We start from the raw sequence: 65008 nt of genomic DNA, 5'->3' as shown, positions 1-65008 counted from the left end.
GTCTCACTGAAGTTATTTCAGCCAAAGGGGGTAACACTAGATATTAGGGGGTAGGGTGTCCTAACTTTTTCCTCAGTTAGAATATGCATTTATGTTGATGTCTTTTGTTTAATGTTGTTTGCCTGCAATTAGATCACTTTTCCAGAGGTAAATAAAAACAAGATTAGACATCGATATGAGATCATTTCTTAATGAATAACAGAATATTTAACGGGGTGTCCTAATTTGTTTCCTTCCAATCACAATGGCAGAATTTTAACAAGCTGTTTTTTCTTTCTAAATGAGGTGCTTTTCACATTTAATGGGATTGTTCACCCTGTTAAACTGCTTTGTCAGAAATAGCAACGTTATGGAATCACTGCCCAAGAGCCAGAGAGACTTCAAGTCAAAGGGTCAATAGGGTCATTTATTTATATTTATTAACCTGGCAAGCACACTGAACTCCCATCACATTTGCATTGTGATGACTTGGGCTTATGGAAATGTATAGCTAATGAGATGTATGGGGATGGTTAGGTGGTGAGATGTAGACAGCCTGTTTTTGTGAGTATTTTGACCTGGACACCACAGTAAAAACCTCCACAGCATGATGGGATATTGCACTACCACACATCATATCTAAGATTTGCACCTTCTACAGCACAGTGCATCCATCACTCTGCTGGATGTTGCATTTTTTTGGTCCACAGGGAAGGGAGCCCCCTGCTGTCAGACCAAAGTCTTTTCCAGCATGACACCAGATTCTACTAATCAAGTTCTGGATTGAAGACCATAATTAGTTAATTAGTTGAATCAGATGTACTGGGATAAAAATAAAAAAAGCCTGCATCCTCACCAGCCCTTTTCAGGGGGAAGAGTTTAGCGTTAACTCGCTAATAAAATATTAATTCAAATCCATCCATTTTCTCCTTGGTAATTAGCTGAACAATTAGTACTACTGATTGGCCAGACTGTCTTCAAACCTGAGTACCAGGTAAACGGTAAATGGTAAATAGACTGCATTTATATAGACTGCACTTTAAACAGACACTCACACACCGACAGCGACTGCCATGCAAGGTACCAGCAGGAGTTAGTGAATCAGGAGCCATTCAGGGTTAGGTATCTTGCTCAGGGACACTTCAACACACACAGGGCAACAGCCAGACAAGCCCAGGTAAAAGAAGGGTGGAAAACCAGTTGTCAGAAACAGAACAGAAGTTGTTGATAACTGAAATACAGTTTAATATAGTGTTTTGTTCTCAAACAGTTTTCATTTCCAGCTTAAGGAAGAGATACTGCAGTGACTGGACCTCTGAAGAAAAATGAAACTTTTTGCGTTTGGAGTCACAGATTGAAGGAGATGGTTGACAACCAAGTAAGTAGGTGCCATTTGTCTTTGGTACAAGTATAAGCGCAATAGGGGGAGAATGGAAGGAGAAAGTGGAGTACATTATGAAATATGGGGATGGATTCTGCTGTTCTGACAGTAGCAGACAGGTCATTCCACCACTGAGGAACCAGAAGAAAGAACAGGTGTGAACGTGCAGCCGGAACACCTGGTGCTCATAATGACCACAAGGCGAACAGAGCTGGCAGAACGGAGGTGTAAGGAGCAATTTGAGTCTGGATGTAAAGTGGGACAGTCTCCTTAGCAGCCAGGAATGCCAACACTAGCGCCTTGAAGTGGATACATGCAGCAATAGGCATCCAGTGGAGTGCGATGAAAAGTTGGGTGACAACCTGCCAACCTGGGCTGACTGGTGGTCAGGCGGACTGCAGCATTCTGGACCAGCTGGAGGGGCTTGATGGCACAAGCTGGGAGACCGGCCAGGAGGGAGATGCAGTAATCCAAGCGAGAGATGAGGAGCTGGGTGGCTTTCTCCGTCAGGATATGGCGAATATTGTGTGTGTTCTGGAGGAAGGATCTGCACGTTCTGGCTGTGGAGGAGACGTGTGCCGCAAGGCTCAGATTGTCATCAAGGGCCACCACAAAATTCTTGGCTGTGTGGGAGGAGTATATACAAAGGGTTGGGTGTCAAGTAGTGGATGTGCAGAGGAAATGGACGAAATTGGATAACAACAGCTCCAGTGACAGTGTGGAGAGAGAGAGAGTGGAGTGGAGGAATAGTATTTGACATGATTTGGAATCCATGTCAAATCATTAAAGATTGGGGAACTAAAGGTGTAATTTCTTGAGAGAAGGTTGAAACCTCAAAGACTGAAAGATACGAGAGAGGGGTTCAGCACAGACTAAGACTGCAACATAGTAGAATAAATCACATAATTTGATAAGGAAACATCCAGCAGGATGATGTGATTATGGTCAGGAAATTGACACAGTAGAATGTGTGTTAATAGGGTGTGGGCAATACGAGAGGGACAGATAAAGATTGAGATAAATATGGACTATTTGAGAGAAAATGGGTTACAGGAAAAAAGTCTAAAGAGCTTGCTGAAAAGGAAATCAACTAAATGTTTTAATGTTTAAATGTTTTTACTATCTTTTTTAAGAGAGTCTGACCTGTTCAGAGGAATTTTGTTCCTCTCAGTCTCTGTCCCACACTCCAGCAAAGCATGTAGCAGCAATAAAAAACAAAAACAAAAACTATATCCTCCTTCCTCCAGTGCCAGCTCATCTCCTGTCCCGAAGTATGGGGGGAGGAGACAAGTGGATTATACACTTAAGTATTGTGACACACCCCACTTGTTCACCCTTTAGAAAAATGTTTTGTGACTTATTCTCCATTTGAGCATATTAGTCCATCTGATTGTATGTTTAACACCCAATTAGGCAACAGCTTACTTCTGGCTGTTTAAATAAAATAAAATAAAATAAAATAATAATGAATTTAAAAAGAATAAAATACAAAAAGGATCTTTTTAACTCATTTAGTGATATTTCAGCAATGTTCTTGGTGAAATGGTTTAATATAATATAATATTGAAGATGTAATATATTTCATTCAAAGTTTTGACTGAGGGTTTTTTTCTGAGAAAATATTGACGTCCATTTCAGTGTACATGAGGCCTGAATGTATGTTACTGGACATAATTATCTAGTATTGATAAAAACACTTACTAAAATGTGTCTTGTGCAGAATATACAGCAGGTGAAATCTTTGATCTTACAGATAGTGGGAATATCTCAGATCCTGATATTGCTATGTTGAGTCCTTAGGGCTACTTCAAGTAGTACATTCCCCACAAGATGTTCGAACAAATGACCACCAGGACGAACATAATCAGTGCAGTCGTAAGTATTTGGACAGTGGTTCATTTTCTGTTCTTTTGGCTCTGTGCTCCAGCATATTGGATTCAAAACCAAAATGGAGGTGGGTCATTGATCTTCAAAAGATCAATGACCCACCATTGCTGCCAAACATCGACATGCGTGGCAGCAAAAAGGAGATACAAAGATCAGCACCTCATACCTACTGTCAAATATGGAGGTGGGTCATTGATGTTTATTGGATAATGCTAGCTAGCGCAAGGGGATTTGATAGCTTTTTGACACATGGTGACCCCAAGATGCAACCAATCTGCAATTCTTAAACGGATCCTTAGGTTCTTTATGGCCTCCCTCACCATCTTCCTCACCACTTGTCTCGTCTTCCTGGCAAGTTTGCAACCATTCCATGTTTTAAAATGTTCCCCTATTGCCCTTACAGTGCTAAGTGGTATGTTTAACCGTGGCCAATTTGGCAGTTCTTTGGATTTTGCATGCTTGTTACCTCAGTTTTATACTGCTGATGTAGACACAATAAAATTCCTTTTGGGCGAGATGTACTAAATTTGTTAAAATTGCATTGCCAATTTAACTTTAAAATAAAATGTATTTCCAATCATTGTTAGGGTTGCCAATAATTGCGACACCTATGGGTTTCAGAAACAAATGTGATTGCTTAATAAAAAAAACATTGAAACATGAGAAATGTATTGACATAAATATATAGTGTATGACAGCCTATTAAGGGTGTCAATAATTCTGGAGCCCACTATCGGTAATTTAACACCGTTAACAAACGTTGCCAGTACCCCATCTTCGTCAGTGATGTTTCCATGACTTTTTCAAAGTGAATGTATGGCCCATTTACGGATGCTTTGCCGCCATCTACTGAACTTAAGCATAAATATCAGTTGTTGAATAATTTAGGGTAGTCATGTGGTTGTCATGGCCGCCACATGAATAAAACTATCCGGTTTTATACATTCCAAAAATTTATTTTTAGTTATGATGATCTATGCTTCTTATACGGTTGCAGCAACCTAGAATTCAGGTAGCTAACTCTAGCTAGCAGCCTCTCGGACAAGCTTGTTTGACTCTTGTTTTGTTGCGAAAACTTAACGTTACGCTTGCGTCACATCAGTACTTCCTGTGTAATGTGTAATACCATCCCCGGAAACATATCTATCCATTATTCAAACGTGTAATTGCAACATTGCAGGTTTATGATTAGTACGTTGTTTATGTATTTAAATTGGTATTACCGAAAACACCACCTATAAATGAATCTTGCAGATTTCCTCTTCCTTTTTTGCTATTAAATAAACGACCCTGCGTGAGGATTGAGATAGGAACACTTTCCAGGGGACTCGTGGCGTTGCACATTCCACTTCCGATTCATCTACGTAAAAGACGGTCCTAGCGGAGCTGCTCCGCGGATCAATTTTTTGAGTTTGTTTGGCGCGATCCGATTGAAATCGGAGCCATCAGAACTGCAATCATGGTAAGACTTTATGATTTAAATTGTTTTGTACTATATTCACTTAATCCACCATGCATTTCTTAAATGAAGGACGCCTTTAAAGTTACGATTGAAATGTATTCGCCGAGTAGGCCCTTGTTCAGCCCGCCTGATTTCATTCAGTGGGGTTGACTGGTTAATGCCGTAGTCTCTGACCTAAATCTATTGCTACATTATATGAATGCCTTGGTCATTGTATTTATATTTCGTGAAAGTTGGCTGGCTCCGATTTCTTAATTCTTAAAGTTAGGCTAATTACCTTTCGTTTGTGAATAGTATGAATGGTGTGGTTTGTGAATGCTAGGCTAGTCGACCATTACTACACATTCGGCAAAATTGTAAGATTATGCACGGCTTTATTCTGATGTGGTTACTCTCTGGATTATGCTTATCCACTGCCTTGTATGTAGTGTAGCAACATTCCGCCATGCTTCTCAGGAAGATCCTTACCCAACCCCTCACACAATGAATGGGAACGGTTTGCGTTGAGTTTCTGCATTAATCATGTGACTATCAACGATGTCCTTTGGGAGGTGCTCATACAGGCGGACGTTACAAAAGTGTGTTCCAGTATCTTTTGCTGCAGACTAATAAAAGGTTTAGGCAAGGAACTCAGTCCCAATTTCGCTAGCAAAAGGACTTTACTGGGCTACTCCTGTTGCTGATTAAACCGATCTGGAAAAGTGGTCATAATGCCTTCAAACCATGTCCGCATTGTTTGCCGTCCGTGTCCGCGTTGTCTGTATTGTTCTGGTGGTACATCTGGATTTGCACACTCTTTGAAAAGTTGGTTCTAATTGAAGCAATCCGCATGCCAATTGATGAAGTTCAATTCAACTTAAAGAAAGCAAGCACTTGCCTGCATACTTGCAGGCACCTGAGACCGATGTTCTGTTTAGTTTAAGATGTGTTCTCACCGACCCTCTTCCTCCCTTGCAGACGGTGGGTAAGAGCAGTAAGATGCTGCAGCACATCGACTACAGGATGCGCTGTATCCTGCAGGATGGCCGCATCTTCATCGGGACGTTCAAAGCCTTCGACAAGCACATGAACCTCATTCTGTGCGACTGCGACGAATTCAGAAAGATCAAGTAAGACGCAGGATTCAAAATGAATGAAATTGCTATTCTGCAGTTTAAAGCTTGTCCAGTAACCTGCGTTTGCAGTATATTGGTCATATTTCAACAGTTTGTTCTGTGTACCACAACATTGATTTGGCCCACCTTGTCCTTTGGTCACTAAATGAAAGTTTCAGTAATTTCTTTGTGTGAAATACAAATGTTCATATGGCGGTGTTCTGGGTAAACATGGCTGTGTGTTACTTGCTTTACTCTTCAAGGCCCAAGAACTCCAAACAGCCGGAGCGCGAGGAGAAGAGGGTGCTGGGGCTGGTGCTTCTCAGGGGGGAGAACCTGGTTTCCATGACCGTGGAGGGTCCCCCGCCTAAAGACGTGAGTTTGCCCAGTTCTGCCTGCGCCTCGCTCGCTGTATTGTCCAATTGTGCCAGATGTTATGAGACTTTACAATGTACTATAAAATCTACTGGGTTAAAAACAACAAAAGGCGACCAAGCATTTCTGATTAGAGCCCCTAGACTTTGGAATGCCCTACCTGGGGAGATATACAAATCAAGTTTTAAAATTCAAGTTTAAAACCCGCTCCATGCAATGAAGGATAAATGACCTAATGCATTGAAAATGGTTCAGAAGGTAATGCAGCAGTAAAGATTGTCTGAGTGCCACTGAAGTGGATGCATTTGTATGGCATCCGTAGTGAAAAGGCATAATGGTCATAATGAACAGTACCAGTTGTGACTGAGCCTAAATCATTTGTGGGGGAATGCCTGCTTTTTCACTGAGCTCATGAGACGGCAGTGTTGGTTCTGTAGCCATGATGAACTCCAATTCAATCTTAGCCCTGGTGCTGAAACTTTTGGAGCAGGATTACTCTGAGCTCTGAACCACAAGCCGAACAGGAGCTGGCGATGGGATTCCCTCGGGCCGGTTAGCCAAGGGGGGTGCTTTGAGGGGCAGTTTGTTGGGTGTTGAGTGGTTTCTGGTGTGCCTTTCGCGTGCATGATGGGTCCTCCTCTCTAAAATCGAATGGATTAAAAACAAAAGACCGGCCGTTTGCGATTAGACTTTGGAATGCCCTACCTCAGGGGATCAGGTTCATGGTCCCTTTTTTGATAAGTGCTATACAAATCAATTTGTCGAATTGGAGCAAGTTAAAACCCACTCTATCATTCATTGTATTATCTAATGCAGTGAAAATGGTTCGGCAGGAAACGCAGCAGTAAAGATTGTCTCCGATCAGTGCCACACTGAGGTGACATTTGTATGGCATCCACAGTGAAGCCATAAGGGTCATAATGAACTGTACCTGTTCTGACTGTTGGGCCTAAATATGACTTTGTCCCTCTTCCAGACTGGCATCGCCCGTGTGCCCCTGGCTGGAGTGGCAGGAGGCCCAGGCGTTGGCCGGGCTGCTGGCAGGGGGGTCCCTGCCGGTGCCCCGATGCCCCAGGCCCCCGCCGGCCTGGCCGGGCCTGTGCGAGGAGTGGGAGGACCGTCCCAGCAGGTATGTGGTTTGTAATCTAGTCTAGTCTAATCTAGTCTTCCAGGGTTTACTTTGATTATCCAGCTAATTCGGAAATCCTGCCTTGTGGAACAGGCCCCTCATGTCCTTCAGAAAGTGCAGACCGTTTTAAAATGCCGCAGGAGGAGCATACTTTAAGATGTTAAAATATTAAAAGGACAAAGTGGAAACCCTTGGAGGTGCATTTTCATTAGTCCCAACTGGGTATCGAGCCAGTTGCCTTTTAACCTGATTGAATTTGTTTGGCGACTAGAATGCTAATGTTATGGAGATTAGTTCAGATTTAATAAGAGGTGATGGTTTGTCTGAAGTCATACACGTTTGAATCAAACTTTGCACAGGCTCTCAGGACAAACGGTGGGCTCATTCAATCACTTATTTTTCCTCCTTTCCTTGCTCCTTGAATGAATTTTAGGTCTTCCATCTTTAAGGACGTTCCAACCCCTTAAATGTTTTTTCTAGGAGCTAGAAGTGGGATTTCCTAACTTTTAATCTTTGCTTTTGGGCAATAAATTGTGCAATGGATGGGCGATGGGTTTTATTTTTATTTTATATTTCTCAAAGCTTGAATTATAAATGATTGACCTGTAAATCCTCTCCCCATCTGCCATGTAACTGACTTTGCTTCGAACTGAAGGGGCAAGGACATTCCATTTGCCTAATTTGCGGTTTTCTCTTTCCCCGTCTTTCTTGGGGCTCTCCTGATGGGTGTAGGTCAGAGCAGAAAAGGGAGACATAAGCGATTGTGATGAGCCCTGCGTTTCTCCTGTGTAATCTCGTGGTGCTAACGTGTCTGTCCGTCACCAGGTCATGACCCCTCAGGGAAGGGGGACGGTAGCGGCCGCAGCGGCCGGAGCCAGCATCGCCGGAGCGCCCACGCAGTACCCCCCAGGCAGAGGGGGACCCCCGCCTCCCATGGGTCGAGGAGCACCACCTCCAGGTACGTTCGCTTTTCGCTCGTCTGCTCTGCTCAAATGGGGGGGGGGGGGGGGGGACAGCAGTGTTGGTTCTGTAGCCATGATGAACTCCAATTAAATCTTAGCCCTGGTGCTGAAACTTTTGGAGCAGGATTACTCTGAGCTCTGAACCGCATGTCGAATGGGAGTGGGCGATGGGGTTCCCTTGGCCCGATTTGAAGCCAAGGGGGAGTGCTTTGTGGGGCAGTCTTCGTTTTGTGTTGAGTGGTTTTTCATGTGTCTTTCGTAGGTATGATGGGCCCTCCTCCAGGCATGCGCCCTCCCATGGGGCCCCCTATGGGGATGCCTCCTGGCCGCGGGGCCCCCATGGGCATGCCGCCCCCAGGGATGAGGCCCCCGCCCCCCGGAATGAGAGGTAAGCATGTCTGAGAATAACGTGTAAACCTTGAAACTATTCAGCTTCTGGGGTGGGCTAGGACCCTGTAATCGTTGATTAGATGGTAGATTTAAAGTTAGAAGCGTGTTCTATTAAATCTACTTTCTAAGGTACTGAAGTGTGCTGGTGCAACAAAGGTTGTTGGCATGGTTGTGCCTTCATCTTGATGGAAATTCTTAGATTTCCTTCAAATGAATGAAGGGTTGGTAAATTAAGGCTTTGGTCATGACTTCAGTTGAGCTTTGTTTTAGCATTGATCTTGGGACGGTTTCATTTGTAATGCACTACATTTTGAGTACTCCTATCCAGAGTAACTTAAACCCACTTTCATCCATTATCCATCCTGTATGTTTACTAAAGCTGTTCAGCTGAAGTACCTGTAGTGCCATCTGGGATTTAATCCTAAATTGAAAGCCCCCGTTCCCTAAGTGTTACACTGCCACCATTGGTGGCTCTATCAAATGGTTGAGTAGATGTGGTGGTAGAAATGGGTGTATAGTCAGGGATTTGCTGCTCTTAACGTTTATTTTTCCTCCTGTTCAGGCCCCCCTCCCCCAGGAATGCGTCCGCCCAGACCCTAGGCCTTCCCTCTGGATTGAAGCGTGATGTTATCAACATTCTGCCCTTCAGGGTGGAATTCTCAGTTCAAGTTGTATAGACTTAATTTTGTATGTTTTTGTTTCCTTTTTTAAATAAATGATTTGTCTCTGACAGTTTATTTTAAAATGACTCCTTTCCTTTTACTGCTGTTTTTCAGACAATGTCAGAATAGGGTAGAAATGTGATCAGTGACTTTGAGCGTGGAATGATTGTTGGTGACAGTAACGCAAATAACCACGCAGTGGTTTACGGTTTACCAACAGTGGTATACGGAAGAGCATCTCTGAACACACAACGCATCAAACCTTTAAGTGGCTAGGCTATGGCAGCAGAAGCAGCTTTAAACTTTAGTGCTCACTGGGTATAATGTTTTCCCCAGAGGGGGAATCAAACCAAAAAATATAAAGTTGAATCAATCAGATGATCGAAGCGATCTAAACAATGAACATGTAGCTCCTACACTTACCATTATGTTTGGCCAGGCCTTGTAATTACTGCGAGTTGTGCTGGCATTGGCATAGCAGGCGAAAGATATTACCACAAATATTTAATGGAAGTAATACTTCCATTACCATGTTCAAAGTGCCAACATTATCTGTGGTGGGCTGTATTTATCTGGTGCTGCCAGGTGAATAGCCTTGATGTAAACTAGAACAAACCTTTCATAAATGGACTGATTAGTTTATACTTAGTGTGCAATAATTAACTTTACCACCGACTTCATTTTTGCAAGGATACTGAAAAGAATCGATAACGCCCATTTATTTAGCAGACCAGAGGCAAACAAATGTACTTTGACTCAACAGTATATGAGCAACAGACAGAATGAATAAAGTACGCCTATATTATAGAGAATGTTACAGAATACATTTCTGGGTTCATTCAGGTGCAACCTGAGAACAGTATAGCATATTCAGAAATTAAAGTAAATTGAATTCATGATTCTTAGAAGCAGAGAACATCAACCTGTGTTTATTGAGACCCAGCAAATACTATGGGCACAGGTTGGCATGTTCTCATATTTGTGTGTTCTTTTATGTTGTGTCAGTGTTACTTGCCATTTTGGTGACATTGTTACATTACATGACATTACTGGCATTTGGCAGACGCTCTTTTCCAGAGTGATGTACAGTTGATTAGATTAAGCAGGAGACAGTCCTCCCCTGGAGCAATGCAGGGTTAAGGGCCTTGTTCAAGGGCCCAACGGCTGTGCTACAGGCCGCCCATACATTAATGTGTACAGTAAATCCTCAAATTGTGTCCGGGATTCTATTTGAAACCGGGCCTCGGATAACAGCCGGGGGCGTGGCCGATTCGGACAAATAAAGGCCGGCCCCCAAACCACCTTGTGGTTCAGTCCATGAGCACTTGAAGACATTGTTTCGATTTAACTCAATGAAATAAAAGAGAAAAGGGTCTCCAACACGTTGCTCTCAAGCTACCAGTCGCTTGCCACCCCCTTCTAAGTAGCTTGCCAAAGGCTGAAGCACAATTGTTGCCGCGAGGCATTCCAGCCTACGAATTTAATAAAAAGTAAATAAGGCAAAATTAAAAATTAACTCAATTTAGACTACTTGGCTACGCAGTAAGGTTTCCATGTATTTACAGCACAGCGCACGTTCAATGAATGAATGAAAGCGGCTGCCTTGGCTCGCAATAAACAGACGGGTGGAAATCCTCTTTCGACTACATAAAACTTAACAGTGAACCATGAAATACCCCCCAGATTTCAGTGCCCATCAGTCCCAACATTTAGCAATAGAATCAAACAGTCCAAAAGTAAATTAAATCCCAAACCAAAGCGAAACTCTTTTGATAGCCTACCGGTATACTGCTCCAAACGAAACGCATGTCTCGCAATAAAACGCACTTTAGGAAAAAAAGATCCTTAACTTGCTGTTATCTACGCTAATTTGTTACTGTTCATGAAGGCGTGTCTGGGAAATTGTTATTTTATGGATTCTGGACTTGCATGTGATTTATTGTGTTTGAGAATATTTGCAATAAACTAAGTCTGTTAAGACTGACACTATGACTTACCAAACGGTGTTTCCTGATTAGCCTACACTAATTGATTTCTGAACGGTTACAGGAAGTGTTGAACAGTGTTGGCCCACTTTATGTGTAGCCTTTTACTTTATTTCTAAGAATTAAAGTCTACACCAGAAGCCTAATAAGAAATAAAGGCCTGCCTCGAATACAAGCCTGTCCCAAATAAAGGCCTGTGCTTTGTGCAGCCTAAGTAAATAAAAGACCCCGGTCACAATTTGAGGATTTACGGTACATGAATTGCATTTGGCAGACGCTCATATCCAGAGCAACGAACAACATAATGCACACCCATAACCAGGAATTGTGATTACAGTACTTCTCTTTCTTAACTATAAGCTTGTGATATTAACGTGTTGCAATGCTCTAAATACGAAACGCTACAGAAGAAACGTCTGAATTGTAACCATAGACTGTAGAAAAATAGTAAAATTGCAACTCGGAGTCGGAACTTAAGAGCTCAAACTCGTGCGCCAGTCGGGGAACAAAAATGTAGCTTACTTCCTGTGAATCCCAAACACGTGTGCAGCGCTGCAGTCTGTAGCTGTAGGCTGTGTGTACGAAGCTGGTGGTTTAGCTATTGCTAGCTACTGTAACAATAATTTAATATAGTTCTATAAGATATCATTCTTGCATTATGGATTAAAAGTAGCAGTAGGGAAGTACATTTTCCTATACACGTATAATATCTCTCAAGCTATAACTACATATAAACATTAATTTGCGGACTAGTTAGCTAACTTTATTAGCTAATTATTTAGCCAGCCTATTTTATTCAGAAAAAGGCTGTGATTTTGTCACCGCCACAATGTTCGCTGATTTGGATTTAATCGGAACAATCCAAGACGACGACGATGTGCCTGAGGAGCCTGATTCAGAGTCTGAAGACGACGGCGTAAGTCAATGGCAAGCCAGAAGAAAATCGCTAGTGCTCAGCACACGATTGTCTCCAGCAAGTTGGCAACTGTGACAGATTTGACGAATGAAAGCTTTGCCAGAGTTGATCATTTACCGTGTTAACTGATGACAAAAGTTGCGGTTGACGGATAGAACTGCTAGTTATTAGCAAGGTTAGGTAAAATGTAGCATTTACCATGAACTTACCGTAGCTAACGTGCTGCGTTTTATATTGGAGCGTATCATTAACACAATACAGCTATTCACCATTGTGGGGCTGGCTCTATGTAGAATTTGTAGCTAATATAACGAGAGCGTTCCACAGTCCTCTGAAAACACAAGACAGGCAACAACGTTACCCACATCATGTACAAGTGCCCCATTTGCACATGTAAGCATTTAATGAAAGGTACTTGCCTGTCAGTGTGTCAAAAGTCAATACAATACTGTATTTCCTTGGCAGCTACCTAGTCCATAGAGAGCACACGATGTTTTGGGACTGGAACCTTATATCAATATTGGAGGCCTGTTACGTCCGTTCTGTATGCAGTAGTTCAGTAAGACTTGGCCTGTAGTTTTGGTCCTCTTGACGACTATCTGTTGTGTTGGATGTCATTGATTGATTTTGGTATAAGACAAATGGATGAATCTCCTACCTGTGCTTTCTGACCTTGGTGTACAGGATAAGCCCATTGTTCTCGGACGGAAGGGCAAGGCCAAGCACGGAGGCAGTGCGGACTTCAATGTGGACTTCAGCTTCGGGGAGCGGGATGGGCTGTACAGCGAGGACTGGGCCATGGCTGACGTGATGGCGCAGCTGAAGAAGAGGGTGAGTGTCCCATAGGCTCCGTGGAGGTGTTCAGATGAGCCAATAGCAGCCCTGTTCTTCACGTTCCACGTGTCACCATGAACGTCGAATGTACTTTGATGTTATATACACTTTATTTTACGCAGAATTTGCATATTGAAAATGTATATTTAAAATTTTCACGTGGTGAAAAATTATTTCCTCGATATATACATGTTATCTGTTATCAGGATGATGTAACACTGAAAGAAACACATTAATCACTGGATGTTGTGTACTTGGAACCAGTGGTGGTGACCTGACCTTTCCCTTTTTCCTGTTTTCCAGAAAGCCCCCACCACGCTGGACGAGAAGATTGAGAAAGTCAGAAAGAAGCGCAAGACAGAGGTGAGGTCACATGACCCCGTAGGTCACTTTGTGGAATTCTAAAAAAAGATGAATTTTTCATGCATGTTTTCAAATGGCCCAGCTTGTTCTTGTGCGTTGAATGATATTTTGGAAGCAGAAGCTCCTGTGGACCTGTCTGCTTTACAATGGGCATTGGTCTGTTTGTGGTTTAAAGCAAGAAAATGAATCCAGAACTGATTTATATTGATGTTATGTTTCCAGACCTTGTACATATGAACAATTACACATCATAGGTATCGAACATATCCACAGAATTACCAACATAAATGTTTATCTTTCCTTCTCGGCTGATTAGCGGTACGAGCTCTTCACTCCCAAGGTTAAGGACCCCAGAGGCACGGTTTAGATCAAGCTGCCTAGACAACGGGTTGCTACCGCACTGCCTGTTCCTGCATGCTCAATGTTAACCAAGCTTCTTACAGACTGAAATTTGAAGCTAGGGCTCTGTCCGACTATACTATGAAACAGAAGAGATTCAGTTACGCTGCTGTAAGTTTCTGGCCTTTATTTATGGATGAGGAGTTGCAACAGATGGAGGGTGAGAATTGATTGATCTTGTGTGTACGTCGTATCATGGAAGTTAGTGCTGGTCAAACTATGCTCTCCTCAAACATATAAAATGTGATTCAGAGAACATACAAGCTGTGGTGGCATATAGGTACTGTACAAGCTGCTAGTTGTGGCTAGTTGTGAGGAATCTCTAAGTAACTACGTTACAGGCCAATTATGAACGCATTACCTATTCTGGCCGTCAGTGATTGAAACAACCTGATGTGGGTTCACAACATGTACAGGAGAAAGCGCAGAAAGCCGGAAATATGCCGGAAAACTCACAAACCGACACTAAGGAAGAAGAGAAATGTGACGGTGAAGATGATGAGGAAGAGGAAGAGGAAGAGGAGGAAGCAGATGAAGAGGCAGGAGACAGCAGTGAAAATGTCAGCGAGGCAGCAGAAGGGGACAGCGAGGAAGAGGAGGATGAATTCTCCGCGGCTGACGAAGAGGTTCTCACCAAAGCAGGTAGGCTGAGGCACGGAACAGCAAAATTGCTGCACACATTTTACATTTCGTGCCGTTTTCTTGATGGTTATTAGCAGTTTTAACGTTCAGGATTTATTTGTTGCTCCTGTCCAAAGTGACTTACACGGCCTATATCCTTTTACACTCAGGTTAAGTACCATGTTCAAGGTGCAATGGCAGTGACCCACATGAAAATTAGTTGGTTGCGAGCCCATTTCCCTACACCATCATGTCCTAATGCTCTACGGATAAGCATGACGATCCATCCTAGCTTGCAGGCGGACACCTGAGGGAGGTGATAGGTTTTCGCTGGCCTAGATTTCACCTCCTCGTGTGACTCTTTCCACAGACACAGTTAGAGAGAAGGACCGGCGGAAAAAGAAGAATGCTGGAAATGAGGTGAGTCAGGAGCAGAACCTGTTACCTCTGTATATTACGTTACGTTATAGGCATTGGGCAGACACTCTTATCCAGAGTGACGTACAACAAAGTGCCAGTCCATAGCCTGGGACAAGTGCGCTGAAGGACCCGAGAGGGAAGTATAATTACCTGTGGCATGAAGTGCATATAAAACATAAAGCCTCTATAATATTTAGCGAATGTGTCCTTTCATAGTCAGTTGTCGAAAGATATGTTACAAATCGTAAGATTAAAGAGATGGATTAATAATTTTAGCAAACCATTATATTTTGGAGTGACTGCATGCAAGAAATGACTACAAACTGAAGAAGGCGGGTGTGAAATGCATGTGTGTGATTTTTAATTTGCTGGGTTCTGATCCGCAGCCTCCAGAAGCCTTTTATGAAGACGCCTCCAACTACGACGAAAGCCTGATGTTTCAGGACATGAACCTGTCCCGACCCCTGCTGAAGGTGAGCCCCTGGGGTGTCCTCTGTGACGGTTATGGCCGTGCCAAAGCCTTTATAAGCATTTATACTCTAGCATTGCCTGCGGTAGGTGGCACGGGTGGTGCAGTGGGTAGCACTGCCGCCTCACAGCAAGGAGGTCCTGGGTTTGAATCCCGGTTGGCTCTCTGTGTGGAGTGTTCTCCCCGTGTCTGCGTGGGTTTCCTTCGGGTACTCCGGTTTCCTCCAAGAGTCCAAAGACATGCAGGTTAGGCTGATTGGAGAGTCTAAATTGCCCGTAGGTATGAGTGTGTGAGTGAATGGTGTGTGTGCCCTGCGATGGACTGGCAACCTGTCCAGGGTGTATTCCTGCCTTTCGCCCAATGTATGCTGTGATAGGCTCCAGCCCCCCTGCGACCCTGTTCAGGATAAGCGGGGTAGGATAATGAATGAATGAATTGCCCGCGGGACAAGTTTTGGTGGGCATTTTAGGGGTTTAGCGCTACACAACAAAGTCCTGGTTTGGAATGTTCTGAGGTTCTGACTTCACGACTTGGTACATTTTCGTTACAGTGGAAAGAAAAAGAAAGGGCTGCGCACAGCGGCTGTCCTTTACTGAGTAGTAGAAGCCAGCCGGGTGACTGCCTAGCACACAAGCACAGTTTGACTCTGCGTGCCTTAAGGAAATAAAAATGTAGGATTATGAAAATGAAACCTGTGTGAAGCTCTGGCACATTGACTCTCCCCTCCTCTCTCCTCTCCCCTCCTCTCTCCTCTCCCCTCCTCTCCTCCCCTCTCTCAGGCCATCACAACCATGGGCTTTAAGCAGCCCACCCCCATCCAGAAGGCCTGCGTCCCCGTGGGGCTGCTGGGGAAGGACATCTGCGCCTGCGCTGCCACCGGCACAGGTGTGTGTGTGTGTGTGTGTGTGTGTGTGTGTGTGTGTGTGTGTGTGTGAGTGTGTGAGTGTGTGAGTGTGTGAGTGAGTGAGTGTGTGAGTGAGTGTGTGTGTGAGAGTGTGTGTGAGAGTGTGTGTGAGAGTGAGAGTGAGAGTGTGAGTGTGTGTGTGTGTGGGGTTAGTACAGGTGAGTGCTGTCTGCACAGGTGTGCGTGTGTGGGGTTAGCACAGGTGTGTGGGGCTAGCGCAGGTGTGTGGGGCTAGTGCTGGTGTGTGGGGCTAGTGCTGGTGTATGTATGTGCTGTTCGCACAGGTGTGTGTATGTGCGGTTCGCACAGGTGTGTGTGTGTGCGGTTAGCACAGGTGTCTGGTGTCAGCACAAGTTTGTGTGGCTAGCGCCGGTGAGTACTGTCAGCGTTTCAACGTCAGCATGTTTACAGAGAAGGGGGAGGGATAAACAGTGTTGTGGTTTGAAGGTGTTTGTTGCTGCAATTCCTCTCTTGACCGTTAGAAGTCCTAAATGACCTATTGTACCTTTAAGTGATTTATATTGAAATCCTGGATGCGTGTCTCATAGGACTGACCAGCGCTACAGTCATGCTCTCCCTCTCTCCCTCTCTCCCTCTCTCCCCGTCTCCAGGAAAGACCGCCGCCTTCATGCTCCCTGTTCTGGAGCGGCTCATCTACAAGCCCCGGCAGGCCCAGGTGACCCGCGTCCTGGTTCTGGTGCCCACCCGTGAGCTGGGTATCCAGGTGCACGCTGTGGCCCGTCAGCTGGCCCAGTTCACCAGCATCACCACCTGCCTGGCTGTGGGTGAGTGTCCCGGCCCCTGTGAAACCCGGCTATGCTAACGCTAATCCCAAGGCTCCGGGGGTGATGGGCCCCTGCTTAGTCTAATAAACTGTAAGGATGAAAGGTTTTGGGTAAAAGCGTCAGGTGATAACTGTAAAGTAATGTAAGTCTTCCCGCTCTTGTTCCAGGGATTGTCCCCTGCTTAGTGTAACTGTAAGGATGAAAGGCTTTGGCGTCAGGTGATAACTGTAGCATAGCGTAAATCTTCCCGCTCTTGCTCCAGGGATTGTCCCCTGCTTAGTTTAATAAACTGTAATGATGAAAGGCTTTGGCGTCTGGCGATAACTGTAGCATAGTGTAAGTCTTCCCGCTCCCGTTCCAGGCGGTCTGGACCTGAAGACCCAGGAGGCGGCCCTGCGGGCGGGGCCAGACGTGCTGATCGCCACGCCCGGGCGTCTGATCGACCACCTGCACAACACGCCGTCCTTCGAGCTCACCCAGGTGGAGGTGCTCATTCTGGACGAGGCCGACCGGTGCGTGTGACCGCCGGGGCGGGGCTCGCCACGCGGGGGAGGGGCCACGCTGATTCTGCTGTTTCGATTGGGCCCCGGGGTCTGCTGCCATCCGTTATGCAGGCCGTATCTCCAGGATCATTTTTTTTTTATGATTAAAATTTTTAACCCTTTGATGCACAATGTGCGTCAAAAGTTATCCGACTGAGTTTTTATTTTCTGTATTTTTGCATAGCTTGTGCATCAAAGGGTTAAAGAAACAATAGAATAGAAACAATGTTACATTTGTAAGAGGAGTCATAATAAGAAAGGAAAAGGAATATGACTTACAATAAGTAAAATGTAAAACATTTTTAGGGGAGCAGATCGTGATTTTCTTAGAAAAAGTATGTAATGACAGCATAATAAATTCTGAATTAAGTAATTTATTTTCAACAGCTATGGACCGTCCCTTCCATGAGTTAATGGTGGATAGGCTGGCTTTATTTAATTTATTTAATTTAAAATGTTATTTTACCTTCGATGCGTTTCTCATGGGAGGGTACCTCCAGTGTTTGAGAGTGTGGATTGTTTGAGTGGAGAACTGGCCAGGAACCAAGCAGGACTTCTACCACCTTGAATCCTCCATTCATTTAGGAAAACAATTTTGAAAGTTCTTGAAAATAATATGATTTTGAAATCTGTACTTCAATGTGATTTCATTTTTTTCTTGTTGAGATTGCCAGTCATCTTGAAAAGCCTCAAGAGCATGTTTTATGTAAATTAAGCCCTTGCAATAGAAGTGAGATCTTGAGTGTTTGTGGTTTATATTGGTGCTGGAATGCTGCTTATATTTTCTGGGATTTTGGGGCTGTTTTTATATTCACTTACTGATGCCAACCAGACAGGCCAGATAACCTGTATACTGATACTGTATGCAATGGGTGAATGTAATGGGTCATGTTTGATGTGTTACAGGATGTTGGATGAGTACTTTGAGGAACAGATGAAGGAGATCATTCGGCTGTGTGCTTACCAGCGCCAGACTATGCTGTTCTCTGCCACCATGAGTGAGGAGGTGTGTGCTGCATTTCCTTCAACACACACACACACACACGCACACACACACACACAAACGCGCACACACACACACATACACAAACGCACACACACAAAAAAACACAGAGGCACATGCACTGACATATCCACACACACGGCAACTGTGTGAAGATACTGCAACTGATATCTCATTATATTCCACTACTGTAATGATCTCTCTCTCTCTCTCTCTGCCCCTCTCTCCCTCTCTCTGCCCCTCCCTCTCTCTCTCCCCCTTTCTCTTTCTGCCCCTCTCTCTCTCCCTCTCTCTTTCTGCCCCTCTCTCTCTCCCTCTCTCTTCCTCTCTGCCCCTCCCTCTCTCTCCCCCCCTCTCTGCCCCTCTCTCTCCTTTTCTCTCCCTCTCTCCTCCCCCCCTTCTCTCTCCTCTCTCCATCCCCCCCTCTCCCTCCCTCCCCTCGCTCTCCCTCCCCTCTCTTTCTCTCCCTCTCCTCTCTTTCTCTCCCTCTCCCTCCCTCCCTCCCCTCTCTCACTCTCTTTCCCTCTCTTTCTCCCTCTCTCTCTCCCCCCCCCCCCCCCCCCCCTCTCTCTCTCTCTCTCAGGTGAAAGACCTGGCCTCGGTGTCTCTGAAGCAGCCGGTGCGGGTGTTTGTGAACAGTAACACAGACGTGGCTCCGTACCTCAGGCAGGAGTTTGTGAGGGTCCGCCCCGCCCGCGAGGGGGACCGAGAGGCCATCGTCGCTGGTGAGCGTCGCCCTGTGTGTGTGTGTGTGTGTGTGTGTGTGTGTGTGTGTGTGTGTGTGAGAGTGTGAGTGTGAGTGTGAGTGTGCGTGTGCGTGTGCGTGTGCGTGTGCGTGTGCGTGTGCGTGTGCGTGTGTGACTGACCGTGTGTGTGTGTGATACTGTGTGTGTGACCGTGACACCATATGCATGTGACCCTGCGTGTGTATCTCAGCCCTCCTCACCAGGACGTTCCAGGACCACGTGATGCTGTTCACACAGACCAAGAAGCAGGCCCACCGCATGCACATCCTGCTGGGCCTGATGGGGCTGAAGGTGGGGGAGCTGCACGGGAACCTGTCCCAGACCCAGAGGCTGGAGAGCCTCAGGTAACACTCCGCTTTCCATCCACACACATTCACAGGGCCTGGGTTACCAATGTTATCAGGGCCTTCGGTATATGGGGCAGCTTGTAGCCTAGTGGTTAAGGTACATGGGACTGCCTGTAGCCTAGTGGTTAAGGTATATGGGACAGCCTGTAGCCTAGTGGCTAAGGTACATGGGACTGCCTGTTGCCTAGTGGCTAAGGTACATGACTGGACATTGGAAGTTTGGAAGTTCAAGCCATGGTGTAGCCATAATAAGATCCTTAACCCCATTGCTCCAGGGGGATTGTCTCTTGCTTAGTTTACTCAATTGTAAGTTGCTTTGGAATCCACATCAACTAAATAACATATAATTGTTATTATTTTTATCATTATCCAGTGTAGGGCCCCTCAGCTTAGCGATCAATCAGTCAATCCGTCTTTATTGTCCCACCTGGGGAAATTTGGTTTGCAGCATTTACCAACAACTATATTAAAATTGACAAGGGCAACCGTGAAACATAAGGCAATAAAACAATAAGACAATAACAAATAAACACAATAAAAACAATCAAACCATAAATAAATAAAACAATAAAAATAAAAATTCCGTATCCCTTAGTCATCCTCACTGGCACCCTAAAATGGCGGCCTGAGGGCTTTTCCAAATCTGTCTGGCCTTTGCGCTTAACTTGTCCTTGTTTTTCTCTCTGTCAGGCGTTTCAAAGACGAACAGATCGACATCCTGGTGGCTACGGACGTGGCAGCCAGAGGCCTGGACATCGACGGGGTGAAGACGGTGAGCATAACGATCCTCCTTTTACTGTCTGTAAAACAAGGAGAGCCACGGCTGCCATTTTGTTTCTGTGAATCTGATATGTAATGTCCACCTCTCTTGTCATGGAAAAAGCAATCACCAGGTTTGAAATATGATTCTTTGACAAATATAGCGCTTTATTCAAACTGCCATCAGGGAGCTTAATCAAACACAGATGATTACAGCAGAGCAGATTATAATCCTCTCCTGAGGGGGAAGATTCTCAGCAGTGGAAATAAGCAGAGTATTAACCTTCACAAGAGGAGAAAGATTTTCAAGAATTGTCAGCTCCGCTTCTTGCATAAACACACCCCAAGCAGATGAAAGCTTAGTAATAATAATTCCTTGCATTTATAGCCCTTTTTATAGACTCATAGTGTTTTTTTATTTTATTTTTTTATTTTTATTTTTTTCTTGTGTCAGTGATTGTTTTTGCGGCAGACCAAGAGGACCTTGACATATTAAGATATTAAGTTCTTTATATTGCAGGGTTCTGGCCCGTATTTGTGTATTTATAACCCATAACATTAATAGTAGTTTTTGAACCTGTGGAACTGCTGGTTTTCCACCCTCCAATAACAAATAAATTGGCTGTAATTGTTCAGCTAATTACCTGGGAGAAAAGAAAAGCAGGGATTTGGATTCGAGGGCCTGATTTGATGACCCCTGCTTTAAACTAACACTGCAGTACCTTTGCTGAATGTGTGTGTTTGACGGTGATGAACTTGCTGTGATACCTCTGCTGAATGTGTGCATTTGACGGTTGTTTTCCTCTCTGCGTTTGAACCAGGTGATAAACTTGCTGCAATACCTCTGCTGAATTTGAATGTGTGCGTTTGACGGTTGTTTTTCCTTTTGAACCAGGTGATAAACTTCACCATGCCCAACACGGTGAAGCACTACGTGCACAGGGTGGGCCGGACCGCGCGCGCCGGGAAGGTGGGCCGCTCCGTGTCCCTGGTGGGCGAGACGGAGCGCAAGATGCTGAAGGACATCGTCAGGAAGGCCAAGACCCCCGTGAAGGCCCGCGTGCTTCCGCAGGGTAGGGGCTAACGAGAGAGGCCGGCCATGGCTGTGGCGGTAGCCACTGTGGTGCTCCATCACAAATGTAGCAGCCAATGGTGACTGCAGGTTCGGATTTGGCCTGTTGCGTATCTACGGCTCCAGTGCTAATGTGGACGTCAGTGTGATTGAATGCGCTGCATCCTCTTATGTAAAGGCGTTTGGGAATTGGAATTTGTGGGAAAATCCGCACCCTTATTGTTCAGTGGTTCGTTTTATCGCCGAGATCTTTCATGAGACCAATCAAAAGATGCTCATTAAGTAGGTTATGCGATAAGATGTTTACTCTACGTCCCTAATGGTGGAAACTGTAAAATGGTGGACGTTATGGGTTTTTATTTCTCTCTCACCCGCCATCAATGTGTATCACCCACCTGGGTCAGCGACCGCCATTTTGTGCCAAAATGCTCACCACACAGTTACTGAGGTGATGTACTGGCATTGTTACGCCGATGATACTGATTAGCAACACATAGGTAAACTACGGTATAACCTAAATGCCTTTAGCTTTTACTTTTTTAATAAAAGAAGAGTAGACGGTCTGTCCTCCATTCATATTTCCTGTTATTCAGACGGGGAGAAAACAGGGTTTGAATGGAGAAGGGATCACAGTGTAGAAGGTGCCAGGGCAGGGGATTGAACCCCCAACCGAGCGAGGGTGTTTGTATACAGCTTCAAATTCGGCCTCCCAAATAAAAGCTATTCTCAGATTTACTAAAGCTGGACTTACCCAGCCAAAAAAGTTAGTCGCATACTTGCTTTCCTGGCTGTCTGTCCTAAACTCTTTAGCAGGAGCACAGCCCGTGTAGGGCATCTGGCTGGTGGAGGCAGTCAGCAGCCATCAGTTGTTCCTCAAGGCAGGACTCCAGTCAGCAGGGCGAGAAACGTGTGAAGTGCAGGATTACCAGCAGGGGGCAGCAAATGCCACAAAGGTGTTTTAAACAAAGAATATATATCAAAGGATATATGTTTTTTTTTATCTTGCAGTTTATCACAAGTGATTTCAAGTCTGTCCAAAAGGACATTGAACTGTAGATATTGCTTTCAGCGGTAGATATTTAGTGTCACAGAAAAATGTCTGAGAATGGCACATAATGTAACGACCTCAAACCGCCACAGTGCTCTCAGAGGATCTCATAGACATAAACTGGCTTGCCTGTATGACCCTGATAAATGAGTGTTTCTGCTTGGGAGCGGTTTCCTCTGCCCTGTACTCAAACAGAGCAGCAGTAAATCCTCCTACAACACATCCCTTCCCTTTCGGCCTCCCGCTCCTCTGTGTTAACGCCTCGTCTCTCTCCCAGAGGTGATCCTGAAGTTCCGGGACCGGATCGTGCGGCTGGAGAAGGACGTGTACGCGGTGATGCGCTTGGAGAGGGAGGAGAGGGAGATGGCGCACTCCGAGGCCCAGGTGAGCCCTGTGGCCCGGAGCGAAATACAGGGGGACGCCACCAGGGGGCGATAGAGTCACAAACAAAACCATTAGAACAGGCCATTCAACCCAGCAATTCTCGCCTTTTCCTACCACTAAAGTGTACCTACTGCTTAGTTTGCCTATAAGCCAAATTGTATCTTGTACCGTATCACACCTGGTCTTGAAAAACCCCCAGAGTTTTCTGCCTCCAGCTCCCAGTGTTTCTGCCTCCATACCTGATCTAAACAGCACAGGCCTAACCTTACCAGCAAGCTCACTGTGGGAAAGGCTGTGAGCTTGCTGGTAAGGAATGATGTTCATTGGGAATTGGTGCCGGTCCCCTTCACGTTGCCTGTTCTTTGTGTGCGTCACAGATCAGCTCCGCGGAGAAACGTCTCCAGCAGAACAGCGAGGAGCAGAACCTGAAGAGGACCTGGTTCCAGAGCCACGAGGACCGCAAGAAGGACCGCAGTGAGTGTCCTTCACACGAGTGCTGCGGTCCTCACTCCTGGTCCTGGAGAGCCGCAGGGCGTGCTGGCTTTTGTGGTTACTGGGCACTTAACTGATCAATTAAAGCTGATAATTACTCCGTTATCTCACCTCACCTGGTTTCTTGGGTCTGATATTAAGGCGAAAAACAAAAACCAGCCCACCCTGCGGCTCTCCGGGACCAGGAGTGAGGACCACTGAATTAGTACCTCACGATGAAACGGTGGCTTCTCACAAGGCAGTTCATGGAACATTCTGGATTTGACGTCAATTTCTGGCCTTAATTACTTTAAGCTCTAACATTTGAGCCATGTGACATTTTAGCTACGTTCCTTCATCAGTGCATGAATGGGAGACCTGTGTAAATGTTGCTGCAATCTACTCTAGGAGTGAATCACTGCTGGTGTACCCAGCCAATGAGCTAATTTAGCCTGGGTGATTGGTGGAAACACCAAACTGCATACACACCCATGCCGTGTATAGTTAACAGCTGTGCTGCACGTTTTAGGTCTTGCATTGCATCATACCCCAGCTCTCATGCTCTCATGCCTTTCTCTGTATTGTTGTCAGTTGAGTAATTGTATGGAGTTTAATGAATCTTGCACTGCTCACAAAGGCTAAACGATGCAAATTAACTCAAATCAGTGCGCACAAAACAATACTCGTATCACAGGACAGTACTGGGTCTTATTCTTTGTATCCAAATGTTATGAAATGCATTGGTTGTGCTACAAATTAATATTTTGCCAAAAGTATGTATTATTTAAAAAAAAGAAAGTGATACTTTTATGAACCACTGCTCCGACTCAAAAAGTCATGTCACAGGCATGACTGGATTTGTACAGCATCGCATGTGGCTGCACTGTAGAAACAGGAATGTAACGAGGGAATATTCACTGAGGATGAATTGTGGGTAGAAATGTACATTCATTAAGGCTACAATAGACTTTCCGGCCTCTTCTGGCAACAATCTGTAACCAATCAAGATCTTTATTTATATATTTATTTATTTATATATTTATTTATTTATATACTTTTAAGTTAATTACGCCCCCTCCAAAAAAATAAAATAAAACAAAAAACACAAAAAACTAAATGACTAATAAGTACACTGTATGGAGTATGAAATTTATGTCAAATAATAAAACAAAGCCTTTACCTCCGTGCTGATATTAAAATCTGAAATACAATAGTATTTCTGGATATGAAATGCTTTTAATGTGTTTAGTTCCCTGTAAATAATTAAATAATTTCCACGCTTGCGTTACTTCCCCTCTCCTCCAGTGGCAAAGGCTCTCCAGGACTTTGACTTGGCTCTGAGGGGGAAGAAGAAAAGAGCCAAGTTTCTGAAGGACGGGAACAAGAAAGAACTATCGGTAGGAGCCGCGAATATCTAATGGCTTCTCCACAACATCCGCATGATTTATACACTTTGCAGAGGCCCTAACGTTTTTTCTGTGTTTCAGCTTTTGAATACTTGTCGGTAACAAAAAAAATGAACTGTGAAAAATACCGTTAATGGCATTGATATAGTGGCATTACTTCACTGGAGCCCTGATCATTGGTTAATGGGACAAGCTTTGAGAAACCGTTCAATCTGCACGGTATTTATGCGATTAATGGGGCGGAACATTGGTTAAATGGGATTGTTAAAAAATGATCAAACTCCTTTTTTTTGAGGATTTAAATTTCATTAATTAACCTGCATTCAATTTCTGCTCACAAAGACGGTAAGTACTGCTTTATCAAAGGGACACAGAGTGGAGAGCCTTGTTCTCAGATGAAGGTTTGTCTACATATTCATGTGAATAATAGTGTAATATTGATGTTATTTCTTCCAAGTTGGGGCTGGCAGTAGTTGCAGTAGCTGTAATATCTTGCTGCTTTTACCAGAATGCCCAGCTTTTATCATTGTTGTAGGCTCTTCCTAGATAAAGACCTCACATCTGCTAAATAGCTGTATTTTGGGACAGTTGAACGGCTGGAATACTCTAGTCCATAACCATATTGTTTTATATTACATTATGTTCTGTATAATTTATGTATTTTCTCTTTTTGTTGCAGTCGGAGGATCGGGCCCAGTTTGAGATCCTGAAATCTCAAATGTATGCGGAGCGGGCGGCCAAACGGGACCGCAAGCCCAAACGGGCCCGAGCCATGCCCGAGGACGAGCCCGTACAGAACGGTGCGTGTTATTTTACAACCCAACACGGCCTCTGCCGTTACCCTGCCACGGCCAGTCCTTCTTCTGAGTTATCCAAGTATAGTTCTGTATATCCCTGTTCTGTCATTGAAAATGTGTGTGAATCAATTAAGTGAGTGCGCTCAGTAGGGAATGGAGTAGCTCTCCTGATGCGTAGAACTGAGCCATTCCTGCTTTTAGTGGAAGCTTGTTGGCACACTCGTGGTGTGCTGACTTGAGGTGCGTTCAAGACAGCGAATGTTAACAGCGAACGTTCACAGCAGACGATGTTTGCAGCAAACTGTTACTGTTGAACGATTTTAAATTAACATTCCATTTTCGCCACCAATACATTTTGAATACAAATGGATGTGATTTAGATTTAACAATGCCAGCTAGCTGATTCGTTGCTTATCTGTGATTTATTTTTGAAGGTAAGAACAAATATTACATTGATTAAAGTGTATTATAACAGCCCAATAATTGTCAACTTTTGTTCTATCCGCGTCTTTTAGCCATTTCTGTTTGCGGCGCACTACCTTTTCATATTGTTAGCTAACGTTTATGGCGAACAGAAAAAAGTTTTAATATGTTTGAGAAGGTTAGCTAACTTTTGCGATCTTGAATACACTTTTGCTTAATGTATGATAGATGTGGACTAGATCACACAGCTTTGCATGAGGAGTGTTATTTTCTATACTAGCATAAGTAGAGAGATGGGAACATAACTGCCGTCTTGAAACGTGGAGGCATTGCTATGTCACCATGTGGTCAGTTGCTGGTTGATATAGAAAGGCCAATGAAGGTATTTATACTCTGAATTGCAGATAAGAAGCAGAAGGGAAGGTCTTCTGGAAAGAAGTCTGTGTTTGACAGGGAGCTGACCAACACCAGCAAGAAAGCCCTGAAACAGTACAGAGCTGGGTAAGTTTTACGTCCAGCAGCAAGTCTCTTTCAGTCACGCCTAAAAAATCATTGGGAAAACCCGGGGCAAAATTTCACCGCAGGACTGAAGGAGACTCTAGACATCACGTTGGGGGAGTTTCAAAGCTGAGGGTGTGGATGCATTTGTTTTGTGATCTCTGTCCCTCCAGGCCTTCGTTCGAAGACAAGAAGAGGCTGGGGATTCCCACCCACAAGAAAGGAGGCCGTTTCAAATCCAAAGCCAAGTGAGTTCTGCCCTCTCCCAACGTTTTACAAACCTGCGTGTTTGTGAACAAATGGGCACTCGTAGAGAAGTGTGTACAAAACGTGCGGCCATTTTGTTGAAATGCTAAAAGAAGCCTTTGATGTGAATGACTCGCTGTGTGTGCTGTCTGGTGAGTCACTCAAACTTTTGTGCATTTTATCCTGTTGCCAACTTTAACTTGAATATTTATTTGATGATTTTTTTTCATTTTGTCTGGTGTTATTCTGCCAAATTTCTCGCTTGCTCTGGTTTAGTTTCAAAGTATGTTTGCACTTTTATGCTTGTCCATGTTTGCCATTGCTGTGTTGTCAATGTTAAAAAAAAAAAAATTTAAAGGAAGGAAAATGCTATCATGGATCTTAGTAAGAATCCAGTCCTTTGGCTAGAGGCTGGTATTAACTGTGTTTTATGTTGAACTATTGAAATGAGAATCTTCTACAATGCATTGCATGACCTGCATTTAATATCGAAGTGTCACCTCTGTTTCAGGTTCAGGAGGAAGTAAGAGAGTTCAGAAGTCAAGGACCAGTGATATGTCAAAAAGAAGAGGAATGTTTTAACTGGCTGTCCCAGTGGGACCGGGGTGGGCACCTGACTGAAAATGTCCGTTCTATATTTCTGAAAACTATTTTGATTAAAGTGAAATGGAAAAGAAAACAAAATGGTCACTTCTTCAGACACCCACACATAGCTACGTCTCCCCGAAGATGGTTTTCCAGCATTCTGTCCTTTGGCAGATCTCTGTGTTGGAACTATCCAAGCGAAAGATAACTTAAATTTTTGCAGAAAGTTGTTTGTATCTTATTCTTACAAAGGCTGTGTTTTGCTCCATTTACTTTATCATTAGCATGCCATTGGTAATTGTGTAAGTCTTGTGATATCCAGTGCAAATTATTTCATACGTGTGGTGCGATTCAACTGACAGCTTTTTAAACGAGGTACGATGATGCTGGCTACAATGGCTGCTATTTGCTTGCTGTCCACTGGGAAACACAGTGGTCTAACGCTCTTGAAAAAGACAATTTCAGTAAGATTGGAGAGGTTTATTCATTAAAATGAGTAGTATTAAATGTATGTGGTGCAGGTCTGGCATGCTTGCCTGGAGCTCAAGTCCGGCCCTGCTCAGATGTAAAGTGGTGCTACGACTCCCCCTGCTGGCCAAACGCCACAGAGAACTGTCCACGAGCCTGAACCATGAATAAGGGTCTTGAATGCCAACATTTTTACTTTATTACACCTACTTATTCATGCGAATATCTAATCAGCCAATTGTGTGACAGCATTGCAATGCATACAGTAATGTAGTTACGGGTCAAGAGCTTCAGTTAATGTTCACATGAACCATCAGAATCGGGGAAAGAAATGTGATTCAAGTGACTTTGACCGTGGAATGATTGTTGGTGGCAGACAGGGTGGTTTGAGTATCTCCTGGGATTTTCACGCAAACTAGGCACTATAGTTTGCAAGGAATGGTGCAGAACGAGTTCTGCAGACAGAAACACCTTGTTAATGAGAGACTTCAGAGGAGAATGGCCAGACTGATCAAAGCTGACAGGAAGGTGACAGTAACACAAATAACCACACATTACAACAGTGGTATGCAGAAAGGCATCTCTGAACACACAACGCATCATAACTCCTAAGTGGATAGGCTACAGCAGTAGAAGTCTAAAGAATAAGTCCAATAAATACCTAATAAAGTGCTTGGTGACTATATCAAAATGTTAACTATTATAAAAAACAAATCCATCAATATTCTAAGTACGTTTTCATTTTTTTATGGAATGTGAAATTGCTGGGATATGGTTTGCAACACAAATCAAAGAATGGCCCATAACAAGAAAACAATTGCCTCAAAACTCTCCTGGATATGGAGTAAAGGTTTGCAAAGTTTAATGATGAGAGGATGACTACACCGAGAAAAATGGTTCCTGTAATATCCAAAATCAGGTTCAGAGAAAAGATAGAAATAGTAAATAATTATATTAATTTCACCATACGCATAGCGTAATCATTCAAAATCTGGTATTACCCTTAAAGTTGAATAGTTGAGGGATGATTTTCAGCAGTAAATCGAAAAATGTAAATTTGTCTTAAAATTATTTTTTTCAGTTGAACAGAACCTTATGAACTTGGTCAAACAATGCCGTTTTCTATTTCGTTTCGTTTTCTATTTTATATCTGTGTTTGTCAAATAGGTCTGTGTTGTTAGGCGTGTGTCACAGCATACTGTAGGCTATACTTACGGTGTCATTATGACTCTCGTTTCTATTGAATGGAAAGCGAAACTGACGCTATACGAAGACGGTAGGCAGGGCGATCTGATAAACAGAAACCCTTACGCGGTTCTTAACTTAAATCATGAGAAACACTGGCAGAATGGGTGAAATAATGTGCTGTAATCGGTCGCAGAACGCTTCACTTCAAATTAATTGACCTTCATTTCCTAGCTGTGCTATGTTTTTAGAACGTTTTTAAAACGTAGTTACTCGCTAACTTATAGTATAGCGTTAATAAACGACGTAGCATATCAAATGGATTATGTGTATCGCTTGTAAGGATACGTCAAATTATATACTAATATAACAGCTGGAGAGATATCTGTCCATAAGATCTTATTTCAGGTACGTTGTTTCGATTTTTGTACTCTGATATTTGTTTCCGCATTCATCCTGGGCTGCCGAAAGTTGCATGTTTCCGACATAACGTGGGGTACATCGCCGCCATATCCTGATGTGCTGAACGTGTATGGTCTTTCATTGGATATATGTAATCAATTAGTCTAGTCCAGTGTTCTGCTCAGTATTATCATCAAATACATTATTTTACGATTTGTCCAGTGTGTTTGTTTCCTCAATTGCCCTGGTATTTTAGTTTGCCAAGTAGCCTAGTCAGCTGGGGAGAGCAATCGATTTCATTGGTTACCGAACGTCACAGTCGAACTTGGGCTGCCTGGTTGTCTACTTCAGCGAACTGGTCAACGGTAGCCTTAGCTGCCATGGTAATCACAAATGATCTAAAATAAATAGGCTACACGTTGTTTAATTTCGACAACAATGGTACTTGGAAGGGGAACGATAAATTACACCGTCTACGTAGCTGGTTGAAGAGGTGTTGTTTTGTCCTGTGTTGTGAATTTCCTCCTGGCAACTAAAGTGATGTAATATCTTATGGGGATTTTACCAGTTGGTATTTTTGTTTTCAAACACAAACGGATACCTTCGATTTCTAGGTTGCGTTTCCCTGTCTCACTGAAATAGAATTCACGACTCGGAAACGGAAAACGAAAGCTTGACCAATTGCATTTCCCTCTGAGAATCATAATAATTGGGGGCGCTAGTACGCCCATGATGAACATATCTGAATACTCACATGAGTAGCCATATTTATGAAACACTTCCTCCACATACACTGCTCTCCTTAACGTTTGTGACGAAGACCTACCATTTCTTTATTTGCCTCGGTACTGAGATTAGTAATAATAAAAAAGAATCACATGTGCTGTGGTTAAAGTGCACATTGTCAGAATTTAACAAAGGACATTTTTATAAAAATGTTGGTTTCACCATGTAGAAATTACAGTAGTGTTTATACATAGGCCTAGTTCCCCCATTTCAGAGCACCATAATATTTGAGACACAGCAATGTTGTGTAAATAAAGTAGTCAAGTTTAGTATTTTGTTACATATCCTTTGCATGCAATGACTGCTTGAATACTGCGATTCATGCGATTCATGTACAAAGTATTTAATCGCGTTCGCCTTGTTCAAATTTATGTTCTCTTATGACCGTTTCTCTCACATCACATATTTGTAGCTATATGTAGTTGACATAGTAAGGATTTTGTGGCATATTAGTATTGTTTAAAATTTCATTTAGTTTTACTTTATTAGTTCATTAGTTTACCTTACTGTTGAACGCTTTGATTTTTCATGTTCCTACAGCGTATAGTTAACGAACAAAAATATAAATACTGTGCCAATGAGAAACAAGTAAAGCTACCACAGAGGTTTGGCTCATCGATCAGTTAAACTCGTGCCATCCCATCATGCATGGGGTCATTGATAAAATGTTGGACAGGCCTGGTTGCCTATAATTGTAGGTAGCATGTCTGAATGAGGAGACTCCAGTGAGTTTTTGAAAGTGGGGTGTCTGCAAAGGGCAGGAGTAGGCGGAAGCACATGTAAACGCTCCCGGTAAAGCAGGCTCACAACCCCCAGGCCATTTGACTGCAAATATCAACCTGGCGTTCCAGCACACTGGCGACTTGACATTGATGTTTCCATTTTAGAAAATTAATAACTTCTATATTGCATGTGTTGTAAGATTGCAAGATTTCTAACTTGAAAACATTTCAAACAGAAGAGCTCACACTATAAAGAGTTGGAACAGCTTTTCATGTTAATGTGAATAAATCTAGTGATGTACTTGATTTAGGCCTGTTTGCGGATATCTGAATGGACAGTAGTAAAAATGTATTTATCAACCAACCACTCAATTATTTTGTCATTTTTAAAACAGAGGAAGTTGAAGGGGTTTGTTGAATAAGCTTGTTTCGATGTATTTTTTGCTGCTTAGGTTCATTTATCGTATACCACTGTTGACACTGAAGCTTTCAAGATGTAGGACTCGTTAGCATGCTGAGAGGTGCTTACACTTAAGTGCTGTTATCTAATTAGGCCTTCAAACTCTGAAAGCGTATAATTTTGGTAATTTGTTAAATTCCTGGTCAATAAAGTCAGCACAATTGTGCTTTATATTTCTCCATCTACCTCTTTGTCACAAAAGCAGTTTGTGATACTAACAATGCTAATTTTGGCATTGTTCTCATTGGCCCCTAGAGGCATATTCATTTCCTGGGGGTCGAAAGGTCAAAGGTTATCGCAAAAGCTCCTGATAGGGTTTTCTAAGGTCACCAGTGTCGTCCATTAGGACCTGTTCAGTTATTATAATAGGGCAGGACGCACCTAAGGCGCCATAGAATGTCCACCCTGTGGCTCAGCACCCCCAACTCTAAATTAAATAAATATTTTTATGCATTCATCCAGCACCCAATACAGGCTGCAATGTGGCGACAAACACAGTAATGCAAGGAAGCAATCTACATGCATCTGTATTTTGAATATGCCGCCTGTAATATACATTGCCAATTATCACAATATTCCCAATGGTGTAGAAACTCCTCAGTGTTTCAATCTTTGAAATATGTTTGTGAAATATGGAAATAGGAATAAAACAATCCTTAAAAGGAGTAAAACTTGATTTTGCTCACAGTCCCTTCATAGATGCCTGGGGGTCTTGGATCCTATTTTAGGAACTCCTGTAATAGGGTGTTTAGAAGGGAACAGGGTATTACAGGGTATTGGGATCTGTCTGCCAAGGGTCTACATGCAGGGACCTGAAGACTGAGGACACATTGAGAGTCCCTGAGCCGAGATGGGGAGAGATGGAGCCTTCGTGTACAGTCCCAGTGAATGAACTGTATTATTGTTATTTTATTGTTATGTTATTGTTATTTTTCAGGCACATATAGAGATACCTTTCTACTGTTCAGAAGCACAACCAACACCACAATAGGTGATGGGTGCACAATCATTTTTTAAAGTCATTGCTGTGTGTTTTTTTTGTGTGTTGATAAAAGATGATAGGAAGCCAGCTTTTAAAGATAGTGAACTAATTGTGGAATACCTTGTTATACAACACAATTGAAAAAAGTCTATTGAACAGAACTTAAAAGCTCAGTACTTGACCATAGATAATTAATGGCAATTGCATCAATCTTTCTCTAGTGTTCAAAAGCTAAATATTAACCATGGAATATTTAAAAAATAATTACGTTTTTCACCTTTCTCTCCAGATTGATAACCATTACAAAACATTTTGCATACTGCAATCAATGAAAATGCAAGATGCAAATGTGGTTGAATTGTTCATATCACCATTTGCTAGTTTTTCTTTCAGTGGGGTAACCTTGAGAGGAACAGCAACACAAGTAACAAACGTACTCATAAATGTAAAGCTGTTGGATTTGGATGACATGCAAAATTCCCTATCTACTACTGACTTAGTTCTATCTCTGTCATTGGGTTACCCTGTAATATTTTGTGCATCTCTTTGTTCACATTATCTCACAGAGCACGGAGGGGGCCGCCCTAAAGTGATGGAAAACCCCAACCGAGGGGGCAGAGGGGGGCAGAGGGGCAGAAGGAGAGCCAATGCTGAGCCTAGGAGAGGTATGGAGACATTCTGGGAAGCCCAAGTCTTGTAGCAATAATATAAATCTTTATAACATAAAATAATGACAAGAACAGGCCAGCCCAGCAATGCTCGCCTTTTCCTACCACTAAAGTTTATCTGCTGCTTAGTTTGCCTAAAAGTTAAATAGTATCAAATGCCTTATCAAGCCTGGTCTTGAAAACCCCCAGTGTTTCTGCATGCACTACATGTCCTGGCAAGCAGTGACCACTCCCTGTGTAAAGAAATACTTCCTAATGTCTGTGAGGAATTTATGCTTTGACAATTTCCATTTATGCCCCCTCATTCTGCTAACATTGAATGGATTTAAAAGCCTCAATATATTTAAAATCACCCCTTTTATTAAGCTCAAAGAGATTAAGCATCTTCAGTCTTTCCTCATAACTTTGATCTTTTATACATGGAATCAATCTGGTTGCCCTTCTTTGAACCTTTTCCGTGCCTCAATATCTTTCCTGTAGTGCGGACCTCAGAACTGTACACAGTACTCTGAGTGTGGTCTGACGGTCAGGTGGATATCTTAACTGTGATGTTGGTCGTTGGTGTGTTCTGGGAAGCTCATGTTTTGTAGCAATACTTTAAATCCTAACTCTGTTGTTGGCGGTTTCTTGTTGTGTCTCTGAAGGTGCTGAACCTGTGGATGGAGAAAACAACAGGAGGCCCAACCCAGAGAGAGGGGGAAGAGGAAGAGGCAGGGGGGGCAGGGGAGGAGGAGGGAACAGGGCCCACCTGCCGGACGACAGGAGGGAAGATGGGCAGAGAGAGTGGAGAGAGAGGGAGGGTGATGCCTGGAGAGGAGGAGCGAGAGGAGGAAGGAGAGGGGGAGGGAGAGGGAGGGGGGATGGCGCGGAGAGAGGGGAAGGGGAAGCGAATATTGTGAGAGAAGATGTAGGGAGGGGGGACAGGGGACGGGGCAGGGGTGGGGGTGGTAGGGGCAGGGACAGGGACCAGGCCAGGGAGGGCACCCAGGAGGTGCGGAGGCTGGGCTTCAAGGCCCTGGAGGAGCTGGTGGGGAAAGAGCCCTCCGAAGTGGCCATCACGCTGTCCTCCAGCCCCGGCCTGCTGCTCCTCCTGGAGGAGAAGACCATGGGCCATGGCATGATCCAGCTGCTCTGCCAGGCCCTGGCCAAGGCTGTGGGCTCCAGAAGCGACCGGCGCATCGTCCAGCACCTCGCCGGCGTGGTGAAGGACTCGGGCTTCCTTCGCTCGATCCTCCCCCACTACATCGTGGGCATGATCACGGACCACGCCCGGGCCCGCCGCGCCCAGTACGCCCAACACCTGGGCAGCATCGTGGGCCTGCTCGGGGACATGCTCGCCATCTTCCCGGCCAGCTCCGTGCAGGTCACCTCCATGCTGGTGGCCCTCCTAGGGCCAGCCATCAACGGTCTCCGAGCCTCGGGGGAAGATATCTCCGACCAGGTGGAGCAGAACCTGGAGAAGATCCAGGGCTTGGTGAACCACCTTCAGGAGAAAGCCAGGGACGGGACCCTGAGGTCGGACAACTACACCTTCCTGGATCCCGAGCAGGATGCCCCGCCCGGGGAAGGCGACTTCCGCACCATGACCATCTACCCAACGCCCGAGGAGATCCACCAGGACCAGAAGCCCTTCCTACGGCCCAACATCACCTCCTGCAGCTACCCCAGCGGCCAGGTGTACCTGGACACCCACTTCCGTCTGCTGAGGGAGGACTTTGTGCGTCCGCTACGCGAGGGAATCCGTGAGCTTCTGCTCAGCTACCAGGAGGAGAGCCTGGGCCAGGTGCCGGTGAAGAGGAAGCGATTCGATGACATCAGGGTTTACTTCGACACCCGTCTGCTGGTGCCTCTGTGCACTCCGACAGGCACCGCGTACAAGGTCCAGTTTGACCCAAGCCCTTTGAAGGTCAGTTAACCCTGTAAGGTGAACGATCTTGCATGTGTGATTAGACTGTTAAGGAAATGATCATGCTGACTTCACAATCACTACTAGTAATTAAAAGCGATGGAGTTCTAGAATCTTTAAGAAAAACACCCTGCTGAAAAAAACTGCTTAAGCTAGGTTGTGAAACAGCTGGTAGCTGGTTGACCAGTTCAGACCAGCTTCATATTCAACATGGTTTCACCAACTCAAGCAAAACATCCAGTGAGCCACAGTTCTGCAGACAGACATGCCTTGTTAATGAGAGACGTCAGAGGAGAATGGCCCGACTGGTCAAAGCTGACAGGACGGTGACAGTAACACAAATAACCACACATTACAACAGTGGTACACAGAAGAGCATCTCTGAACACACAATCAAACCTCTTTAGATCCACTAGGCTACAGCATAAGGCTACAGCAGCAGAAGACCAATAAGTCCAAGAAAGTGTAATGAATACCTAATAAAGTCCGCACTGAGTGTATATCCTCCTCCTCCTGGGCGATGCATGGACGCCATTTTGAGCCAGTTGGAGTGGAAAGGGAGGAGAATATTAATGCTCCAGCTTCAGAGATAACAGTCAGTCAAGGCCATGTGCAATTTTCCAGATCGTTGCTTTGCAAGCAAACAGCCAGTCTCCTTGTACTTATTTGTTTTTCTTTATTAAATGTATTTGTTAAAATGTGTGCTGTTTTTTTCCACCCAAAAGTCTGGGACTTGACTTGTCACCAGCTGTGAAATCACAAACTAATAAATGCTTTTCACTTGTAATGCCTCTCAAAGCTGTAACTTGCCTTGCTACCTGCTTTGATTGATTCTGAATCGATAAGTGTAAAATGTATGCGTGTTCTTTTCTTGTTTCAGCATTTTTGCTCAGCCATGCTAAGCCTGTCATTCCCCAGAGCTCTTTCTCTACCAGCTGTGTCTGTAGGCAGCAGTTTCAAACCTGCAGTGTGTTGCCTATGGTGGAATTGAGAAGAGGGAGAGAGCCCTTTGCTAGATACTAAATACTGAAATAATGAATTTATAGTCATGGGGAAACTGCTCCAATTCAGGATCCTTTACTTTACTGACCATCAGAGTCACCTGAAGAGATTAAATCAACTGTAATCCTCAAAAGAATCTCCTAATGTGGCACTGTGTGACTCTAGGAGTGACTTGGAAATGTTCTTTGGTTAGGTGCTTTGAGACAGATTTAAGATGTGAATGTTTTTACAGAGCTCTTGTACAAAATAAAAGATTTGAGGGAAAACCGTAAGCAAAGGGCACAGTAAGCAAACTCATCTTAAAGTATCATAACCTGTGCTGAGTCTTTTCACCCGCTCAGCCGTTTCTCAAAAATACGTAAGCTTTGGCGTGACAAAAAATACACTGAAAATAAGAACATTTCATGAAAATAAGAACAAAAAAATCTAACCAGATCCAAATAAATTAATGACAGATTATAGGAGCGCCAAATTCTGCATTTAGTGCATATGGAAACAGGGGTTTTCATAATGTACAAACAAAATGGCCTTGCACTGTCTCTCAGAGAACATCCACAGACATTGTGTCAAACTTTGGCCTTTGGCCGTTCCTCACCTGCACTCTTCTGTTTTTTCGCTCCAGTTTGTGCGCTGGCAGAACTCCAAGCGGCTCCTGTACGGCTCCCTGGTCTGCCTGTCGCGGGACAACTTTGAGACCTTCCTGTTCGCCACGGTGTCGGACCGGGACCCGGCCGAGCTCCAGAAGGGCGAGGTCCAGCTCCGGTTCTGCCAGGACAGCCGTCCGGCGCTGGCCGCGGTCCGGGTGTCCGACTCCTTCCTCATGGTGGAGACCACGGCCTATTTCGAGGCCTACCGCCACGTTCTGGAGGGGCTGCAGGAACAGGAAGTGGAAGACTTGCCCTTCCAGAGGTACGACTCCCACAGGAATATCAAACGCCGCTATAGATTTGAGTTTCCACCTGTAAAGTTTTGTTTACTTATAAATACTTTTTATGATCACGGTAATTCCTTGAAAATTTTCCAAAATACCTACTTTTCACTTAGTATTTTGTAAACAAAATCAACATTTCTGCTTATTTACAATTTAAAAGAGTCCACAGCACTGGTTCTGGCTGATTGGCAACTTTATTGATTATAGTTGACAGGCCTGTCCTTTGTCACAAATGAATGATGAGATATTCTTATATAGACCTCTCCATAATTATGACCAAACATCAACCAATGGCAATTGTTTTTTTAGTTCAGTGAGAGTTCCATCATGACTGGTGCTGGCCTCTTGTTTTCATACCTGTTTGTATTTGTTGCAAATGACAAAATAAAATTGACTTTTGTATACTGTGTACAAGGAGGATAGCCTACTGTTGCACCTGGTCACTCAGACATTCCTTCCTCTTGCCTGGTGCATTGCATTAACTAATAGCTTTTTAAGGGTCACAATTGATCACTGAATGTATAATTATTCAGGTGATTGTGACTGTGTATTTAGATTGTAATGCAAGTAGAAATCCTTTTGGATTACATGCCCAATACAGTTTGCTGTCTCAAGCTGTGACGTACTGTAAATAAACCAGCGGAAACCAAAAACTGTGATCACCTTGAAATAGATAATAGTCAATAAGCAAAGACTTATAATTAGGAGTATTGTTTTATCATTATTTGAAGTGCAAGGTTATTTAAATGTGTAGTTATGAGCTGCCCGGTCTGATTTCATAGCTCATGTTGAAACTTACCTTGAAGGCTAATTTGTAAAACCATGTTGATGGATCGATGACACTTGACATAAGGAGAACAGATGATGAAATGTGTTAATATTCCTTTAATTAATGTGTAGGATGTTTTTTTTTTGTTTTTGTTCAGCCCAGCCACTGGGCTGGTGGTCTAGTATGGCTTTTTCCACACAAGAGCTGCTGCATATATATAATGTTCTTTATTCTAAATGGAAAATATGTTTAGATTTGTGTGTTAATTTAAGAGGAAGATAATTACATTGCAACCATGCTGTAATATTATTAGCTCTGTGAGGTAGCAGATAAATCATAGCCTGTACTCCTCTAAGTTGCTAATGAGCAATGTTCCTTTTTTTGTGAAGGGATAAACAAAGGTGCAGTCGCAACGGACCGAAACACAAGGATTCTTTGTGTTGTTTAAGCCAATGAGACAGTTCTTTTTAAGGAAATTAATGACAAATTGCTTCACAAAAATAATAATAAATAAAAATGTATGCTTTGGATCAAGGGCACAGTGGCAGGTCTTTGTAATTTATTTGAAGAGAAAGTAATGGTGCACAATTATAAAATTGTCACATCACAAACTTTCATCCCAGCTATAAAATATTCATATTCTAATATAAAAAAAACATGAATTCCTTAATTTTCTCTCTTTGTGAGTTATCAAAAGAAATGCAGATGGGAGTCTTTATTGTTTCAGCGTCAATGGATATATTTCAATACAACAGAGGAACTTGTAGGTATTCTCCCCTAGTGCAGATTAAAAAAACTCTGACTGCAGACTCACTCAGTCTCTTTAGCCCTGTGCTCCTGCCCTCTGTGTTCGGGGTTAACAGTTTGAGATGAGGTATTGGATCATTTCATTTTCACACACACAACCTTGCAAGGCGTAATTTTGGAGCTAGCTTTTTAGGAGTCATATGAGTCAGAGCTGGAGTCCGCATTAGAAAGTGGCTCCGGCAGTGTGCTGACTCATTACTGATCTCCAGAACCGTTCCGCTTCTACGTTAGGGCCTTGCGATGCCATAGGTGACCTGGCCTAATTCAGGTCCCTTGGTTGGTCGAAAGGGCATCTCTGCAGAACTTTTCAAGTATTTGAATCGATTACTTATTTGACCTTGGTCTGCACCTCTGTAAATGTTATGATTCCTCTGTGTTATCCAAGGTACATAGTGGAGTGCAAGACGGATGTGGCCCCTCCTGCCTACCTCATTGTTGAGGATATATACGACTTGGCGCCCATAGCAACCCCTGAGTTTAAGGGTGAGCTCCGGCACTTCAGTGTCCGAGACCCCCTCGCCTGGCCCCCCAAGGAATACCTGGGCTTGGACGAGTCACAGATGAGGGCCCTCAAATTAGCGCTCACCAAGGAGTTCGCCATCATCCAGGGACCCCCCGGCACAGGTACCTAACGCTGTCCTCCGAATTATGTGCTTTCCCTGTTGCTTGAAAATTGAGCTGGCCAAGCTGATCATGAAGCTAGTCTAGCTGGTTATGAGCTGGTCAACCAGCTAGTGCTGGTAGCTTGTCTGAGCTGATCGCTGGTCATCCAGCTACCAACTGTTTCAAAACATAGCTTGAGATGGTCAAACATTGTCAGGCTGGGAGCTGGTCTGAACTGGTCAACCAGCTAAACCATGTCGAGCTGGAAGTTGGTCTGAACTGGTCAACCAGCTAGCAGCTGTTTCAAAATCTAGCTTGAGCTGTTTTTATTTTCAGTTGGGTTATAAGGCAAACGCCGCCAAACTAATGCTAATTCGTTTGATTACTTATCTGTCTGTGATTAATGCGCCGTTACACCTGTCGTGGAGTGACACCTGTATCTGTAATTAATACTCTTTCACTAATTTATTACCACTTTGTCAACGTCTTTGTCTGTTAATAGGGTATTAGTTCTCTGTCTTTTCCTAAGGTATTACCTCCATTATAGGTTTACTAGTGCTTCTCTATCTGTAATTAATGTGCTTGTTCTCCTCTGTCTGAAGCAGACCTCTGTGAAATATATAATTGTTTTGGATTAAAATACTTTTCTGTGCTCGATTGATCTTTCCTGGTGGAATTTAGCCAACCAAGAGGACCGCTGAGATCAGTCATGACAATGAGATCTGGTTAATTTTAATTAGATTGTGTATCTTTTGCTGTTTTTCTGTATTCCAATATGGTAAATAGGGGTTTTCAGAATTGCACGCATTTTATGACTTTGCTTACATGCAAATTTCACAAACAGTTATTTGTGACAATGAACGTATTACACAGTTCTAGCAATGTTTCTCTTTTTTAACTGGTTCATGTTTGAAATTACTTTCAAATGTTTCTTTTTCACTCTGGGGTCATCTATATGCATTCAAGGGTTGGTTTTAGTTATTTTGGTTATTTGTTAGCATAGTTAACTTGCATTAGTGATCTTGCATAAGCACTTGCTGGTATGGGAATGTTGGTAGCCAGGTTCGGCCCTGTTTCCCATGTAACTCAGGTGAATGTATGTAACACACTGTAATTTAATGAACATGTCGGTTTCTTACCTGGTAGGAAAGACTTACGTGGGGCTCAAGATTGCCCAGGCTCTTCTGACCAACTCTGAATTATGGCAGCAAGGTGATGCCAACTTGCCAGTGCTGGTCGTCTGTTACACCAATCACGCGCTGGACCAGTTCCTGGAAGGTAATGAATCTGGACGTGGGCTTTGAGCACCTTTACAGATCTACTTCCTGTTATGCTCCACCAATCATGGAGCATGTTATTAGTAATGAACAGAACAATGTAACCAGTGAATGGTGGATTCTTTCTTGCTATACTTCCTGGATTGCTTCATGATGTCACTGCAGTATAGCCTGAAGGTGTCCACCATTTGTTATTCTATTTGTTATTTCATCGTGATCAGTGGACAGCTCCTTCCAGATGTCCATGTTTTTCCTGTCCCCATAAATTAGCCCTGTTATGTTCATGGTAATTCCAGTCAGCCATGCACTGCAAAGAAAGTCTATCTTAACAAGTGACTTAAGTGCAAAATATTAGCTTTAAGTTACTGCTTGCTTGACAGGAGAAATTGTCTTACCCCATTGGCTTATCTTTAAATGAGTCAAATATATTTCACCTCATTGGCAGTATTTTTGTCTTATTTAACAAAAAAGTAATAGAAAAAAGATTTTATGTATTAAATATAAGGCTAAAATGATTCTCGCATTATGGGGACTTTTTTTTTGTTTTTTGCAGTGTAAGCTGTTTGACAGCAATACCTAATGCTGATTTCTGTTCCTGTTATGACTTTCATGCGGTATTATAACCCAGCTCATTATGACCCCATAATTATTTGGTCGCTTCAGTCCAAGGGATTTGGAACTTGGGAGCCACGGAAGTTTCTGGCGAAACCTGTCAAAATTGGGACATGAAAACACAGGTGTCCGTATATAAAATATCCCCCACACAGTTTTTTTGTGCAAAGGGCAAGCCAACGTGCTTGTACAGGCAAACAGTGGATTGGAAAACCAAGCGGTAAACAAAATGAGCAGAACAAATCAGCTGGAGGAGGAATAATTGCAGAACTGAGTGGGCAAGAGAGAAATAACAACAGCCCCCCTGATTTTGACAATAGAAATGGCAACAACGAACACTAATACAGATCTGCTTTATCTGTAAGTACCCATGGGCCAATGGGTGTCAGTATGCTGCTTACCCACTTACCCAGAAGTGTGTTAGAAGCGCTAAGCTGCATACTCAGAAGAGCTGGTCTAATCACTGGTCGTACTACCGGCCTACAGTTCTGTGCTTTCTGAACATACTGTTTTATGCTTGCAGTGTGTTCATACTAGAAAACGTAATGTTCTGAAACCGCTTGATATTGTCTGACCGTTGTCTGAACTTAGCTGAACTTGCTATCATATTTAACTGAGACAAGGTGTCATCTGCTACACACAAGGGACTATTGTACGACAGTATCATGTTTTGCATGTCTGGAGCTGTTCTGCATAGTTGTTTCTGCTGAGAGACCTGTTTTTTGTTAACTGTGGCTACGGCCAGAAAACTGAACATTTCATTGCAGTTATAATTAGATTAATAGATAATGACATTATATTTTCAATATAGTCATTCACATGAGGTATTCATTCAACCCATTTCTTTGTGCTTTTATTTAAATTTGATAAGTGTATTATGAATTCACTGTCCTCTAATGAAAATAGTGATAAACGTGAGGTTGCATACACATTTCAGTCTCACAAATAGATACTTAAAACTGTATTTAATAACATTACCTGCACTAGAGGTGTTGTCTGGGACCTGGATGAAATGGTTACATTTCATGACAAAGCTGTTGTTGAATTGACTTTGAAGTGGAATTTCCAGAAGGTTAACTCAGATAACCACTCTGTACAATTGTGGTGAGCAGAAAAGCACCTCAGCATGCACAACACGTCAAACCTTGAGGCGGATGGGCTACAACAGCAGAAGACCACGTCGGGTTCCACTTCTGTCACCCAGGAACAGAAAGCTGAGGAAGCAGTGGGCACAGGCTCACTAAAACTGGACAGTTGAAGACTGGAAAAACCTGGCCAGGACTGATGAATCTCGATTTCTGCTGAGGCATACAGATGGTACGGCAGCATTTGGCACCAGCAGCATGAATCCATGGACCCAACCTGCCTTCCAGGCTGGTGGCGGTGGTGTAATGTGGGGAATGTTTTCTTGGCACACTTTGGGCTTGTTACTAGCAATCAATCATCGCTTGAATGCCACAGCCTATTTGAGTATTGTTACTGACCATGTGCATCCCTTCATGGCCACAATGTACCCATCTTCTAATGGCTACTTCCAGCATGATAATGGATCATGTCACAAAGCAAAAGTAGTAGTGGTTTCATGAACATGACAATGCGTTTAATGTTCTTCAGTGGCCTTCCCAGTCACCGGATCTGAGTCCAGTAGCACACCTTTGGGATGTGGTAGAATGGGAGATTCGCAGCGTGAATGTGCAGCTGGCAAATCTCCAGAAATTGTGTGATGCAATCATGTCAACATGGAACATAATCTCAAAGGAGCACTTGTAGAATCCATACCATGAGGAATTGAGGCTGTTTTGAGAGTATTAGTATAGTGTTCCTAATAAAGTGCTCAGTATTTGGGCTCAGTGAAGCAATATTAACAAGTAAAGAATGAGTACGTTGAGGAAGGGTATTACCTCACCCGGAGTAGATTTTCGGAAGATAAAACCATTTGCTTTCAAAAGACTGGTGCTGGTTATTGAGTGCACGGTTCTGCCTCGGACAGGTTCGTAACAGAATGAAAACGCCTCGCCGTGTATCCCATCGTGTTTAAATGAGATTAGGTGAAGATGAAATTGGGCTTTCAGTCCTTGCTTTTATCCAGGACATCCCTCCATGAAGCGCAATATCGATTTTGCACTCGGGGGTGAGGGACGGGAACGGGGATGGGCATATTTATATTTTACTGCGTATTCCGTTTATTATTGTTTTCGTCGTTATTGTTTTCTTCATCTTTTTATCTTATTTGCTGTGCTCTGTGTGTCCGGGGGAACAGGGATCCACAGCTTTCTGGAGGACGGGATTGTGCGGGTCGGGGGCCGCAGTAACAGCGAGGTCCTGAAGCGCTTCACCCTCCGGGAGCTGACCGGGGGTCCCAGCTTCCGCCGGGGCCTGCCCGCCCACCTGCGCCGCGCCCACTACGAGGTGACCCTCGCCCCCCTGCGCACCGCACAAACTTCCACTGCCCGAATCCCCAAATCTCTCATTCTCAACAAGTACTCGATCACACTGGGGCAGCCTGTAGCCTAGCCGCTAAGGCAGGGGTGTCTAACTCCAGTCCTGGAAGGCCGCAGTGTGTGCTGGTATTTCTGGTTTCCTTTCAATCAGCTGTCAATTAAAGGTTTGTGGATTATTTAGCCAATCGAAGACTTTACTACAGGTGCCAGGAACAACCCGAAAACCAGCAGACACTGCGGCCCTCCAGGACCGGTACATGTACTTGCACATGTATAGCCTATATTACATTACATGTTATTTAGCTTTTATCCAAAAGCGACTTACAGTTGATTAGACTAAGCAGGAGACAATCCCCCCTGGAGCAATGTTGGGTTAAGGGCGTTGACAGCTGTGCAAATCTTATCGTGGCTACACCAGGGATCGAGCCACCGACCAAGTCCAAGTCATGTACCTTAACCACATCACATTACATTACAGTTGAGGCATTTAGCAGACACTCTTACCCAGAGCGACGTACAATGAAGTGCAAATCGACCCCAGGGACAAGTGAGTTGAGTCCGAGGGTGATCACATAGATACAACTTAAACCATGCTACAGGCTGCTATGGTACTTGACTGGGGCCCAAAAGTCCCTGCACAGCTGTTGGGCCGTTGAGCAAGGCCCTTAACCACACATTGCTCCAGGTGCGACTTCTTTTTACAAAATAAAGCAAAAATATTGTCAATGAGCTAAGATAGTTTGACTCATTTCGAGCTTTGCCTGTGGGGTAAGAATGTTTCACTTGTTAAGCAAACGGCTCAAAACAAGCTAATATTTCGTACTTGAGAGAAAAAAAGTAGGATTTCAAGTCTCATTACAATCTATATATATTTTTTGCCGGGTTGAGACAAGGGTACAATTTACTGGGGGATAGGGGGTTACAACTGCCAAAGTATTACAAACATGACGAGAAATTTCATACATAAACAAAATATTGTAATACTGTACCCAAAATCAAAATCATAATGACTGCTATACTATTTTATTCTAACCAAGAGACAAAGCGCATCAGATTTTGGATTGTGGGTACGAACTCAATCATTTTCAAAACCTAACTTTTCAGAGAGAAATTAGTTGAGAATGATTACTTTCAATTAAATTTGTAGTCCAATTAATTGATATATAGAATGCATTTTTCTCTTTATTGTACAAAATAGCCTAGCTGATAGAGCTCCATCAATAATTGATATTTTGAATATTGCATTCTTTCTTAAGGATTTCCTTAAATATTGATTCTCTTAACACAAATTCTAGCTCATATTGTTCCTTGTTACCTAACAAACAACTAGTGAAAGGTTTAAGTTCCCTCTGAGCCCCAGAAACACAGCCGGCCCATTCTCCCTGGTGAAAGGTTTAAGTTCCCTCTGAGCCCCGGAAACACAGCCGGCCCATTCTCCCTGGTGAAAGGTTTAAGTTCCCTCTGAGCCCCGGAAACACAGCCCGGCCCATTCTCCCTGGTGAAAGGTTTAAGTTCCCTCTGAGCCCCAGAAACACAGCCGGCCCATTCTCCCTGGTGAAAGGTTTAAGTTCCCTCTGAGCCCCGGAAACACAGCCGGCCCATTCTCCCTGGTGAAAGGTTTAAGTTCCCTCTGAGCCCCGGAAACACAGCCCGGCCCATTCTCCCTGGTGTAGGGAAGCAGGTCCCCACCCCCTTGGCCGCGAGGGCGCGGTTTTCCCGTCTCGGAATTCCGTCTCGGATGCTCACAGCGGCACTCTGAAACAGCGAGCCGTCGGCGTATAAAAAGACTCGGAGCAGGTGGTCGGTGTGGGAGCGAGAAGGCGACGTGAGAATCTGTGTCAATAACAGATGGAGACGCTTTCTGGCTATTAATATTTGTAGTTCTGAATGGCTGTGAACAGCTCGCAGGCGCAGGAAATCGCTCATTTGCGTCTGCGACTGTCGAGAAAAATGTAAGTTAAAAGGAGCAGTAAGTAATGAAGAACTGAGCGCAGTGTTGTGCCCTGCGGATCAGAATAAAATTCCCAGTGTGAAATCGGCTCTGTGGTGTGAGTCCAACAGGGACCACATGCGCTCGTAGAGTTATGAGTTACTCTCAGAGTTTAGAGTCTGTTCTGCACTGAAGATTTTACTGTATACATCAGCACGGAGCTGACGGTGAAATTGGCCCAGTTACAGTGAGTTAATCACAGTGTTGATCGCTGCACTGTGTTGTGTCATAGATTAGCACAGAGTTGGGACACAGTTAAAGTGAGAGTTGGGACACAGTTAAAGTGAGCTAAAGTGAGTTAAAGTGTTAATGGCAGTGTTAATGACAGTGTTAATGGCCGCACTGTGTGTTGTGTTGTGCAGATTAGCACAGAGTTGAGCGCAGTGTTAATGGCAGTGTTAATGGCAGTGTTAAAGACAGTGTTAATGGCAGTGTTAAAGACAGTGTTAATGGCAGTGTTAATGACAGTGTTAATGGCAGTGTTAATGACAGTGTTAATGACAGTGTTAATGGCAGTGTTAATGACAGTGTTAATGACAGTGTTAATGGCAGTGTTAATGACAGTGTTAATGGTAGTGTTAATGACAGTGTTAATGGCAGTGTTAATGACAGTGTTAATGGCAGTGTTAATGGCAGTGTTAATGGCAGTGTTAATGACAGTGTTAATGGCAGTGTAATGGCAGTGTTAATGACAGTGTTAATGGTAGTGTTAATTGTAGTGTTAATGGCTGTGTTAATGGCAGTGTTAATGACAGTGTTAATGGCAGTGTTAATGACAGTGTAATGGCAGTGTTAATGGTAGTGTTAATGGCTGTGTTAATGGCAGTGTTAATGGCCGCGCTGTGTGTTGTGTTGTATAGATCAGCACGGAGCTGGGGCAGGCGGAGCAGAAGATGGTGCAGCAGGCCAGTCAGCTGGAGTGCAGTCTGAGGGGAGTGCTGCACGAGCAGTACCTGGAGCTCTTCATCTCCGAGAGGCACTGGGACAGCCTGCGTCTGCAGCCCGTAAGCCCCAACACTTACCCCACCCCTTACCCCACCCCTTACCCCAACGCTTACCCCACCCCTTACCCCAACACTTACCCCACCCCTTACCCCAACGCTTACCCCACCCCTTACCCCAACGCTTACCCCACCCCTTACCCCACCCCTTACCCCAACACTTACCCCACCCCTTACCCCAACACTTACCCCACCCCTTACCCCAACGCATACCCCACTCCTTACCCCAACACTTACCCCACCCCTTACCCCACCCCTTACCCCAACACTTACCCCACCCCTTACCCCAACGCTTACCCCACCCCTTACCCCAACACTTACCCCACCCCTTACCCCAACGCTTACCCCACCCCTTACCCCAACGCTTACCCCACCCCTTACCCCACCCCTTACCCCAACACTTACCCCAACACTTACCCCACCCCTTACCCCAACGCATACCCCACTCCTTACCCCAACACTTACCCCACCCCTTACCCCACCCCTTACCCCACCCCTTACCCCAACACTTACCCCACCCCTTACCCCAACACTTACCCCACCCCTTACCCCACTCCTTACCCCACCCCTTACCCCAACACTTACCCCAACGCTTACCCCACCCATTACCCCAACACTTACCCCACCCCTTACCCCAACACTTACCCCACCCCTTACCCCAACACTTACCCCACCCCTTACCCCAACACTTACCCCACCCCTTACCCCAACACTTACCCCACCCCTTACCCCAACGCTTACCCCACCCATTACCACACCCCTTACCACACCCCCTCGCTGGGACAGCCTGTAAGCCCCGCCCCTTAGCCCACCCCTTTACTCGAACAGCTTGAGCAAGCAGCCCATAAGCCCTGCCCTGCTCCCACCACAGGGAGAGAGCCCATAAGCCCCTCCCACCTCCTGCCTCATTGAGCAGCCCAGTCCTCCTGTCCCCCATTTCTATTTCTGAACTGCTGCAGTAAGCACACTGTAATCTTCAGCTACCTGCACCACAGTCCATTCCTGCTGACAGCCTCCTTGGATCAGAAAATCAGAAAATCAGGATATACATGACAGTCTCCCAATGCCCACACAATTACATCAGCCCATTTCACAGTATATTTAGCATATTTGTGGAGGATTGTGTATGAAGCCCCATTAGACTGAAGCTCTGCGGGGGCAGGCCGAGCCGCTCTAGCCCTGCTGAGCGTGCAGTCTCCTGAGGCCAGTGTCCTTGTGTCGGCTCAGATGTGGGACGGGTGGGAGTGCTACGGAACGAAGCAGTCCCTGATCCTGGAGTGGCTGGGCCTGGGCTCCTCTGAGTTCCAGCAGAGAGAACGGCACCCTAACGCTGAGAATGCTGGTGAGAGTCCACACTGACTCAACACTGACTCGACACTGCCTCAACACTGATTCAACACTGCCTCAACACTGCCTCGACACTGCCTCAACACTGACTCGACACTGCCTCAACACTGCCTCGACACTGCCTCGACACTGCCTCAACACTGACTCGACACTGCCTCGACACTGCCTCCCCACTGACTCCACACTGACTTCACCCTGACTCACACTAATTCCTCACTGACGCTACGCTCTTTTACACTGACTCTGACTCCATACTACACTACACTAAGCTACACTAACCTTACACTAAATCTATTATGAATCTATACTGATTTCACACTGACTCCGTACTGAACCTACGCTGACCTTCCACTAATTTTGCTCAACCCTGTTCCTATGTTCTTTTTATACTGACTCTGAATGGATACTGGATGGACACTGACTTGACACTGACTCAACACTGATTCCACACGAATGCCTCACTGACGCTACGCTCTTTTCCACTGACTCTGTACTGAATCTACAATGTAGATTATTTTGAGGGACTAGGCCATTGAAATGCCTACATTATGCATAACCTGTCTATTGATATCACAACAGCAAATATTCGATGTAGAGCATAACTTCTAGTTCCAGAGGAGGAAGAGGAAGACCCAGATCAGGAGGAAGAAGATGAACTGGTGGAGGTGGAAGAAGAGGCAGAGCTGATCCAGGCGGAGCGCATCATTGAAGAGGCGGAGTTTCCGGGCATGGGTGGGAAGAAGAAGAAGAGTAAAACGGAAATGGCGGTGAAAGTGCTGGAAGGAATGATGTTAGCGCTGAGCCTGAACCGCACCGAGAGAGACCCTGTGATGAGCACGGACGGCTGGCAGGTACTGCACTCACACCCTAACCCCCTGCTAACACCCGGTAACATCCTCTTAACACCCCTCTAACACTGTGCTAACTCCATGCTATCAACTCACTAACACCCGCTAAACCCCCACTAACACACTGCTAACACGCCTCCAACACCCTGCAAACATCCTGGTAATACCCCTCTAACATGGTGCTAGCCCACCCGCTGACACCTCGCTAACACCCTGCTAACACCCCTGTAATATTTGCTAACCACCTGCTAAAATGCCCCTAACATCCTGCTAACACCCCGCTAACATCCGGCTAACACTCTGCTAACAATCTGCTGACATCCTGCTAACAATCTGTTAACAACCAGCTACCGCCCCATTAACAATCTGGTAACACCTTGCTAACACTCCACTTACACCACTGGTAGTGTACACTGGTGGTGAGGAGACGCTTTTATTATTGGCACCCCTGGTTTAACACTTTTGAGCCCACTAACACCTCGCTAAAAATCAGCTAACACCCCCGCTAACAATCTGCCGACACCACGCTAACAATCTGGTAACATCTTGTTAACACCCCACTAACCCCACTGGTGGTGAGGAGTCGCTATTATTATTGGCACTCCTGGTTTAATACTTGGGAGCCAATAATAACAAAGATGACAACCACAAGTCTTTTCCGATAATCTGTGTTATCATTTTGACCATTCCTCCATGCAGAGCAGTTCAGGGTCGCTCATACCCTTGGGTTAGTGCTTACGGGCCCCGCTCTGTACCTGTGCAGATGCAGAAAGCGCAGAGGAAGAAGATGAAGCAGCGGATCCGCAGGGAGCTGGTGAAGAGCACGGCCATGAGCGATGAAGAGGAGGAAGCCCTGCACGACGTGTGGATCCTCCCACTGCAAGAGCGCTGGAGACTCTACCGGTACTCTCACATTACCTGGAGCGCTGGAGACACGACCAGGGCTTTACCCCTCAATACCTACACAATACTCCCACTATGAGAGCGCTGGAGACTCTACTAGTACTTTACCCCTCAATACTTACACAATACTCCCACTATGAGAGCACTGGAGATTCTACCAGTACTTTACCCCTCAATACTTACACAGTACTCCCACTATGAGAGCACTGGAGACTCTACCAGTACTTTACCCCTCAATACTTACACAATACTCCCCCTCGGCAAACGCTAACATTTCTTTGGCCGGCTCGAACTCAGCACTCAGCATGCATAGTGTTAGGCATTATCATTATCATGTAATGCTTAACACTATGCATTGGACATTAAAGCACAAAAAGAGAGTCAGCCCTCTCTCCCTTCTTATGTTCTGCTTTCCTCAGACAGGTAGAGAGCAGGGAGGGTCGCAGGTCGAGAAGGGATCGCGGCTTCAGTCCCGTGGCGGGGGATTGAACAGCAAGCCGCTCGAGGGCACTTGCATATGTGCCACACGTTCCTTCATCAAATCAAAATGTGTTCTGCGGATATAACGGAGAGCAGAGACGGCCAGGGACATAATTCAGGGGCTATCAGGCGATGGGAAGAAGACTTCTGATTAATTCTGCTGATTATACTTCAGTGATTCTATGAGTAATGTTCAATTGCCTGAACAATGTCTCGCACAAAGAACAGGATATAAATCTTTTTTTTTTCTGTAATGTGATTAGTAAGTGATGGTATTTACTCTGATCATTGTTATTGAGCGCCGTTGTTATAACATAACATAACATAAGATTAATTCAGCACAGCAATGCTCTCCTTTTTCTACCCCTAAAGTCTACCTACTGCTTAGTTTGCCTAAAAGCTAAATGTTATCTAGCACCATTTCAAGCCTGGTCTTGAAATCCCCCAGTGTTTCTGTTAGAAATACTTCCTAATGTTTGTGCGGAATTAATCCTTTGCCAGTTTCCATGAATGCCCCCTTGTTCTGGTAACCAAACTCACCTGAAGTACGAAGTTACAGCTGTGCACCGGCATCTCTCTTGTAGGGCGACCTGTAGCGTAGTGGTTAAGGCACATGACTGGGACCCACAAGGTCGGTGGTTCGATCCCCGGTGCAGCCACAATAACATCCGCAATGCCGTTGGGCCCTTGAGCAAGGCCCTTAACCCTGCTCCAGGGGAGGATTGTCCCCTGCTTAGTCTGATCAACTGTACGTCACTCTGGATAAGAGCGTCTGCCAAATGGCATTAGTGTAATGTAATGTCTCTCTGCAGACTGTGGCTTTGGCGGTACCAGACGGACATGCGGACGCGGGCGCTGCAGTCGGAGCAGGCCTACCAGGACGCGGCCGAGCGGCTCGGCGAGATTCGGCTGCGGCAGGACCTGTGCGTCCTGCGGGAGGCGCGCGTGATCGGCATGACGACCACGGGGGCCGCCAAATACCGACGGACCCTGCAAGAGATCGGGCCCCGCGTCATCATCGTCGAGGAGGCCGCCGAGGTCCTGGAGGCTCACACCATCACCACCCTGAGCCGCGCCTGCCAGCACCTCATCCTCATTGGAGACCACCAGCAGGTAGGGCCCGCCCACACACGTCACTATAGGCTGAGCCTGCCAGAACCTCATCCTCATTGGAGACCACCAGCAGGTAGGGCCCGCCCACACACGTCGCTATAGGCTGAGCCTGCCAGCACCTCATCCTCATTGGAGACCACCAGCAGGTAGGGCCCGCCCACACACGTCGCTATAGGCCGAGCCTGCCAACACCTCATCCTCATTGGAGACCACCAGCAGGTAGGGCCCGCCCACACACGTCGCTATAGGCCGAGCCTGCCAACACCTCATCCTCATTGGAGACCAATCCACCTTCAAGCGCAAACTGAAGACCCACCTCTTCAAGCAGCACCTCTCCCCATCCCTCCCTACCTCCCTGTGAACCTTAATTGTTGTCTTTGTGATTGGAGCCTGGAACTTGGTCAGAGAATGATTGGATCTACATTGACAAAAAAGTTTTATTTCATGAAGACTCATGAAGGACAGAGATGTCTGAAAAGCAAATAATTTTTTTTTTATCAATAAAAGTTTTGAAATCAATTGCACAGCAGGAGGCAAGTGTTGCGGAGTTATTGTTTTATTTGTTATTGGATTAACCAAACTTTTTTTTGGATTTGAATGAAGACCTAAACAAATGTTTCATTGGATAAACCTACAATTTCTGCTTCAATTTGTTCCATGGATATTTGGGCTTTCACTAAAATCTGAAAGAATTCAATTGATAAAGAAGTGTAGGTGTACAGTAGGTGTACCAAATTGAAGTAAAACATTTTTTAGTGTACTTAAAGACATGCTCACAATGGTCCGCGAAATACAAAGACTAGGCTGTGCGATATTTCCGGTGCTGCATTGTTTGCTTGCAGGCGTATTGTGTCTGAGAGGCTTCTTGGTGTTGTTCAGAAGAATTTATCAGTGAAAGCATTAGCCAGATAAAGTGAATTTTTTAGCATGATATGACATTGAGAGGGAGGAATGTCCCTCAAAGTAAGAAAGTTACAGTGTACAAATTGAACAACAAATGTCTCTACAGAAAACTGTGAAACTGTGTTGTCAAGTCACCTGTACCAGCTTTAGAAAGAATATCCTCTGAGGGAGATAATAATGATCAGTATCTCATCATCAATCTATTTATCCACCCAGAACACACCTTTACTTTTTTTGCTCTTAGCAGCGTGGCAGTAATTGAACCATTTTAAAACTTGAGTATCCCTTTCCCGCTATCAGAATAATATCCGCAGATGAAGCAGTGCGTCGCACCCGCACTGCTCTCTGACCTCCGCCATTGTGTGTCCTCAGCTGCGCCCCAGCGCCACCGTGTACGAGCTGGCTAAGAACTTCAACCTGGAGGTGTCCCTGTTCGAGAGGCTCGTCAAGCTCGATTTCCCCTTCGTCCGACTCAACTACCAGGTCAGTGCGCGTTGGCCAGCTTCTGCGACTCCAGTGAGGAACACTCCTCCCTCCCTTCGGCCCGCTTCACTCCTGGGCTCTGCTGAGCGATAATCCTTTCTGTCTGTCTCTTCCTCTCTCTCTTTCTCTCTCTGTGGTTTTCTTTTTCCTTCTTCTCCTTCTTTGTGTGTGTGTGTGTGGGGGGGGGGGGTGTTGGTGGGTTTGTAAACAGGGGGTTGAGGTAGGTTCAAAGGTAATTGTGGAAAGCTTTTGCGCTTCAATAAAGGAACATCAAAAGTAAGAAAAGCCTCCCTCCCTCCCTCTGTCCCTCAGCATCGAATGCGGCCTGAAATCGCCCGTCTTCTGACGCCGCACATCTACACCGAGCTGGAGAACCACCCGTCTGTGCTCGAGTACGAAAACATCAAGGTCAGCCAGAGCATGCACTCCTCCTTTCTGTGCTCCTTTTTTTGTATTGATTCAGGTATTTTTTTAATGTGAATTTTTTCTGGCAGACCGCACTTTGAAGGAGACATCATTCTGCTAACTCGAGCAGAACGCCGTGAAAAATCCATACAAGAAAAACACAAAAACATATAAAGGAAGCTAAGTCCTCCTGTCTCTTGTCTCTCCTCTTCCCTCCTAGGGGCTACTCACCAACCTGTTCTTTGTGGAGCACCAGTACCCTGAAGAGGAGATCCAAGATGGCCGGAGCCACCAGAACCGGCACGAGGCGATGTTCGTGGTGGCCCTCTGCAAGTACCTCCTGTGCCAAGACTACCAGCCCTCCCAGATCACCATCCTCACCACCTACACCGGTCAGCTGCACTGCCTGCGCAAGCTGCTCCCGGCCGCCGAGTTCGCCGGGGTGAAAGTGCACGTGGTGGACAAGTACCAAGGCGAGGAGAACGACATCATCCTGCTCTCCCTGGTCCGCAGCAACCCGGAGGGGCGGGTGGGCTTCCTCCAGATCGCCAACCGCGTGTGCGTGGCCTTATCCCGCGCCAAGAAGGGCCTGTACTGCGTGGGGAACCTGGCCATGTTCGGCAGGGTGCAGCTCTGGAGCGGCATCCTTCACACCCTGCGGGAGGGCGGGCAGGTGGGACCCGCCCTCACCCTGAGCTGCCAGAACCACCCAGGGACCCGCGCCCAGGTCGCCCGCGCCGAAGACTTCCGCCAGGCCCCCGAGGGCGGCTGCTCCCTGCCCTGCGAGTTCCGGCTGGACTGCGGGCACGTGTGCACCCGGGTCTGCCACCCCTACGACGCCGACCACAAGAAGTTCCAGTGCCGCAAGCCCTGCCCGAAGATCCTCTGCGAGCTGGGCCACCGCTGCCCGGACCTGTGCTACCACCAGTGCGACGACTGCCGCGTGCTGGTGGAGAAGGTCATCCCCGGGTGTCGGCACAAGCAGATGGTGCCCTGCCACCTGGACCCGCTGGACTTTGAGTGCCAGATGCCCTGCCAGAAGACGCTGAAGTGCGGCCACCCTTGCGCCAACTCCTGCGGGGAGGTGTGCACTGTCCGCTGCGCCGTGCCCGTCTCCAGGGAGCTGCGGTGCGGCCACCGCCAGGAGGACGCCTGCCACTACGGCCACTCCCCCGCCGGCGAGCCCCCCTGCCGGACCCCCTGCGGGGCCACCCTGGCCTGCGGGCATCCCTGCCCCGGCACCTGCGACGAATGCCACCAGGGCCGCTTCCACCGGCCGTGCAGGAAGGCCTGCGGGCGCATGCTGGTCTGCTCGCACCCGTGCGCCGAGCCCTGCACCGCCGAGTGCCCTCCCTGCCGTCAGCCGTGCCAGAACCGCTGCGTCCACAGCGTCTGCCGGAAGGCCTGCGGGCAGCCCTGCGCTCCCTGCGTGGAGCCCTGCGCCTGGCAGTGCCCGCACCTCCACTGCAGCCGGCTCTGCCACGAGCCCTGCGACCGGCCGCCCTGCAACCGCGCCTGCGGCAAGGCCCTGCCCTGCGGACACCCCTGCATCGGGCTCTGCGGCGAGCCCTGCCCCGACCGCTGCCGCGTCTGCCACCACGAGGAGGTCACCGAGATCTTCTTCGGCGAGGAGGAGGACCCCCAGGCCCTCTTCATCCAGCTCGAGGACTGCAGGCACATCTTCGAGTCGGCCGCCATGGACCGCTACATGGCCATGGGCGGCCAGGACGGCGAGCAGGAGGAGCAGGCGGCCATCCGGCTGAAGGAGTGCCCGCGCTGCCGCACCCCGGTCCGCCGGAACCTGCGCTACGGAGCCCACGTCAACCGCTGCCTGGCCGAGATCGAGGCCGTCAAGGCCAAGGTCAAGGGCTCGCCCGTCCAGATCGAGCTCCAGCGCATGCAGCTGCTGGAGCTGGTGAAGAGGAAGGCCGACCTCCGCCGGCACCTCCCCGCCGAGCTGGCGGAGCTCCGGGAGCAGCTGGAGCGCCGGGACCTCGCCCTCCGCGACCTGTGGGTGCTGGAGAACCGCGCCGCCTTCCTGGAGAGCTTGGGCCGGCAGATGGGCACCGTGGAGCGCATGTCCGAGGTGGACGGATGCAGATTCGCCCGGAGGGTGGGGGAGTGCCGCCGGTGGCTGGCCCACCCCCGGACCCGCTTCTCCGAGCAGCAGGCCTTGGACCTGCAGAACGAGACGCTCCGGCTGGCCTGCCTGGCACAGCTCAACATCCTTTGCAAGCAGGCCGTCCGCGGGGTCTCGGAGGCACGTGCCGAAATCGACGCCCTCAGGGCCCTGCTGGAGGGGACGGCCCCCTTCTCCCAGAGCGACGAGCAGGAGGCCAAGAGGGCGCTGAAGGAGCTGGTGAAAAAGTTGCCGTGCACAGGGCTGGGCATCACAGACAAGGAGCGCGTCATGATTGTGAAGGCCATCGGCCTAGCCAAGGGGCACTGGTACAAGTGCCCCAGTGGGCACGTCTACGCCATCGGGGACTGCGGAGGGGCCATGGAGAGGGGAACATGCCCAGAATGCAACGTAAGTATCGGCGGGATGAGCCATGCCCTGGAAAGTGGGAACGCGGTGGCGACAGAGATGGACGGCGCCCAGCACGCCGCCTGGTCCGAGGCTGCCAACCTCCTGAACTTTGACCCTGAGCAACTGCAGCTGTGAAACTCCTGAACTTTGACCTTGAGCAAATGCAGCTGTGAAACTCCTGAACTTTGACCTTGAGCAAATGCAGCTGTGAAACTCCTGAACTTTGAGCTTTGCCGGCTGTTTAAACGTCACAGCGAAATGTGTGTCTGTAAGTATCTGGACAGTGACAGCACTTTGAAGGGCTGTAATTCCTGCAGGGTTCACTTCTTACTGTCCAAATACTTATGGACTTCACTATAAGTCAGTAATAAGAACAAGAATAGTCTATTCAGCCCATACATGCTTATCTTTTGCATACAACATTTTCTTCCTGTGCTGATTTTAGTATATCTTCCCTCTTGTGGGATTCTTCTTATGAATTTGCCTCTAAAAGCAGTATATCTAGAGGGACTTCCAAAGCTTCCTGGGTATTTCACAGAAGCGGGTTCAGGTTAAGCACTGTTCTCCCAGCTACAATGGCACTGCCCGCCTATATTCTATAAAAGAGTTACAAGTTCTGTTCCTATCCATTACCCCACGGTGTTCCACGATATGTGTAGATTGAGAACCTCCACCATACAAAACAGGACATGGAATGTTTGCACAGTTTTAATATAAAAAAAACAATTTAGGAATACAAATGCACCAAGGCGGTGTTCCGTATTTCATTAAACTGATTGCCTCCCTTTTAGGATGCTTTCTAATGAATTGCAACAATATGTTAACTTTTGATGAAATAAACCCCAGGGTTTAACAGACAGTACTGACACACTGGAGACTTATTTTATGCTTTTATTTAATGTACTTGTGCCTTAAAAATCTTACTGGAATATAACTTGCAGTTATCATTGCTGAATCATTGGTGAATATTTAATTAGAATTTTAATTCAATGCAAGGTCCTATGCAGTAGCAGTAGTAGAAGATTTGAAGGGCTGTTTACATGTCAAAAGCAATGTAAGAAGACATGGAAAGGCTTTCCTTGCATGGAATGGCTTTCATTTGATCTACTTAACCTTAATACTTGAACCCATTTGAATTACTGATTATCCATTCACAGTGGCTGACAATAATGATGAAAGTTTCACCCATTTTCTGTAGATCATTCAAAATAGACAGACCTTGTGAATGTAAGGATGGCAAGAGAAGACTGCACTTTTCAAATTAAAACCTTTTATTTTCCTCTTACCTCTTGTGTGTAGTTCCTCTTTGCAAGCATGAGGTGGCAGCAGCATATTGTGGCTGCAATGAAACTAAAGTTGGACTGATATACAAGACCTCAAAAAAAAAGAAGGACAAACTAACACACGAATGAAGTTACCATGGATATATTTTTCAGATCAGCTGTGCAGAGATCTACATTAAATGTACAAAAATACTTTGTTTGTGCTTTTAATTTGGTTGCAGGTGCCTTGACTTACAAAAGGATGCATTTTAGGAGCACCTGTTTTACAATAGTCTGTTTTACAATAACCAGCAGAGTAAGATCAGAAAGCGCACTCTGTACCGAACACAGATGGCAGCGAATGTAGCACTGCCAGAACTCTCAACAGACAACGTGTTTTTTTGTCAGTGAAGCATAGTACTAATCAAAGTAACCGCGTTTCGTCTCCAAACCACAGAATTCAAGGATGGCTTGCAGTTCTACTGCAGGCACTTTGCAGCCGAGTGCGTCAGCTCCAATGATAAATGCAGCCCTGTCAAAGTCCAGAGCTGGAGTCCAAACTCTGCTCTCTGCGCACAAAAAAAAACCTGTTGTGTGATGATCGCTGGGAAAACAGACAAAATGTAAACGGATAACGTGCTGCCGGTACTAATGGTTTTGCGGTTTTTAGAGCGTTAATTTCATTTTTGCTGGGTGGTTGGGGGTGGTGCTACCAGATAAATCAGAAATGGTGAGATCGCAAGAAAGCACACTCCATCATCTGTCACCAGTGCCGCCCTCCCCCCCCCGCCTCTTTTCCACCACTAATACCGTGCAACCCTGAATAGAGGAGTGCTCTTGTTTTACTTGTAACAATAACGTCGTTTGTTTCGTTCAACGGCGGTGCACAGCTTCAAAAGCCAAAAAAGACAGACATTAAAGGCCAGAAACACTCTGTTCATCACCGTGGTTAATGTACAGGAGAGGATTAATTTAGCAACAGAGCTTCCAGAAATAGCTCCTTGATGAAAGATGGGCCTCTGCATCCACTGTGAAATATCAAAAACCACTTACTATTCAACAAAGCAAAAATATAAATGAGAGAACTGCTCGGCAAAGAAATACTGATGCAATTAACCAGACGGAGGTTACTAATATCAGGGAGAGCTAGCTCATGAGATATTAAACAAGAAACAAGTATCCTATGCAACTAAATTCAAAGAGGCCTACGACTTGCTGAAGTGCGCATTTCTGAAAGGGCCTCTGTGAGTGCAGAGCACATCCTTCTGTCGGAGAAATCAGATTTGGCGAACATTTTTCATCTCAATATCCAATTTCAGACGCGAATCCTACGGAATCTTACAGCATTAGCTACAAGCTGTTGCTGGAACCACAACTCGCTGTGTTAGCGAGGGTGACTCCCTGTCTTCTGCTGGCCTGTGGCGAACACTACTTTGTATTGGGATTTACAGATATAAAGGAAGATGTGGTAGATTTATCAGAAAGTAAATGCTGAAAAAGCAAAAAAAAAAAAGCAAATGAAAAATGTAGTGAAGGACAGAGCGATAGCTTTCGCTGCACTGATGTTGTGATGCTGTTGTTGCCCAGGGCATTTGCTTTACCCTCTCAGAGTGATGGCTGGCCTGACACACTGGCTCAGCAGGATTTTTATCTCAATCTGAAAAGCTCTTTACACATTCCATTTAAATTTTAAATAGAGCTTCCCTTACTGACACAGAGAATGTACATTTTCTTCTAAACGTACAGCTAGCATTGCAAATAGGCATGTGGTGCTTTATGTCAAGTGACCTTGGTGAGGCATACCAGGTGACATGCAAGTATGGAAGGTCAGTCTGCTTTGTACCACACACACACACACACACACACACACACACACACACAGTGAATGAAATATTAAAAACAACTCAACTGAGGTGTGAATATATATTCATCATAACATAATAGCTCAATGCATTATCACACTGTCACAGTACAGGTCAAAACATTACAACACCATATAATTATATGTGAATGTGTTATACAGTACTATATCATCTGCTTTTAAAAATCTTCATATACTCAAACTTTATATCTAACAGTAACCATGGCACCTAACAGATGACGTTTAGTATCTGCAATGAGCCTTTAAAATGGTTGTGACCTTTTTAAATTTCAATTTATTTCACACCTTTGTATGGTCTTAAAAATCTAAGAATATACCATGGTATTACATGTATTTAAAAACACAATTCTCCATTACCTTTCCACAAGGTAAAATGATTACATCTGTGCATCTGTAATGGCAGTGTACAGGCATCCTTTTGAACCCAAATTAAAACATTTCTCACAGTTATGGACATGCATTGTATGTCCTTTCAGTTCAGTTACCAACTGCCCAGATTATTATTGGTTTGAGCACATTGCTGTTTATTTAATTTCTTGAGTGTGACTGCGGGTGATTTCCTAGCTTAAAAGAAGGTCATTTTTCCAATATATCACCGGAATATTATTAACATGACCAACCTCCAATCTACATATTCAGAAACTGTTGATATTAATCATTCCAGATGGTGACCTTGAGTGACAGGTAATGTCGTCGCAGGCAGCAGTGTTATGGGAATGCATTTTGTATCAATGATATTTTCGGGGGTGGTTCAAGAACCAACATTTGGAAAATGTAATGACTGTGTGTAAACGAGGAGACCAACATACTGTGTCCATTTAAGGATTTACATCACTAACCAGGGTATAGCAAAAGAGGAGGGGTGGGAGAGATGCTTTAGGCACACTGGTTCTTAGATGTGATAACTGCTCAGCTACTGGTCAAAGGAAAACAGCAAAATAATAACTCAGCTGTAAAATCGAGCTTGAAAATTGAGCTGGTCAACCAGCATGGTCAAGCTGGTCATAAAGCTGCTCTCACTGGGCGACCAGCTAGTGCTGTCTGAGCTATGTTTCAAAACATGGCTTGAGCTGGTCAAACCATGTCCAGCTGGGTGGTCTGAACTGGTCAACCAGCTAAACCACGTCAAGCTGGGAGCTGGTCTGAACTAGTCAACCAGCTAAACCACGTCAAGCTGGGAGCTGGTCTGAACTGGTCAACCAGCTAAACCACGTCAAGCTGGGAGCTGGTCTGAACTGGTCAAGCAGCTAAACCACGTCAAGCTGGGAGCTGGTCTGAACTGGTCAACCAGCTAAACCACGTCAAGCTGGGAGCTGGTCTGAAAGAAAATGGAAGGTCTGGAAGGTCTGTCTGCCTCTGTAAATGTCTATAAACCGAAACCATTCCTTTCAAACAAATACATATTTTTTTAAACGATATATAAGCAATATGATATCCTCCATTCTCTCCCATGTGATACTCTTAAACTAGTTGTGTTGTTAGAGGGCTTCCCTAACCTTGTGTGTTTTTCATTGAATTGTCTCTCTGAAATTGTAACCATGGACCAACCAATCGTCTGCTCTACATGAGTGGCAGAGGAAATCTGAGCCAATAACTCTGTCCTAATTGGCCCAAGACATTTTCATTTAAAATACCCTCGGCCAGGATGTGAATTTGTGTTAGAGCCGGAATTTAGTATTCATTTCATTTTCTTTCATTTGCTATAAAAAACACCGATTCCATTAGCAGAAGTGTGACCCTGGCTTGATGGACAGAGCAGGAATATTGACTGCCAAAGGGACATATTCTTTAGCCCGTTACTGTACCAAGACACCTCACGTCAAGTGACTCATACATACTAATGGGGATTTTATCAAGAATTACCTAAAACAAAAACATTTCTTTCCTGACTTACCTTTACAAATGAGAGTGTGACATAAGAAATTGGCATGCACTTAAATACCCACAATGAAATGAAAAGGAGAAAACGCGTGCAGAGACCAACTGGGAAAATGATGGAAAAAATATATTTTCCTTCACTGTGAAAGTACATGGTTGCGTCTAGAGATAAGTTTGAGATATGTTTTATGTCAGCGGAACAGAAAGAAAATGAATAGCATGTGTTTCCAAGCAAACCAGATTATACTGACAAAAGAGAACCCCCCTGGGCTGTTGAAGCAACTGAAAACCCAGCTTTGAATAAGTAATTTCACTTCAGACCTATTCAAAAAGATATCTACTGTAAGCTTTTATGTAGGACATTCCTATATAATCCTATGTAATCCTTATCCACAATCCTTATGATTGTGATTATGATTATGATTATGCTTATTATTATTATTATTATTATTATTATTATTATTATTATTCATGTTGTTCCCAACCCCAATGATAATGAACCAAGGTCAAAATCAATCAAATATCCCTCTCCCAGTCTCCCTCCTTCTCCAGTACAATTTACTTGTGGGTTGTACATTTCCGGAGGCGTTGAGGAGGGAGGTGGGGTGTTGAGGCAGTCCAGACCATGCCCATACAATCCTGGTACTGTTTTCAACACACAATTTATGTCTGTCTTGAAATGTGCATTATTATAGTTATTTACATTTCTTTGAATAGATATTTGGTGGATACATACATCCATTTGTCTGCCTAGACCTCTTTTGAAGGAGATATATTTTTTGGTGCAGAAACCTGTACTATTGTATTTGTTGCTGGAGGGACAGGAATATATGCAGCGATTGGTTGTTGCTGGAGGGACAGAATCATCAGCAGTGATTGGTTGTTGCTGGGGCGACTGGAACATACACAGTAATTGGTTGTTGGTGGAGGGACTAGATCATAAACACTGATTGGTTGTTGCTGGGGCGACAGGAACATACGCAGTGATTGGTTGTTGCTGGAGGGACTGGATCATAAACAGTGATTGGTTGTTGCTGAGGCGACAGGAACATAAGCAGTGATTGGTTGTTGCTGGGGCGACAGGATCATATGCAGTGATTGGTTGTTGCTGGGATCACAGGATCATATGCAGTGATTGATTGTTACTGGAGTGACAGGAACATACGCAGTGATTGGTTGTTGCTGGAGGGACTAGATCATAAACAGTGATTGGTTGTTGCTGAGGCGACAGGAACATACGCAGTGATTGGTTGTTGCTGGAGGGACTGGATCATAAACAGTGATTGGTTGTTGCTGAGGCGACAGGAACATAAGCAGTGATTGGTTGTTGCTGGGACGACAGGATCATATGCAGTGATTGGTTGTTGCTGGGATCACAGGATCATATGCAGTGATTGATTGTTACTGGAGTGACAGGAACATACGCAGTGATTGGTTGTTGCTGGAGGGACTGGATCATAAACAGTGATTGGTTGTTGCTGAGGCGACAGGAACATACGCAGTGATTGGTTGTTGCTGGAGGGACTGGATCATAAACAGTGATTGGTTGTTGCTGAGGCGACAGGAACATACGCAGTGATTGGTTGTTGCTGGAGGGGCTGTATTGGTCAGATAGGACACCCGTCCCCTGTAGCTCCTTTGTTAGTACCCAGTGGGTGTTACGTATTAGTGGCGGTTAAGGTAAGCATGACAAAGTGCTTTGGGAGCATGCAAGGTGCTGCATAAATGTAATGCATCATTATTTTATTGCATCCATTAAAATTATGCACTCTACATTTTTTCAGTTAAGATGAGGCTACAGAGTAAAATCTTTTAGCTTAATGCTTTGATCAATATATATTATTAGATGTAAAAATGTATGTTAGAAATGGTATCTAGGGGGCCTAGGACTTTTACACATTAATGTACAGAGTATGGTATTACAGCCTGTACCACCCGTTCATTTATAAATGTAAAAAAAAATATATATATATATATATATATATATATATATATATATATATATATATATATATATAGTTGTTTTCTGAATCAGTGTGTCAGTAGAAAAGAGCAAGTTTGAGATTTCCAAACATTTTTGCATTTCCTTAAAAAAAGAAACATATTAAATAAAAGACCACTATTCAGCTATAACATTGATTGAGGCTGTCTGGGATTACCTGGGGCGCTGAGGCCAGTGAGACAGACAGTCTACAGACTGTAGCTGGTTCTCCAATGTTTGGTACAACTAACCAGCTGATTTTCTTATAAAACTGCAGGACAGTGTACTTAAGAGAATTGATACAGTTGAAGCGTGGTTTGAAGGAGTGATACTTCACCTGCCACCAGTGTTGGTCAATTAATTGAATTGAATTGCTGAATTTATTTAGTTGAAACCCAGGTGCAACTGTGTATGGACATTGTGGAATCACACTGTGGAAAATGAGCTAATCTTTTGTAAGCAAGGTTCTTGTTGACAAACCTCGCTTTGTTGTAAGAAGAACATTTAGAACACGTGTTTTAACAGACTGAGAATACATTTTAAGCCTATCTGTGTGCCCCAACAATTTAGTTGTGAGGGAATCTTTTACCTCCAGCAATTAATAGAAGTGCACATTGCAAAGCGAACCCTGCAGATACTGTACTGCACTCTTGCACAGAAACGTATACATGCACTTGGTGACACTGAAAATATAATAATAAACTTGATTTGTCTATCAGCAGGTGAGCCTAACAAGCTGCCGGCTTGGAGAGAGCAAGTTTCCTTAATTGCTCATTGGGAACATGCATGGGAATGTGGACCGGGGAAATTGGTCTCCACCCGGTTGATTAGCACACAGCTGCCACTAGTTTCCTCTGACACAGGGGAAGGGATAAAAGAGCTGGGTTTATGGCAGTGGGTGTTTGGGTAGCCAGGGAGAAAATGGGCATTAGACGCATTAGACACATAGACACATAGACACATAGACACATAGACACATAGACACATAGACACATAGACACATAGACACATAGACACATAGACACATAGACACAACTTCCCCAGTGCATGGGAAGTCATGAAAAATGTGTTTCATTGTGCTGGCATTATCAGAAAGCAAGTAAGTCATTTCAAAGTCTTATTACAAATTTCAGCGAATACCTGCAAGTACCCCTCACATTTTCCCTCTCAGACTGTTTGATTTGCAAGCAAAAACATGGGTTACATTTCAAGAACTTAAAATGTATTGCTTCGTATTAAAATAATTTGTTTTCAACAAGTGGGCCCTGTTGTAGCCTACCTTCATCAATTTTCAAGTGTGTAGAGCCCCACCTCCCTTTGTCTATATAAGGAGTACGATCCAGTTTTTGGCATGCGATTCATCTGCCCTTTATAGCAGAGCGGGTGCGCCCAGCTATCAGAGATGATCCAATGCTACATTTACTCATCAAGTAGTTCACGATTATGAAATTTTATGAAAGGCCAAATTTAATTAATCAGATCATTTGGCACTAGACATATCAAATTATCCTACATTGTTCAACCAACGTATATGAAATATGAAATAGGGCCCTGGTTGGCCAGGTTTGCTGTGTATACAAAGACAAGAGAGCCTGTGTTTAGATACCTGGACCAGTACACAAGAATGAACACTTGTGTTGTCTTCAGGGTCAAAAATGACCCACCACTATGTTTATCAGCAGATAAAATCCCCTAAATGATCTTTTTTCAACTTGAAATTTGATGACAAAGTTTGATGAGTGACAGGTTGTTTCTTCATGCAAAATAGATTTAGAGTTTAAAATTAAATGAAGCTGCTTTAGTTTAGGAGTTTAGTGAAGGCAGGTCATTAGAAGTATAGGCCAAGTGAAGTATATAGAATGTTAAGACTACACAAGGGTTAAGAAGGCTTTTAAGCAACAGAAGATAGGTGTAAAAAGTAGCTCTTTCAATGCAACACAAGTACTGTAAAAAGTTTTAGTTTTGCTCTGTGGTCAGCTGATTCTGTAGTACAATTTAGGCATTAATTTGTTCCAAAAGCAATTTGTCTGCTGAACAGTGATGAGGCTTAGCCTGGGTGTCGAGTCATAGCCCTATGGATACCAGTAAATTGGTGTCTGTAGGGGTGAAGTTTTACAGTTGGTCATTTTCTCTCATCTTGCTCTCTCGCGCTTTCTCTTTGTTTCAGAAGAGAATAACTATAATTGTCCCTTTTTTTTTAACTCTCTTCTCCCTTCATGTCTATGCATGGCTGTGGTGCAAATGTGTCCACTGAGAGAATAAAGAGATTAATGGACGGATTGATCAATTGACAGCTTGATTTGATTGATCATTTCAGCAGTATTTGCAGTAGTCTATACTATAACTGTGATTTTTTTTAAACATTTCGTGAACAGCACTGTGACGAGAAGAACCAGCCATCGCTGCATCCTCTGGTGAAACAGCCCGCGGCCAGGTATGCTCAGGTAAGCTGAATGAACCGCCGTCATGGGACATCAAAGGGATGGTGTCTGGACAGCGAGCCACACAAGTTGGAGAAAAATCTCCAGTTTCTTTCTGTATCTGTCATGTAAAACATCAAAGACTGCAGTCGTCCCTTCACCTGGAGTGAACTGTGTGCACATTAATCCCAAAAACTGATTTAATCAGGGTCGTGCT

General features: G+C 44.9%; 3 protein-coding genes and 1 long non-coding RNA gene across 4 annotated transcripts; all 4 read left to right on the top strand.

Moving 5' to 3' along the window:
- The first annotated feature begins 4435 nt into the window (after positions 1-4435).
- snrpb (small nuclear ribonucleoprotein polypeptides B and B1) lies at positions 4436-9404 on the top strand. Its single transcript, XM_061220134.1, has 7 exons — positions 4436-4709; positions 5667-5818; positions 6067-6178; positions 7155-7307; positions 8133-8265; positions 8532-8657; positions 9222-9404. Exons 1-7 carry the CDS (start codon positions 4707-4709, stop codon positions 9257-9259), a joined length of 717 nt encoding a protein of 238 aa, XP_061076118.1. The 5' UTR covers positions 4436-4706; the 3' UTR covers positions 9260-9404.
- A 2414-nt stretch (positions 9405-11818) lies between these two features.
- Positions 11819-27752, top strand: ddx27 (DEAD (Asp-Glu-Ala-Asp) box polypeptide 27). The gene is made up of 21 exons (XM_061219812.1): positions 11819-12222; positions 12907-13053; positions 13360-13419; positions 14235-14460; positions 14810-14859; positions 15246-15332; positions 16108-16213; positions 16844-17017; positions 17379-17529; positions 18466-18565; positions 19146-19287; positions 19499-19652; positions 20346-20427; positions 21310-21487; positions 22812-22918; positions 23296-23392; positions 24695-24786; positions 25475-25595; positions 26420-26516; positions 26687-26761; positions 27271-27752. Exons 1-21 carry the CDS (start codon positions 12136-12138, stop codon positions 27284-27286), a joined length of 2349 nt encoding a protein of 782 aa, XP_061075796.1. The 5' UTR covers positions 11819-12135; the 3' UTR covers positions 27287-27752.
- A 1317-nt stretch (positions 27753-29069) lies between these two features.
- On the top strand, positions 29070-33732 carry LOC133109381 (uncharacterized). Its single transcript, XR_009704731.1, has 3 exons — positions 29070-29405; positions 32916-33014; positions 33662-33732. It is a non-coding gene; the product is annotated as an uncharacterized LOC133109381 (long non-coding RNA).
- Positions 33733-33787: 55 nt separating this feature from the next.
- On the top strand, positions 33788-56653 carry znfx1 (zinc finger, NFX1-type containing 1). Its single transcript, XM_061218801.1, has 14 exons — positions 33788-33800; positions 33923-34923; positions 36548-36834; positions 38818-39056; positions 40182-40313; positions 43185-43333; positions 46216-46359; positions 47584-47698; positions 48313-48554; positions 49315-49454; positions 50747-51047; positions 52323-52433; positions 52746-52841; positions 53059-56653. The coding sequence occupies exons 1-14, from the start codon at positions 33788-33790 to the stop codon at positions 55501-55503; spliced, it is 5415 nt and encodes a 1804-aa protein (XP_061074785.1). The 3' UTR covers positions 55504-56653.
- Positions 56654-65008: the final 8355 nt, after the last annotated feature.

Source organism: Conger conger, chromosome 14 (genome assembly GCF_963514075.1).
Source record: "Conger conger chromosome 14, fConCon1.1, whole genome shotgun sequence".
In the NCBI taxonomy this organism is placed as follows: domain Eukaryota; kingdom Metazoa; phylum Chordata; class Actinopteri; order Anguilliformes; family Congridae; genus Conger; species Conger conger.
This window is presented reverse-complemented; position numbering and strand designations above follow the sequence as displayed.

Coding starts and splice junctions, on each gene's coding strand:
- snrpb (XM_061220134.1), top strand. Junction 8,266..8,531: donor TCGAGGAGCACCACCTCCAG/GTACGTTCGCTT, acceptor TGTCTTTCGTAG/GTATGATGGGCCCTCCTCCA. Junction 8,658..9,221: donor CCCGCCCCCCGGAATGAGAG/GTAAGCATGTCT, acceptor CCTCCTGTTCAG/GCCCCCCTCCCCCAGGAATG.
- ddx27 (XM_061219812.1), top strand. CDS start 12,136: ATGTTCGCTGATTTGGATTTAATCGGAACAATCCAAGACGACGACGAT. Junction 16,214..16,843: donor CTGCGCTGCCACCGGCACAG/GTGTGTGTGTGT, acceptor CCCCGTCTCCAG/GAAAGACCGCCGCCTTCATG. Junction 24,787..25,474: donor GGAACAAGAAAGAACTATCG/GTAGGAGCCGCG, acceptor TTTTTGTTGCAG/TCGGAGGATCGGGCCCAGTT.
- znfx1 (XM_061218801.1), top strand. Junction 49,455..50,746: donor GAGCGCTGGAGACTCTACCG/GTACTCTCACAT, acceptor GTCTCTCTGCAG/ACTGTGGCTTTGGCGGTACC. Junction 52,434..52,745: donor TCGTCCGACTCAACTACCAG/GTCAGTGCGCGT, acceptor TCTGTCCCTCAG/CATCGAATGCGGCCTGAAAT.